Raw genomic sequence first — 70,694 nt, 5'->3', positions numbered from 1 at the left:
AAAAAAGAAAAATGAAAGAAAAAAGTGACAACAAAACACCCAGGCTGTTTCTTATTGCCATGCTTTTATGATCCTGGCTGATCTCTCTGGAATGCCCTTTTACCTTCTATTTTTTATTTTTATTTATTTTATCACCCCTTCCAAGTCCTGATCCCCACCCCTGACTGCCCGACACTGAGGATGGAGAGCAAGGGTCCCTGCCTCATTCTACCCTCTAAGTAGAATACTCTTCATCTTTAACAGTCTGGAAACAGTCCCTTCATCACTTAGACTGGTTAAAGGCTTTCTCTGCCCTGAATTTCATCCGTCACGGTGCTGATCACTGTATTATCAGCCGTGTGTTGATGGTCTCCGCTTTTCACAAGACTATGAGTTCCTGGAGAATAGGGACTTGATTGGCCTCATCTCTATCCTCAGTGCCCAGAATGAGGCTGGGCACATGCTAGACCATCTCAGCTGCTTGCTGAGATGAACAGCACAGTGGGCACCCAAGCATTCTCTGACCACAAATCAGGCCCAGGCTCATCTTTGTATCTAGGAACCGGTGTAAGCCACAGGGGTGTACTGTTTTTGAAGCTGCTTATCAAGAAAAGTTCCTGTCTAAGCTGGAATTGACACATGATAGCTTAGTACTTTTGGGGGGGCTGTGTTCAGGAGGATGTCTTTTTGTTTTCTTTATTTTCTTTATTTTTTTTTTAAGACTTCTTATTTTAGAGCACAAGCAGGAGGGGCAGAGAGAGGGAGAGAGAATCCCAAGCAGACTCCCTGCTGAGCACAGAGCCCAAAATGGGGCTCAATCCCGAGATCATGACCTGAGAGGAAAATCAAGAGTCAGTCAACTGACTCAGCCACCCAGCCGCCCCAAAGATCTGGATTTTAAATAAGTAAAGCCCAGGAGTTTCTTGCACATACTAAAGCAGATGATCCACTCACGTAGTTTATAGTCCTAGCTCCTTGGTTTGGCACTACAACCCTCTGGAGTCTGGGCTCCACAGCTTCAGGGCTTTGTTTTGTTTTGTTTAAGGTTTCATTTATTTATTTGACAGAGGGAAAGCACAAGCAGGGGGAGCAGCAGAGGGAGGAGGGGAAGCAGGCTTTCCATGGAGCAGGGAGCTGGATGTGGGGCTCCAACTTCCATGACCTGGGACTGTGACCTGAGCTGAATGCAGACGCTTAACCAACTGAGCACCCAAGTGCCCTTTCAGCTTTTTATGCAGCAGTTCCACCAAAACATCTGCTATCTTTCCCCCCTTGATACAATCCTAGGCCATTCCTAATAGTCCTTCAAAACTCAGCCCAAATATCACTACCTCCAGGAAACTCTCCTTGATCCCCAAGGTCTGTGGTGCTCTGACAATGCTTGTACTTCTCGTTTTTTTTCACTGGGTTTGGGACAGACTATAAGTGCTTCAGGGGTACAGGGATTATGTCTGACTCATCACTACTGCCAGTCCCTACTCAAAATCTAGTATAGATAAGGTACATAAAAAATCTTTACTAAAGGAAGGGGAAGGGACTCTGGGGCACAAATTCTATCATTCAGTGGATCCATTGAACACTGAAAAGGTAGCAATTTGGAGAAGAATATGGATTTAAATAATTTCTCTGCCATATATAAATGTGTTATGCTACCTCTCTGAGCCTCTTTTTCCTTATCATTGAAGTAGGAATAATGTTTACTTTTCAGGACTAATGTGAAGGCTGACGAGTTAAATGAGATAAAGTAAGGGACATGCTTAATTCAATGCCCGGCATATTATAATTGTGTAATAAATCACTGGAAGACTATTTTCTGGAAGTGGAGCCAGACTTGTTCTGTACAGTTCCAGAGAGCAAAACTAGTCCTGGTGGATGGAAGCCTCAGGAGGAGGTGAGCTTCCTATCAGAAGGTTATGCAAACCAAGAGGAGATGCCCACCTGTCACAGTGGTTGGAGAAGAAACAGATTCCTCATGAAGATTGGGGTCAGGGGTGAGTGTGGTGAAAGATGGGAGCCCTATAAGGCATTTCCATTCAGTGCCCTCCATAATTCATTACCCATTCATTTTTTAAAGATTTTATTTATTTATTCATGAGAGACACAGAGGCAGAGGGAGAAGCAGGCTCCATGCAGGGAACCTGATGCGGGACTCGATCCTGGGACTCCAGGATATGCCCTGGGCCGAAGGCAGACACTCAACTGCTGAGCCACCCAGGCATCCCAATTCATTACCCATTCAATCAGCATTGAGAATGAGCTGAATGTGACAGGTTCTTTGTCATTTAGGAGCTCACATCTACTATGTACCAGATGTTCTAATCCTCTCAGCAGCCCTCTGAGGAGCTCTCAGACAAAGAAACTGAGGCTCACATAGACAAAGTGATTTGTAAAGAGACACAGACCCAGAAAGTAGCACAGCTGGGATTAAACTGGAGTCCTGCCTGTCTCCTGACCCTTTTCCCCACTTCCTGAGGCTGCCTGTTATCCAAAGGTTGAAAACTCTTTGCAATCTCTAGGAGATCTCCAAACACCACCCAGGGCTCATCTGGGCACCAATTAGATGCCAATGAACAAGAGTTAAAAGGCTGAAGTCAGCTCTAGGAAGACGTGGTCTCCCTGTGCAGAATGCTCTGTGCCCCAAGGTTCTCTCCAGTCGGGGCCATGTGGAGAGCCCAGGAGAACATGCTGAGGTCAGATCTCACTGCTCACATAACCAGCCAAGTTGCCTGGGCCAGGGCTTTCTGAGGGAACTTGAAACCCAGCTGAATTCCATCAGCTCCAAGAATAGCAGCTGACCCTACCCTCCCTGGGCCAACGGCCTTCAGTCAGGATTTAGGAGGTCCCAGCAGACACCAGACGGTGGCAGCACGCTTGGACCGTGAAGCAGCACTGGGCTAGAGTAATTACAGCTATATTCACTAAGGGCCCACTGTGTGCAGGGCACCTCCTGGAGGAGGGGACATCCAGGGATGTCTACGAAGTATGGAACCCATTTTTCAGATGAGGAAATTAGAGGCTCAGAGATACTGAGAAATTGCCCAAGGTCACAACAGTATGTAGCAGAGCAGGATTCAAACCTATGCCAGTGACCCTGCTTTTGTGAAGAGAGAAGAGTATTCTTGAGGCCCGAGAATCTTGGGAAGAGATGACAAATTGCATTAGCTTTCAAAGTGATATTACTCCAGCAGGGTGGGGCCCAGGCACTTAGAACCACAAGGTCGGAGAGGCAATAGAGATGATGGAGAGGATCTCCATTTGCTTGAACAATGGTTTCCTCATCTATAAAATGAGAATCACACCCATATGACAGGTGGAAAAGAATAAGCATAGACTTTGAGCCAGGTAGATGTGGATCAGAATCCTGACTGTGGCATTTTCTAACTATGAAACCCTGAACAAATCACATCAGTGCCTCTGGACTGTTCCCTTGTTCATTTGTTCCACAAGTGGCTTTTGAACACCTGAATATGTGCCAGGTGTTATTATAGCAGTTGGGGATATGTCATAAAGAAAAAAAGACAAAAATCAATACCTCTGTCAAATTTAAATTCTAGAGTTCTGAAAAATATTTCATTAAATTGTCATGAGGATCAAACCAAGGAATGTACAATGGTATATAATGTGTCTGGTAATGTAATGGTGTCTGGTGAATCTATTTGATTTTTTAAAGATGTAATTTATTCATAAAAGACACACAGAGAGGGATCCCTGGGTGGCGCAGTGGTTTGGCGCCTGCCTTTGGCCCAGGGTGCGATCCTGGAGACCCGGAATCGAATCCTACATCAGGCTCCCAGTGCTTGGAGCCTGCTTCTCCCTCTGCCTATGTCTCTGCCTCTCTCTCTCTCTCTCTCTCTCTCTCTCTGTGACTATCATAAATAAATAAAAATTAAAAAAAAAAAGAGAGACACACAGAGAGAAGCAGAGACATAGGCAGAGGAAGAAGCAGGCTCCCTCTGGGGAGCCCGATGTGGGACTCGATCCCAAGGACCCCAAGATCAGGACCTGAGCCAAAGGCAGACGCTTAACCACTGAGCCACCCAGGTGCCCCTTCTCTTTTGCTTCTGCCTTTAGATCCACAGAGAAGGACCTTGAAGGAACAAAACAGAGGAAAAGGATGACCAGAATGAAAGGAGGTGTGCTACCCAGGCATCCCATAAATGCTCAATTTAATGATATGATCATTACGATGTGAACATGTCTGGTCAGTGCTCAGTGAAAGAACACTTAATTTGATACTGAACCGTTTCATTTTAGTAGACAGGAAAACAGATCAGAGAGGACATGAAATACCTCCAGTTGCCCAGCAAGGCAGTGATAAGTCCCCAGATCCTAATCTGGTATTTGTTCTACCATCCACTAAATCCATGGGACTGTCTCCGACAAAGGGGGCCAGCGGGGAAGTGGGCAGACTGAATCTTACAGCCAGGGAGGTTCAAGGCATTCAAGGTAGACCAGAGCCTGTGTGAGCTTTAATTCTTGGTGCTAGATGCTTCCTGTGTTTCTCAGGTATGCCAGGAGCTTTCCAGGCTCAGCCTCTTACCAGTACATGGCTGGATGGACTGAAGGTGGGGCGGGGTGGTGAAGAGTCAGAGAGACAGGGTGGTGCTCATGGCTGGTTTCATGCACACACCACCTGTACTTTTTCATAGAGCCCTGCACTTGATTTAATGCTCCACTGTTATAGCCTTTAAATTCTTAATAATTCCTTAACAAGGAGCCCCACATTTTCATTTTCATTTCACTGGGCCCTATAGGTTATGTGGTTTCTTTATGTGGGTTCTGTGCTCTGGGGTGAGAGGCAGCAGCCCCTGACGTACAGTGGTCCTGGGACTTGTGGGAGGCTTGTCAATCCCCATGGACCAATGGCTGAGTCACCAACAGACAGGAAAGAGGCCAGATCAAGCCTCTGCAAGTCTAGTCTGTGACCAAAAATCTCTAACAGACTGGAATGGGGAAAGGGAGAAGACAGGCTTTCAGAAGAGATTCTGGGGGCAGAACTGGAACCCACAGAGAAGGGGAATGAAGTGGATTTCAGCTCAGTGTGAGAAAGTGTTTCTAACAGTCAAAACATAATCATAATGTGTAAAATATACCTCAATACAGCTGTTAAAATATAATCATAATGATGGCAGTTAACATCAACTGGGTGCAAAAAAAAAAAAAAACAAAAACCCCATCAACTGGATGCTTACTGTGTGCAGAGTTATGCTAAGCACTTCATTGAAAATATGAAGGATACAGACTCCTGGCTGCCTCAGTCAGAGCATGTGACTCGATCTTGGAGTCATGAGTTCAAGCACCACATTGGGCATAGAACTTGTTTAAAGAAAGAAAAGGAGAGAAGGCTAGTAGAGTGGTCAAGAACACAGGCTCTGGAGCTGTACTGCCTGAGTTCAGTCCTGGCTCCCCTGCCTATTTGCTGTGTGAACTGGGGCAAATTACTTGAGCTTTCTGTGCCTCCTTTTCACCAACTGGAAAATGGGGATAAGAATGGTACCTACCTCCTGGGGTGATTTTTATTAGAGTTTACATATAGAAAACACTTATAACAGTGTCAGCTATATGCTAAGCACTGTATGTATTTGTTACTTATTGTTTTATTTTTTTATTTTTTTAAGATTTTATTTATTTATTTATAGAGATGCAGAGAGAGAGAATGGTAGAGACACAGGCAGAGGGAAAAGCAGGCTCCAGGCAGAGAGCCTGACGTGGACTCGGGGACTCCAGGATCACGCCCTGGGCTGCAGGCGGCGCTAAACCGCTGCACCACCGGGGCTGCCCTTATTGTTTTATTTAATCGTCAGTACAATCCTATAATGTGGGGCAGCCCCTTGCATGGAGCCTGCTTCTCCCTCTGCCTGTGTCTTTGTCTCTCTCTCTAGCTGTGTCTCTGAATAAATAAATAAAATCTTAAAAATAAATCCTATAATGTGGGTATTATTTAGCATGTTTTTCATTTAATAAATATATAAACTGAGCCTTAGAAGCCATAAGTGAGGGGCTCCTGGGTGACTCAGTTGGTTAAGCATCTGCCTTTGACTCAGGTCATGATCCTAGGTCCCCACATCTGGCTCCCTGCCCAGTGGAGTCTGCTTCTTCCTCTCCCTCTGCCTCTCCCCTGGCTCTGTGTGTACACTCTCTCCCTCTCAGATAAATAAATTGAATATTAAAGAAAAAAAAGAAGAAGAAGAGGTAAGTGACTTGCTGATTACAGAGTAAGTGGTTGAGCAGGGATGTGGCCAATAGTCAAGGAGGTTTCAAGGAGATCCCACCTTAGTAGTTAGGTCAGACATCATGACCATTATGCCCAGTGCATAGACCAGGATAGGCATCTGGTGAGTTTTTGGTAAAGTAATCAAGTAATTATTAGTTATTTCCTCTTTGAGATTCTCAGAGAAATGTGCACTCAGCCTGGAGAAGGGTTCAGGCACCCAGCTGCTTGGGATTTCTTACCGATTGTTGGCCTTGGCATAATTATCAAGTGTGTCTCACTCCATGCCTTCTGAAATCATTGCCTGTTTGCTCCATCCTTTCATTCTGTGGACACTACCGAAGCTCCAATCTCATCATCTCTCTGGGCTTTGAACTCAGCACCACTGTATACTAATCCTGGTCTCTCATACCTGTACAGCACTTCACAGCATACAGAGTGTTTTCACATTCAGTGGTTCATTGGTCTGTGTGGCAGACAGTTCGGTACTCATGCCAGGCCTCTGAACAGACCTCAGCTAGCCCAGGCTACTCACTAAGACCAGCACAAACTGTGGAGGGGTGTGTGGTCTGGACACTGTGGGAGCTTGGTGAGCTGTTATTCTTCAGCTGGTGTTTGGGGATCTTCCAAGTCAAGGAGTGGACTGAGAGTAGCAAAACCCTCACCAGGGTGTGTTCATGGCCACTCACACCTAAGACCTCTGACTCAGACCCAGTGCTTGGGGAAAAATGTCTGAAGGCAGGCAGTCAGGACACCTGGGTGGCTCAGTGGTTGGCCGTCTGCCTTTGGCTCAGGGTGTGATCCTGGAGTCCTGGGATCGAGTCCTGCATCGGGCTGGAGCCTGCTTCTCCCTCTGCCTGTGTCTCTGCCTCTCTGTGTGTGTGTCTCTCACAAATAAATAAATAAAATCTTAAAAGAAAAAAAAAAAAAAAGGCAGGCAGTCCCTCAGCAACTCTAGAAGTTTAGAAAGCATCCCCTCATGAAGTTGGAACTACAGAGGGCTGAGTCCTAAACCTCATCCCCGCCACAGAATATCCTTCCCAAATTGCCTGTAGGACATAGAGTGGAGCCAGCATATATCTATGTTTGACAACAATGAGAGCAAACACTCTGTGCCAAATATTCTCTCAAGTGCTTCATAAATATTAACTCTTTTAACTCCCACAACAACCCTATGAGATAGGTAGTATTTGTTTTTAACTTACAGAAATTCAGTTTTACTTGCTGTGAATAAAAAGCAACAGATGGGAAGAGAAAGACCAATAATATATTAAATAATATTTCACTCACTCAGTTTATTCCCCAGAATGGTGTGTTATCAGAGAGGTAAATCTGCTGTTCCTTGCATTGTATGAGTTCCTACATGCCTCATAAAAGCCTCAGTGTGTGCACATTTTGCCACATCATGTGTGACTCTAGTGTTTGAGGCAAGCCAGTCTTTCCTGATATGCCACCAAAGAAATAGCAGTCTGTTCTATTACTAGAGCAAAAATTGGTTGATAGACTCCAGAGCCCAAGTGGGCTTTACTTGTTGAATGATTGAAAGGATTTCCAAAGATAATTTTCATTATACATGACACCTTAGACTCTTGCCAAAATAATTCACAGATATGGTAATCAACAATCTCAGTTTGTCTGGGATCAAAGGGACTCATGGGATGCAAGACTTCCAGTGTTAAAACTGAGAAAATGTTGAGGCACCTGGGGGCTCAGTCTGTTGAGTACCCAACTCTTGATTTAGGCTCAGGTCATGATCTTAGGGTCCTGGGATCAAGACTTGAATTGGGCTCCATGCTCTGTGTGGGGTCTGATTGAGATTCTCTCTCTTTCCCTCTACCCTCCCCCCCCACCCCCGCTCTCTCTCTCTCTCTCTCTCTTTCTTTCTAAAATAAATAAATCCTAGAAAAAAAAAAAAAACAAGAAAGTGTCAGGCCAACTGGCATGAGTCGGTCACTGTACTACAGAACACATCTCTGGGTTTATTGTGAGGGAGCCTGTGGAGGCCATGGTTCCATTACATCATTCTTTATGAGGATCTCAGGAGAAAATCGTGTCTGGTCTTCATACCAAAAATAGTTCTATGTCCCCTGAAGAGTAAGTGGTTTGTTTTTATCTCATGAACATTGTGAACTGTGTAAGTGAACAGGTTTCCCTTTTTGCCTTGGCTGCTGGAAGTCTTAGAGCTAAATATGTGGGATATAAATTTAGCTGTTGTAGGTCACTATGTTCTACACTTTTTGCATCATTCCAGGCTCCACTTTGTCCCTGCCATGTTTTTTTCAATCTTATCCCATCTTAAACTGAGATCTTGTTTTATTTTAAATGTTTTTCTGGATTCAGGCAGGTTGAATTAAACAGTTCTTACCTTAGAGTTCATGAACCCTGCTGAGGGTCTGAAATGATATGTAAAATTTATGTGTATATATAAATATTTTTTCCTGGGGAAGAAGGAGCCACAAATTTTAATACTTTATTAAGAGAGTTTGTGTTCTCCCAAATATTAAGAGCCATTTGTAGAAGTGAACCAAGAAACAAATAAATGCTTTTAGTAGAAGGAAATTGGAAGGTTGGGGGTTCAAATCGTAGTGCTGGTATTTTAAAATGTTGGTGTGGTGGCAAGGAGGAATGTTGGTGGGGCAGACTGTTGGAATGAATGGCAGAGAGGAATGTTGCAGGGCTGGAATGTCACCCATAATGAAATGGCAAGGCAACAGAATGCTGTGTGCTGGATGTTAGTGTGTTAGAATGTTAGTATGTTCTGGAATATTGATGTAACTGGGTTCCTAAAACACCTCCTTCCACATGTCCTAGCATTCTCCTTGCTTAGTTTTACCTCCATGTTAGGCCTCTGATTCAGACTCTAACTCCCATCCGCCCTAGCTTAGTGCCCTCCAGCGGCTCAGGAAAAGACCCATTGGCTGCTAGAGCTTCTCATTTATGGGCACCTGGTTGGCTCATGGGCTTTTGTCAACTTCATGCTGAGATGCATTTTTCTTTCTGCATTTGTCCACTTTCCTTTGAGATATGTCTCAAATACCTCACACACTGAAGATGTGCATTGAAGGTCCCTGTAGACTTATTCATTTCTGTGTCCTCAGTGCCTCAGTTAGGGCCCACCCAGAGGGCATGCCAGTCTGTGATTACTGTAGCCTGGCTAAGCTGCTGGCCAGAAAGCTGTCTGCTGATGGTGCTCTAAGGACTGGAGTTCACTTTCTGGAAACGTTAGATTGAAGGCAACTCAGGATCCTTGTAGTTGGTCAGGAGCAGGGGCAGCCAGGTCAGAGTTAGTTGGGAGAGAGTTGAGACTTCATTATCAAAGAAACTGGATCCAAAGGCCAAATCCAGGAATTAGAATGGGACAGAGACTAATGTTCCTCAGCCCGGAGTTTAGAATGGGAAAAGAGGAGGAATTGGGATAAGGGCTGGGCTCCTGGGTGTCCTCTCCTCCTTTTCTCCATCCATCCACTCAATTAGCTAACATTTGCTAGGGCCTGTCTACAGCAGACTTTTCCATACCCTGGAGTTAACAGTCTGTAATGAAGGAGACAGGTGCATAGACAATGACAACCCAGTGTGGTGGCTGATGTGACATATATAGGAAAGCCATAGGGGCTGTGGGAGACCAGAGTAGGTCCCAATCTAATGTAACAATAAAAAAATTTTCCAAAAAAAAAAAAAAAATTTTCCTAGAGGAGTGCTATCTGAGCTGACTCTGAGAGGAGTCAGGAGGGATAGGAGGGGGCATCTGCATGGTGAGAAGGCTGCTGCAAGGGCCAAGGCACATGGAAACTCCCCAGTGTCTGCATGTGGGCCTCAGACGAAGGCACTAATGATCACAGACTGTCCAGTTCTTCGGGCCACATGAGTTTGATCTAATTGCCTTCAGATTCCCTCCTCCCAACTATTCTAATAAGCCATAAATTTAAGTCTGTATCAGTCCGTTCCAACCAGGATGAGTTAATTGGCTTCTAAAGTTTGGAGACAGGGGATCCCTGGGTGGTGCAGCAGTTTAGCACCTGCCTTTGGCCCAGGGCGCGATCCTGGAGACCGGGGACCGAATCCCACGTCAGGCTCCCGGTGCATGGAGCCTGCTTCTCCCTCTGCCTATGTCTCTGCCTCTCTCTCTGTGTGTGTGTGACTATCATAAATAAAAAATTTAAAAATAAATAAATAAAGTTTGGAGACATTTTCTGATTATGAGAGAACAGAATTTTCTGGAGGCTCAAAGCCTCCTACCTCTCAGCCATCCTGCTGCTGTGTCCTTCCTTCTGGGCCCACACCTAAGCCAGGCTCTCGGCCCAACGGCTGAGGGAGCTATTTACCCCCTTCTGTCCCCTGTAACTACTCCAAGTCTCAAATGAGCTCCATGGCGGTGTGGGCAGCCCTCTCTGGCCAAGGCAGGGCACGGGGTGGCTCTGCGTGGAGGTCCCGGCCGGGCCGCGTGAGCTCGAGCAGGCTTCGGCTCCCAGGCCTCGGCTTTCCCGGCAAAGGGAGAAAAGACGCGAAGACTCAGAGGCTTCTGTCTGCCTCGGCGTCCATGCGAGTGCTGAATCCCGGACGCCCTGCAGTCAGCCTGCTCCTTCGAAATAGAGGCCGTGGGCCGGGCACACCTGGGAAACAGGAGGCCCGGCCATGACTTGGGCTCCGAATTGCTTTTGAACTTGAAAGAGCCCTAACCTCTCTGAGCCCCTGTGTGCTTATTTGGTAACCTGAAGTCACACCTGGCACACAGGTTTTGTGAGGCTGGAGCCAAAGGCATCACGACGATGATGATGGTGAAGCCATCTGTCTGCGCAGGAGTCAGTCTCTTGGTATAAATGACAGGTATAGGTATTGCCAGGAAGTTAGGGGCCAGGCCCAGAGTCCCAGGGAATGTGAACAAGTCTTTGAAAGCCTTCCCCACGGCTGAGCACACATTCACAACAAGAGCTGTTATGGGGGGAAAGGGAATTGATATTTGCTGGCTACCTACATGCATTTGTTCCTTCCATTCCTGTGAGGTGTGTGTAGGTGTCCCCACTTACCTGCCAGGTGACCAGCAAGTAAACCCTTCAGAGACACGATCTCTTCATGCGTAAAATACAATATTCCCCAACTCAAGGTTGCTAAAGACTTTAGTGGATATCGACTGCGCATGGCTGCTCAGCACCCAGGTACGTTGCCTACCTGGAGGAATTCCAAGCTGTATGGAAGCTGAAGGGGGCAGCAACTTCTCCCTCTGACCCCTGTGGGTCTGGGCAGAGCCACATCGACACCCCCACCTGGGCCTTGAGTCCAGCAGGAGTTGGGCAGGTGGGTGAGGACGACATCGCATCAGGAGGCTGTGGGACCAGAGCCAGCAGCAGCGGCTGTGCAGTGTCAAGTAGGGCCTGTCCTAACCAGACAGCTCCTGTGGAGGGTGGACGGCTTTGGCTGTGTCCAGCTACCCCTGATTTCTGTCTGGCTCCCCCATCTCCCCATCATTTCAGTGAGCCATCCAGCAGCCTTCCAGTAAAGCTTCTTTTTGCTTTGTTTTGCCAGGGATGGGTGGTTTCAATTATTTGCAACCGAGAATCCTGACTGATATAAGGTAAGCCATGTAACATGCCAGACATGGTGCCCAGCATGCTCTAAGCATTCGAAAACCACACACACACACACACACACACACACACACACCCATGCACACGCACAGAAACCAAAGTTCAAGGGCGCCTGGGCGGCTTAGTCAGTTAAGCATCTGCTGTCAGCTCAGGTCATGATCTCAGGGTCCTGGGATCAGGCCAGCCCTGCATCTGGCTCCCTGCTTCTCTCTCTGCCTCTCCCTGCTCCCCTACCCCACAGTCTCTTTTGCTATTTCTCTTCCTCAAATAAATAAAATATTTAAAAAGAAAGAAACTATGGTTCAGAAAAGTAAAATGACCTGCCTAAGGTCGCACAGCTAGGCAGTGGTGCTGGTATGGGGCTGCCCATGAACGTCTTAGGGGTTTATGGTATTTAGATATCACTTTACATCACAATGCATCATTTTCAAACAATTTACTGTTGATACATTGGTTCAGAAGCTTCTGAACATGCTGGGAGGCTCACAGGGCCAAAACGTTTTCTTTAAATAGAGAGGAAGGTGTTAGCTCAGTGTAACCCCATTATCTGTAGTGGCCTGGGAGCCAGGTCTCAAGGCCCGGGGCTGGTGTCTGGGTGGTGTCCACACATAGAAGCTCACATGTGCCCGTGCTACTACAGCTGGTGAAGCAGCCCCATCTAAATACGTGGATACCTGGTGCGTTAGCGACCTGGGGTGAGTCAGCAGCTGCCTGTGAGGCCATCAGGGAGGAACACGATGTACCAGAACCTGCAGAAAGGAATGCTCCTGCAGCTACTTACCTATTTACCCTATGCTAATGGGTGAGGGGGAATAGGAGGAGGGTGCTCGGAGTATGGGGTGGGGGGCAACAGGTGGAGTCATCCTAAGTTGGGGCCTCCTCTGCTGGGCCTACTAATTGAGGGAGGTTTTGATTCCTGCAGTGTTGCCAAAGTGATTTAATTGGGCCTAATGGGAGACTGTATGTGATGAATATGGATAATACAGATGATGAGGCCCCAAGGAAAGCTGGCTGGAGGAAGGGTGAGGAGCTGAAGACAGGTCTGATGGGAATTTGGCTATGATTCCACGGGTGAGCCCAGACAGCAGGGCCGGCTGCTCCCCACTAGAGGCCTAGACGGCTGACCTGGGTCTTCATGCTGCCTGGCCTTCAGACCTTGCCTTCACACTTGCATGAAATCAGAGTATGTCAGACTCACTGGGTTTTGGGATTAGAATCAGGTTTAGGATTCTAGAATCTAGACCTTTAGCCTAACACATGTTAATCATAGATAACTTCAGAATCTAACAATCAGAGGGCCTTGGGAAAAAAATGTAGGCGATCCTTCTCCAGCCTTCATTTAATAACAAGAAATAACATCTGTTGAGCTTATCACAACTTCCAAAGCACTTTCACATCTGCACGGCTGTCACACGGAAGGGGTGGTGTTGGACTTTGAGGCTGAGTCCTGTGCGCAAGATCCAGATGAGCAGGTTGCAACCGGAATCTGGCTTTGCAGGATAAATTCTATTTTCCACGTGCCAACACATTTTCCGTGTGCCTTGTGTTTCAGGGTTACAGACACACTTTTAACTACTTGGCATAATGTGTCCAAATCCTCAGATGTTTGTTGTGTGAATTCTGCATGGTCTTACACCGTTTTTCTTAATGCGTTCTGGAGAGTTGCAGCGCTCTGCGGGCGGTGATCTTTGCTGCATCCGCACCTCCTCCAGCCCTATTTCAGTTCACGAAGGACTCCAGCAGCTTATCCAAGAACAGATTTGAAGTCACTAACGTAAGGACAGAACCCCGAGTCACTCCGGGTTTAGTCAGAACTTGCTCTGAGTTTCTTGGAACAAAAAGTCAAAATCCCAGAACTGCGGAAAGGAGAGACGGGGCACAGCCCGCCTCCTGGGCCGCGCGGAAGGAGGGGGGCGGGCTCGGCTGTACCCTGACCCCTGGGGCGGCCTGTGGCAGGTGCCTGCCCTTCTCGGGGGCGAGAGGGGGGGGCAGCGCCGCGTCCTGGGAAGTTGGGCCGCAGCCCGGGGAGAGGGCGGCGGGGGCGGGGTGTGGGGGGGAGCAGGCGGGCACGCGGCGTGGGAAGCGGGGGCTGCAGGATCGCAGGACGCAGGTGCCGGTCCGGACCCACGGCACCGCCGGGCACTGTCCCGCCGCGCGGTTTCTCTGCGCCTGGGTCTCCCCGCTTGCACCACGCGGCGGTTGAAAGGCCTGGGTCTCCGGGGGCCCCTGGAGTCCCAACGGCGCTTCCTGGGCCCCGCGAGCGCACGGGGGCTGGCGAATCCCCCGACGAGCACCTTGCGAGGGGTGGGCTTTGTCTGATGATCTCTGGGTCCCCCACCGCAAGGAATGGGGAGGCACAGGGAGGACGTTGGTATCCGTGGGCGAGGTTCATGCAGAAGGACACATTCATTCTTTGGTTCTACAGGTTTGACGAGTACCTATTATGTGGCAGATACTGTGATAGCTCCGAGAAAGCCTCAGCCATTGAGGACTGCAGTGTTCTAGAAGCCTCGAAGGAGGAGAAAGCCTGGAGCAAGGGAAGGGGGTGCCCAAAAGGGACAGATGTTGGAGAAGACTCCAGTGTCTGGAGCCACCCAAGAAAATCCACTGCTTTCATGTTCTGGGGCTTCCCAGCCAAGCATGACTTTCCTCATCCTGTCTCCAGGAGGAGGATTTCATTCTCAAGATTCCTGCTGGGCAGTGAGGTAGGCAGGGCTAAGACCTTTTCTTGGAAAAAATCAAAAGTTCTTTCGAAGAAGAGGTAACCCCTGCTGCCTTCTCCTAGAAGGTCTCACTTTATTTATTTATTTTTCTTTCCTGGTTGGCTTATTGGAGAGGTGTGTTGAGGCCAAGCCTCTTGCTCACCCCTCACCTGGTGTGGCAAAAAAAGAACAGTGAACCAAGAGTCAGAAACCTGGATTCAAATTCCCTCAGTGTGTGGCCTTCCACAGGTTATTTTCCTTCCCTGGTCTTAGTTTGCCCAGGGAGATTAGATAGAGGGACAGAGAGAGAGAGAGCGAGAGAGAGATCTTCACAGAAGAGAATGAAACGGGAAAATAGCTATGAAATCCTTCCTACCTCCTCACCAAAGTCATATTTATCATTTACTGTGAGCCAGGCATTTTACAAACTACCTATAACCTGAGCAACAATCCTGGAGTGTTGGTATTTGTTATGCAAATTTAACACCTAAAGAAACTTGAGACTCTTCTGGAGAAGTGAAGAGATTTGCCTTAGGCCAACCAGCTAGGAAGCCACAGGGTCAGGATCCAGACCCTAGTCTTTCTGATCAAAGTATAACTTTAACAGCAGTTTCCTTGGAATTTTCATTTCTCCACCAAATAACAGTTATTGAGCATATACTGTGAGCTAGGTTGCAGCTGAGGGTAGAATAAGGAATGAGACACTATCATTCAGGTTGTCAGAAAGAAATAGATGACATTCTCAAACTGGGTAATTTGAGAAGAGTTTAATAAAGGGATTATTTAATATAGGGACAAGGAGTAAGGAAATCCTCCAGGGCAAGTCATGTTAGAGCACTAATTAGTACCCGTAGGCCTAAAGGGGCAAGGGAAGGAGGACTTACTAGAATCTGGATAAAGAAAGCCATTGTAAAACCTGACGGGAATCATATCCCTTGGTCCAAAGATGTACCTGGTGGTGAACCTTCAGGGAGGAAGCTAGGAGCATATGTACTCTGCTGGGACTCCAGTTGGCCAGACCCTACCAGATTCTAGAAGGCAAGGAAGCCCCTGTGTAACCCTCTCAAGGTACAGAGCAAGGTGAAGAAGGAAAGAGAGTGTACCTGGAGTGGCAAACAAGATATTTAGCACAGTTTCCTTCCTCTGAGGAGGAGCTCATAGACAAATGGAGAAGACACGTACATCTGTTCACAAGTGTAACAAAATATGTGAAAAGAACTCACATAAAAATGAGCGTATCACAAAGTGTCAGTAATCTTTTGCTATGTAACAAACTACCCCAAAATATTTGGCTTAAAACAATAACCATTTATTTGCTCATGATTCTGTGGATTGGCACTTTGGGTTTAGCTAGTGATTCTTCTGTTGATCTCACGCAGGGTTACGCATGTAGTTCCACTCCTCTAGTGGTTCGGCTGGGAGCTGTTGGTCTAGAGGGCCTCCATGGAGAGCTCATGGTGTTTCTACATAGTCCCGGCTTCCAGCAGGCTAGCCCAGGTTTAGGGCTCTCCTGCATGAGCTCCTTCAGGCTATAGTGACATTGCATTCAAGAAGGTGAGAGAGGAAGCTGCAAAGTCTCCTGAAGTCTAGGCTCAAACGTGGCACAACATCACTTCTGCCACTTGCTATTTTTCAAAGCAAATCACAAAGTTAGGGTAGAAACAAAGGATGGGAAAATACATCCCATCACTGGGCTAGGGGTGGCAAAGTTACCTCGCACCCATGTAACACCACACGTAAGGTTAGCATAACCATCTTCCAATCAACAAATGAACAAAGCACTCTCTGCATTGTACTGTAACTGTCCCTTTAAATAACTGGTTTTCCCCAACAACCGGAGAGCTCCCAAGGATAGGAATTTTGACTGACTCATTACTTTGTTCCTCATGCTCAGAACAAGGTTTGGCACACAAAGGATATTAAGTGTATGTTTGTTGAATGACTATGGCTGGAGTAGGGCTGGTGAATGAATGATCTATTTGTCCAAAGGCCTCAGAGCCACAAGTAATATCTCTTTATTTATTTTGTAAAGATTTTATTTATGTATTCATGAGAGACACACAGAGAGGCAGAGACACAGGCAGAGAGAGAAGCAGGCTCCTTGTGGGGAGCCTGATGTGGGACCCTGGGATCACGACCTGAGCCAAAGGCAGACACTCAACCATTGAGCCACCCGGGTGCCCCAGTAGTATTCTCTTTAAATATAAAGTTGACATTATAGAACACTTTCTCTACCTCATTGAAACTCTTCAAATATTGCCATGATCCATCAAGGTCAAATTCAACCCCGACTTCTTCCATAAAGGCTTCCGAGGCTATTTCTTTTCCTCTGTTAGACTCTGCAACTCTAATGGCTTAGAGTGCCCACAGCTTGGCACTTGGTTTTGAATTCTCTGACTGCTCCCCTAGGGGGTTTATGGGTCAAACCTACTTTTCATCCCTAGTGGTAAGTCCCCAAGGACAGAGCTGCATCTTCTCCCCTAAAGGGCTTGTCACAGTGCTGGGCCCATAGGATGTCCCCAGTCAACACTCCCTGAGGGGACCATCCACTCCGGGTGGCCTTGACCCTGTGAGGTATGGAGAAGGCATGCAAGGAACCATTCATACCCTTGTCAGTGCTGTGCACATGGGAGCTTCCCAGGTCTCTGGGACAGAGCAAGTCATAGCACCCTTCTTGGTCTGGTCTAGGGCCTGGGCCTTGGTTGTACCAGGCTCTGGCCCCTGAGCTAACCGGGCCCAGGCCAAGAAGAGCAGAGTCTTAAATGACAGTGGAATGGCCTCCTCCTCCTAAAAAGAATCCAGGGCCTGAGCTATTTCTTGTGGACAGATGAGCCATCACTGCCCTGCACACTTCTGAGGTTTCAAGAACCCAAGGAGCAGGTGTTGAATAGACCCCCAGAGCAGAGCTCCTGGGGAACGTATTTTACTCGAGTGTCATGAAGAACATGAAAGCAAGCTACTGCATAAGGTTCTGAGTCCCTTCCCATGCTAAACCCTTTCCGGTCACTTCCGTTGCCCTCAGGATAAAGTGTGAGACCCCTAATATGGTGAAGCCTTCAGGACTTGGTTCACATATCCCTCCAGCTTCATCTTTACCACCCCACCGTGACTCTAGTGTCCATCCACTCAAACTGAACTGCTTATTGTCCCTTGTATCACCATCTGCTCTCTCCGGGCTCAGGCCTTCGTGTATGCTAGTCCCTGTGCCTTAACTGCTTGCTGTTCTGCATCTTCCATCACGAACCCCTTTTCACCTGTCAGTGGGTTCCTCAAGACTGGGACATCACTTCCTCCAAGAAGCTTCCCGGAAGGCGTCTCTTATAGATGCCAGATGTGGATCCTGGCAGAGAATCATTGGCAGTCAATGTTGAAGGAATAAATAAATGAGAATGTTGGAGAGGCTGGAAAACAGACTGGCAGGAGTGTGACAAGGGCGAGTGCAAGGTTCTAGTATTTTCAAGATCTAAGATTCGGCAGTTCCCCAATTCTTGGCTGAAGATTCAGACTTGGACGTCCCTCCATCTGGGCACCCCCCCCCGCGAGTCCCCCCCCCCCCCCCCCCCGTGCCTTCTGAGTGTTTGCTCTCAGCCAGGCAGGTGCACATGTTGTGAACATAACGGGAAAGCAATTTCCAAGAGATAATTGCTGGTGGATGTGCGCTTGAGGGCAGGGCGAGCACAGGCTGTTTCTGCGTCAGCTCCCTCCTCCCCACCACCCCGGGAGCAGCTCCCACTGCTCCCACTGCTCCCACTGCACCGGGTGAGCAGTTGTCTTCTGAGCCCAGACTCAGACAAGCCAACCCCAGGGGAGAGAGCCAGCTCCCAGGGTTGATTGAATTCAAATGGGAGAACCTGAAACTTGAGGGGATGGGAAGAGCTTTTGGGGGCCTGAGGTGACAGGTCAGCGATCCTTTTCCACCTATCCCTGCCCCATCCACCAGGGGCTCCTGCTGGCAAGTTCTACTCCGCCTTCAGGGAAGCTGCTTAGTGTGAGGTGCCTCTTCATCTCTCCAGCCCAGTCCTCTTTGTTCTTCCTGGCCAATCATGCTCAAAAAGGTGAGCCCAGACCAGCAGCATCAGCATCACCTGGATGCAGGTTAAAATTATGGGGACTTACTCCAGACCCACAGATTCAGACACTCTGAGGTAGCAAGAGGTGGGAAAGAGATGGGCCCAGAATCTGCATTTTAACAAGCCCTCCATCTGATTCTGATGTTTAGTCTGAAGTTTGAGAACACTGCTTTAGGCCACTGATGACCAATTGAGCGTTTTTGTTTAAGATTTTATTTATTCACAACAGACACACACACACACAGAGGCAGAGACACAGGCAGAGGGAGAAGCAGGCTTCATGTGGGGAGCCCGACGCAGGACTCGATCCCGGGACCCCAGGATCACACCCCAAGCCGAAGGCAGATGCCCAACCGCTGAGCCACCCAGGCGTCCCGATTTTTTAGAATTTATAGATTATGTCTCCCATCAGACATGAGTAGCCTAAAGCACAGGCAGTACTGGATTCTTCCCTGAAACCTCCTGGAAGGCTCAGCACAGAAAGTTCAGAGGAAAATTGAAATGTACTAATGGGGATACTAAGAAGAGAGACAGGATCTGTCCCGGGAAAGGTCATACAGAACATCAATGACTCTACGTCCTGTCACCCAGTTCTGCCCCTACACTCTCTCCAGCAGACAACTTGCAGTCCCTGAACTGTGCTAGGCTCTCTGTTTTGGAACAGGTTGTACTCTGAACATAATGTCTTCTGACCTTGTCTCACCTGGAAACTTTGACTCATGTTTGATGATTCAGCTCAGACATCACTTTTCCTTTGTTCAAAGTGCACGAGGGGCCACCATGGGGCCTACTGCCCTTGCGTGTACTCTCCTTGCCCTCCATGCGATCTCCTTGAGGGCAGCAGCTGTGGCCAATTCCGCCTTGTTTCTGGGAACCCGTGAGAGTCCTGGCACAGAACAGATGCCACTGGATGTACAGTAAGTAGACAAAGGTGCTGCGTTCAGAGTGCTGAAAATAAAAGACACACACACACAAGACACATATGCACATGTGCATACACAAACATGTATACATATGCACACACATGTGCACACACACACACAAAGGACAACAAATGAGGACCAGAACCAAGGTCTCTCGACTTCAGCCTAGGCCACTTCTAGGCCACTCCTGCCTTGCCATGCCACCATGTGCCCTTGGCCGGCTCAAGCACCTTGCACAAATGTCTAAGAGTGGCCATTTCACTGTTGCCAAATCCAGCAGCAGGTCGTATCATGGTCAGAAATGCTGAGAGCTGCTTTTGATGGCCACAGAGTCTCCTCAATCCTTGCCTTGCACTCCCAAGGCAAAGCCTAAAGCCATTGCCAAAGTTAAGATGAGAGAAGAGCCAGGAGTCAGCTATCCTGCCCTAAGATTCCTTAACAATAAAGATGATGATGATGATGATGATGATGATGATGGCTAGTACATAGTGCTTTCCACATGCCAACACTGTTCTTGGTACTTGGCTGGACTAAGTAATATAATCCCCCCCACACTCTACAAGGAAGGTGCTACTAATATACCTGCTTGCATAGATGAGAGAACCGAAGCACAGATATCACTTAGTCAGGATTGGAACCAGGCATTTGGTTCCAGAGTCCCTGCCCCTCCTCACTATGTTATACTGAAAAACATCTAGCTGTAGGTATTTTTTTGTTTTTAAAAAGATTTTATTAATCTATTCATGAGAGAAACAGAGAGGCAGAGACACAGGCAGAGGGAGAAGCAGGCTCCATGCAGGGAGCCCGACGTGGGACTCGATCCCGGGTCTGCAGGATCACTCCCTGGGCTGAAGGCGGCACTGAGCCACTGAGCCACTGAGCCACCCAGGCTGCCCTGTCTGGAGTTTTAAAAAAGTCTTTGTAGCACTTTCATGCTTATGAAGGGAGACCATCTCCATCATCTCACTGAACACTCACCATTGCCCAGCAGGGAACTGGGGCTTAGGGAGACTAAGGGACCTTATCACGGCCACACAGTGGGGTCAGGAAGTGGCTGAGTACACACTGGGCAGCCTGTGTTCGGGCTGTTAACCATACAATCCCTCACCCCCTTGTTTATTCACTCCTTCCTCCACCTCAGCAATGGAGTGATCCTAAGCACAGCTGGGCCCTGTGTACTCTATAGCCCCTCTCCTTCTGTGCCTTTGGCAGAGCTGTAGGAGAAGCAGGAGTCACCTGCCTTTGGGTCCCAGCCAGCTTCCTGGGGGAAGTAAAGTACACCTGCTCTGCGATGGGAAGACCATGTCAGAGTTCTCGGGCTCCCTAAGGTAGGTGAGGGGCTCCTCTGAGCCTCCAGAGGCCCCGGGCTCCCCCCACTGGATTGCATGGAGTTGTCACCAACCATTTCCCTGGGACTCCTGTCTCAACTCTCTTTGGCTCACAGTAGACCGGGCAGAGCAATCTCCCTGGGTCCCAAAGCAGGGCATAGGGGGGCCTGCTGAGAAACTCATATCCCACCAGTCTCCAAAGTCCCTCTGATCACCCCTTCCCCTACCTTTTATGGAAAAGAGGCTCCAGAAAAAGAGGGTGTAGAGACATTTATTGGATGTTTATGGGGCTGGTCCACATGGGTCTAAGTTTGGGATAGGGGCCTCCTCAGGGCTTCCTGGGATGTCACTGGCAGTCACTCTGGCCATGAAGCAGTGCTGGAGCAGGCGTCTGGGGTGCACAGGCTGCTCCTCGGTGCCGTCCAGCCGTGGGCTCAGGAAGAGGTGATTCTGCTCAAGAGTGCTTGTTCCTGGCACCTCCATCCAATTGCCGGCATTGCCACCTTGGCAGCCTGGAGGCCCCTCCACCCTGGAGTCTGGAAAACAGCAAGCTGAAGGCAATCTCTTCCTCCCCTACAGTCCCACACACCCTGGCTAGCTTTTCTGCGTGCTTACCTTGGGCAGGCAGAACTGTGCTCAGAGCCTTAAACGCTTCATTCGCTTAACAAGTATTTATTTATTTATTTATTTATTTATTATTTTTTTTTTAATTTTTTTATTTTATTTATGATAGTCACAGAGAGAGAGAGAGGCAGAGACACAGGCAGAGGGAGAAGCAGGCTTCATGCACCGGGAGCCCGATGTGGGATTCGATCCCGGGTCTCCAGGATCGCGCCCTGGGCCAAAGACAGGCGCCAAACCGCTGCGCCACCCAGGGATCCCTTATTATTATTTTTTTAACCAGTATTTATTAACAACATACTACATCATTCACCAGGAGCTGTCAGTGTTTCTAATGAACTTAAAGTCAAGTGGGGGAGACAGATAATAAGCAATTGTTAGGGAAAAAATGAAGACTTGACCTTGACCATAAACCCATGAGGTAAGTACTATTAAAAACTCATTGGGATCCCTGGGTGGCACAGCGGTTTGGCACCTGCCTTTGGCCCAGGGCGCGATCCTGGAGACCCAGGATTGAATCCCACGTCGGGCTCCTGGTGCATGGAGCCTGCTTCTCCCTCTGCCTGTGTCTCTGCCTCTCTCTCTCTCTCTCTCTCTCTCTCTGTGCGACTATCATAGAAAAAAAAAAACAAACTCATTTTATAGATGAGGATACAGGCTGACTACACAGCTAGCATGCAGAGAAGTGTTGGAAAAATTTTAAAACATACATTATTCTCTTCTTTAAGAATAGATCCCATGACGCTCTTCAGCTACTGCTTTAGCCTCTCTTCCTCTTGTATATGAGCTTGAAAGGAGGCTCATTTGGCCTTAGCATTCCCCATTTCCTGTTTATGACTTATTCTGCCTCAATTTACTCTGTTTCTGCTCCCAACATACCTCAAAATGTTTTGTCACTAAATCCTACAGTCACTCACAAATCCTTACCTCCCTTATCAGAAGCACTTGAAACAATTGAGTATTCCTGCCTTTTTGGATAAAATGTGTTATCAAGCTTTCAGGGGCACTTGGCTGGCTCAGTTGGTGGAGCATGAGACTCTTGATCTTAGGGTTGTGGATTCAAGCCCCATGTTGGATGTAGAGGTTATTTTATTTATTTTTTAAAGATTTTATTTATTTATTCATGAGAGACACACAGAGAGAGGCAGAGACACAGGCAGAGGGAAAAGCAGGTTCCATGCAGGGAGCCCGATGTGGGACTCCATCCCGGGACTCAATCGTGGGACTCCAGGATCATGCCCTTGACCAAAGGCAGATGCTCCACTGCCGAGCCACCCAGGCATCCCAGGTGTAGAGATTACTTTAAAATAAAATCTTTAAAGAAAAAAAAATAGCATATCAAGTGCTCAAGCTAGAAATGTGAGTCACCAAGTCCCACTGATTCCATCAATCACAGTCTTTCATACTCATTCATTTCTCTACATCTTCAAGGCCTCCACCCTCAGTCAGGTTTTCATCTTCTTCCTCCCAGACCACTGGAACAGCCTCTAGTTGGGTCTCCTTCAGTCTACTCTCCAGTTTGTAGCCAGGGAGAGCTTTCTAAAGTCAGGTGAGTCGCATGTACTGTTCTTTCTCCAGAGCCTTCAGTGTCTTCCCATTACCTGTCATCCTTGAGGTGGCATTCGAGGCTCTTCACATACTGGCCCTAACCCTTCTCTTTAGCTTCATTACTATCACTCTTCCCTTAAGAAATTTATGTTTGTGATACCAAGGCTTTCACTGTGCCCTAAATAGCTCTATTCTTCTACATCTCTGATTCTTTGCTTGTCCTATTTCTTCTGCCTGGAATGACATTTTATACCTTCTCTGTCTAGAAAACTCCTTTGTTTTAACAACCATTAATGAGGGGTATTCAGGAAGAATGATGCCTCTGAATCCAGGGGAAGTGTGAATTTCAAGGAGGAAGTTGTATTTGACATTGGCACTGGCTACCTAACATCCATTCCACCTCTTCCCATCCAGGGACAGCAATTATATTTGGGTGGTATTGGCCCCATCCCAGCTCTAGGAATGGGGCCTGGGTGATCTGATCCAATCAGATAATACCATTCCATTGCCACATGGATTGGCAATAGGTCCATAAGCATTTCCCTGGGGACAGTGAATGGTTTAGGGGTGGACACGTGACCTGAATGGTCCAATCAGAGTAGAGCTCAGCACCAGCACCCCATCTTTGAAGGAAGAAATAGTTCCTTCTTTCTTCTCCTGGCTAGAAGGAAACAAAAAGCCAGTGGTCCCAGGGACTGCTGGTAGCCAGCTTTCTACAATTAAAAAAAAAAAAATCTGCCTGTGGAGTAAACGAACTCAAAAAAGTAGAGCTGAGAGACTCTTAGAGGATGGAGCCACAAGCCTGACAACATAGTGAACTTCTATTCAAACCATGCAGAAAGCCCACCTTACTTTTAGACTTCTCACCTACAGAGCCAATAAATTAGCTTTTTTTTAGTGTGTTTTGAACTTTCTATTTTTAAATAATTGAAGACTCATAAGAAGTTACAAAAATAGTACACTTACCCTTCACCTACCTTTCCCCAATGATAACATCTTAAATAATCATAGAATAACTTCAAAGCTAGGAGACTGACATTGATACAACATGATTAACTAAACTACAAATCCTATTCAATTTCTACCAGTTATTGTATGTACTCTTTTTCTGGTGTATGGTACTATCAAAGTTTATCACATATATAGATTTTTTTTTATTTGAGAGAGAGAGGGAGAGAGAGAGAGAGAAAACACAAGCAGGGGGAGGGGCAGAAGGAGAAGGAGACTCCTTGCCGGACAGGGAGCCTGACACGGGGTTCGATCCCGGGACCCTGACATCATGACCTGAGCCAAAGGCAGACACTTAACTGAGTCGCTCCATCACAAATATGGATTTATATAATCATTGCCACAGTCAAGATAAAGAACTGTTCCATCATATAAGGGAAGGGAGAAGAAATGTGTGGGAAATATCAGAAAGGGAGACAGAACATAAAGACTCCTAACTCTGGGAAACGAACTAGGGGTGGTAGAAGGGGAGGAGGGCGGGGGGTGGGGTGAATGGGTGACGGGCACTGAGGGGGGCACTTGACTCAATCGTATTTTCGATTGAGCACTGGGTGTTATTCTGTATGTTGGTAAATTGAACACCAATAAAAAATAAATTAAAAAAAAGAAAATGAATACATGTAAAAAATAAACAAACAATATGTAAAAAAAAAAGAACTGTTCCATCACCACAAAGAAACATCCTCATGCTTCCTCTTTATAATCAGACCTTCCTCCTAAACCTAACTCCTGGTACCCACTAACCTGTTCTCCATTACTATAATTTTGTCATACCAGGAGAGTTACATAAATGGAACTATATAGTATACAAGCTTTTTTTTTTTTTAAATTTTTTTATTTATTTATGATAGTCACAGAGAGAGAGAGAGGCAGAGACACAGGCAGAGGGAGAAGCAGGCTCCATGCACCGGGAGCCCGACGTGGGATTCAATCCCAGGTCTCCAGGATCGTGCCCTGGGCCAAAGGCAGGCGCCAAACCGCTGCGCCACCCAGGGATCCCAGTATACAAGCTTTTAATATTGTTTTTTTTCGCTCTACATAATACCCTTGAAATCCACTTAAGTTGTTATGTGTACCAATAGTGCATTCTTATTGATACATATATTCCATTGTACGGTTGTACCATCTGTTCATTGAAGGACTGTGGGGTTGTTTCCAGTTTTTGTTGGTTACAAATAAAGCTGCTATGAACATTCACGTATAGGTTTATGCAGACATACATTTTCATTTCTCTATGATAAAAACCTAGGAATATAATTGCTAATTTGTATGGTATAGTGGGCTGAATGGTAGCCCCAGATATCAGGTCTTAATCTCTGGAACCTGTGAGTGTCACCTTGTATGGTAAAATTTTGCAGATGTGATTAAATTAAGGGTTTTGAGATGAGGACTTTATCCTGAATTCTCTAGGTGGGCCCTAAATGCCATCACAACTTCCTTTATAAGAGAAAGGCAGACACACAGAGTGATGTGAAGACACATGTAGAAATTGGAGTGATATAGCTACAAGCAAAGGAATGCTGGTAGTCACCAAAAACTGGACAAAGCAAGGAACAGATTCTCCCCTGGAGCCTTTGATTTCAACCCAGTGAAACTGATTTTGGTTTCTGACCCCCAGAAATGTGAGATAATACGTTCCTGTTATGTTAAGCCCACCAGGTTTGTGAAAATTTGTTACGGCAGCCATAGGAAACCATACATATAGTAAGTGTGTATTTAACTTTATGAAAACACTAAGCTGATGGATGATGGCAATGGCTGATTAGTGATCTCCCAACACCTTTTAGAGGGAGAACTGAACTCTTGTCTATCATTTTCCCCATTTCTGGGGGGTCTCTTATTAAATCTGCTGAGGTTGGAATATCACCTCTACACATACTTCATTCACTTCATCTGCAAAATAGGGTTGAGAACTTGACAGAGTAGTTGAGCAGATTAAATGGGATAAGGTGTTTAAAGCATAGCATCTAGCACAACAGCAGGAACTCAGGCACCCTTCTGATCAAGCTAGTTCCTCACAAAGTACCAGAGTAAGAAAGTTATGGTCTTTGCTACATCCTGAGTTTGGGGGATAGGGTTGTGGTGGGAGTGATGGGATAGTACAGAATGCCTGGGCAGCAGAAGGAACATATTTTCAGAAACTCTGGTCCATTTCCACTCTGCTCTTGTTGAGGTACTTCCCACACTGCCCTTGTCCCCATAGTCAGATACCACGGCCCCAAAACAGTGCAATGATCATAGGCTATAGAATCTGGGAGATTGGGGTTACTCTGAACAACACAAGCTCACTGGCTTGGCTAATTCACTTTCCTTGGCTAACCTTTGGTTTCCTCTGCTGTAAAATGGGGTTAATGATCTCTCCCCATGTCCTACTAGAGAGGGAGACAGAAATGAAATGTCTTTGTAAAGGTAAAGCTCTTCATGAATCTTGATGAATGTAAGACAGTGGGCCTGTAAACTGTCTCAGATGCAGGAGGAATAAGAGGCTCCTGAGTAGATGCTTTGAGTTCAGAGGAAGGAGAGCACAGTGCTTAATGAAGAAGGGGAGGAAGTAAGAGCTGAGTTTAGGCAAAAGGCAGAGAGAGCTGAAAGCTATCATTTAGTAAAAGGTCAGGAAATGTATTTTCCATCTTAAAAATAAGAAGCAGGGATCCCTGGGTGGCGCCTGCCTTTGGCCCAGGGCGTGATCCTGGAGACCTGGGATCGAATCCCACGTCGGGCTCCCGGTGCATGGAGCCTGCTTCTCCCTCTGCCTGTGTCTTTGCCTCTCTCTTTCTCTGTGACTATCATAAATAAATAAAAAAAATTAAAAAAAAAAAAGAAGCAAAATGCAAGAACACAAGCTGTCTCAAACCGAGGAGATTGAATAATCCAGCTGGTGGCTGAGCAGTGAAAAGTAGGAGGGTGGTTTTCATTCACTAAGGCTAAGGGATGAACTATATTTCCTGTGAGTCAGAAAGGCTTAGGGGGATAAAATGGGGAGAGATGAGAAGAGCAGGACATGAGCACCCCACAGACTTGGCCTGGTGACACAGAAGCAGTAGGACTTTGGAGGTAGAAAGATACATGTATTTAAAATCCAGTTCCAAATAAAATAAAATAAAATAATAAAATAAACCCCTGGTGTGGGTCCAGGGCCTTCACGGCCCTCTGTGTGGATGGTGTGGGTGTGGGTGTGAGTGTGTATGGCTGTGAGTGTGGCCATGGCAGCGTGCTTGTGGGCACTGACTGGAGGTGAGGTGGGCCCCCCAGGGGCCTGAAGTGCTTCACTTGGCTCTGAAAGCCTTTAACTTGCTTGCTCCTCCTCGGAGCCTGTGTCCTGACATTCTGGACAAGGCCAAGGCCAGCAGAGGCTGCCTCGGGACTCTCCAGCCTCCTCACCCACCTCACCAGCACCTTGCCCATTTGAACTGGACTGCCCTCCCTCCTCCCCTGCCTTCCAAGGCCTGTGGCCTGAGATTCAGAGCCACAGTCCCATAGTCCCCTTGGGCCCTAGCAGAACAGCCCCTTTCCCATTTAGTTGCTTTTGTAGAGGAGGACGGGGCGGGGCCAGGGATAGCTGTCAGTCACCAGCCCTTAAATAAAGCAGCGGATGCAAAAAAAATAATAATAATAATAATTAAACAAGCCGTAACAGTACCATTCTCTCTCCCTACCTGGGGGTGGAAAGCTGAAAGCACAAGGAGGGCAAAGTGTCACCTGGAGCCAGAGAATCTGAGCTTCCTGGAGCCGGGGCTACTGAGCAGCTTGGCCTGCCCACTGTTCAGAAGGGAGCAGGGCTATGCTGTGTGGCCATACTCCTGTGCTTACTTGCCCAGGGCCCAGTTAGCATTTGCACATTTGGCTTGATAAATATATTAAATTTATAAAAACTGTGGTCTCAGAGCTCCCATTATTCTTAGGCCTGGTTCAGCTCTACCAGAGAAGCTCTGCAAATTCTCCATACCGTGGTTTGCCAACACCATCTCCCTAGACATCCTCAAGGAAGTGAAATTATTTTAAACAAACAATAAACATAGACCACACCAAGAGGGTTAGGATCTGTGGCAACTGGAAGTCAGAAGAACAGAGGAGACTTTGGGGACAGACTGGTTGAGAGCTTGTCAGAGATATTTTCTGAAGAAATGAAACATGAAAAGAAGAGCATACATAGAAAAAGCATAGCGTGAAATTAGTGAACAGAGAAAAGCAATGTATGTGATAAGAAATTTGAGCTTGTTAAAAATTACTATGCAGAAGAAAAAATAAAAAAACAAAAACAAATAAAAATAAATAAAAATAAAAAATAAAATAAAATAAAATAAAATAAAATCCAGTTCCATGATTTATAAGTTGTAAACCCTTGGGCAAGTCATCTAACCTCCCTGACACCTGGATTTTACATCTGTAAAACGGGTAACAATATCTATCATACTGGGAAAGGTGGGAAAATTAGACGAGATGGTGCACGTGCAGTTTCGGTATCTAGCACATGGTGGGGACTTCCCTCTCAGCGCAGGGGTAGTGGAGGAAAGAGGGTGGAGGTGGAGTTGGCTCTGTCACTCACTCACTAGGTGAGTTTGGGGCCTAGTCAATAAAATCCTCATCTGTAAAATGCATAGTAATAAGATCTATATTCTGCCCCGTTATTGTGAAGAGCAAATGAGATGGTCTATTTAGAACTAGTTCATTCCTTTTAACTGTGATATCATATTTCATTATTCCTCTACTGATGGACATTGAGTTTGTTTCTAATATGACAAGCTATCATAGATCTATCCTTACAAGTCATCTCCTAGTGCAACTATTTCTCTAAGGTAGATAATTAGAAGTGGAATTAGGGAGCATAGGTATATATTTTTAGGTTTTTTTTTAAGATTTTATTTATTTATTAGTGAGAGACACACACGGAGAGAGAGGGGCAGAGACACAGGCAGAGGGAGAAGAAGGCTCCATGCAGGAAGCCCGACATGGGACTTGATCCCGGGTTTCCAGGATCAAACCCCGGGCTGCAGGCGGTGCTAAACCACTGTGCCACCAGGCTGCCCTATATTTTTAGTTTAAATAGATATTGCCAAATTGGTCCACAAAGTGGTTGTACCTATTTATACTCTTACCAGTAGCATATAACAGTATCAATTCCTCACACTGAAACTTCTCACTATTAATATGATCCGTTTTTGGATTTTTGCCAATATAATTTTTTAATGTTTATTAATTTTTTTTTAGTAATCTCTACCCCCAATGTGGGGCTTGAACTCACGACCCCAACATCAAGAGTTGCATGCTGCTCTGATTGAGCCAGTCAATGTACTTGTTTAAAAAGTTACATAATTGGGGTGTCTGGGTGGCTCAGTCCATTAAGTGTCCAACCCTTGGGGATCCCTGGGTGGCGCAGCGGTTTGGCGCCTGCCTTTGGCCCAGGGCGCGATCCTGGAGACCCGGGATCGAATCCCACGTCAGGCTCCCAGTGCATGGAGCCTGCTTCTCCCTCTGCCTGTGTCTCTGCCTCTCTCTCTCTCTCTCTCTGTCACTATCATAAATTAAAAAAAAAAAAAAAAAAAAAGTGTCCAACCCTTGATTTCTGCTTAGGTCATGATCTCAGGGTTATGAATTCGAGCCAGCCTGCCAAGTGGGCCTCAGGCTCATCAAGGAGTCTGATAGAAAGTTCTCCCACCGGATGCCTGGGTGACTCAGTGATTGAGCCTCTGCCTTCAGCTCAGAGCGTGATCCCAGGTTCAGGATCGTGTCTCACAACAGGCTCCCCTCAGGGAGCCTGCTTCTCCCTCTGCCTGTGTCTCTGCCTCTCTCTCTCTGTCTCATGAATAAATAAGTAAAATCTTAAAAAGAAAAAGAAAAAGAAGAAAGAAAAAGAAAGAAAAGAATGTTCTCCCTCTCCCTGTGCCCCTCCCCCACACTGGTGTGTGCACGGTCTCTCCCCACCCCATAAATAAATACACCTTTAAAAAGATTAAAAACTGGGATCCCTGGGTGGCGCAGCGGTTTGGCGCCTGCCTTTGGCCCAGGGCACGATCCTGGAGACCTGGGATCGAATCCCACATCAGGCTCCCGGTGCATGGAGCCTGCTTCTCCCTCTGCCTGTGTCTCTGCCTCTCTGTCTCTCTCTGTGTGACTATCATGAATAAATAAATAAAATCTTAAAAAAAAAAAAAAATTTAAAAAAAAGATTAAAAACTTACATCATTCTTAAAGTGCATTCTTCTCCCTCCCTCCCTCTTTCTTTCTTTTCCTTCCTTCCTTCCTTGGGGCAGTGACCCAGGGAGAAGGAGAGAGAGAATCTTAAGCAGGCTCTACACCCAACTCTGAGCTCAATCTCATGACCTGAGCCAAAATCAAGAGTTGACACTTAACTGACTGAGGCACCCGGGTGCCCCACGCTCTTCTGATTACTAGTAGGGCTGAGCAGTATCTTTTCATGTGTATTGAGCATCTGTATTTCTTTTTTTGTAAATGACATTTTTCTGGTTTGTTTAAAGATGTGCCTATATATTTTGGATATCAACCTCATCTCTCTATATAGTTGATTTCATTATTCACAGTAGTTATATTCTATAAAGTCACCACAAACACTGAATTAACAAATACTGAATAATTGCTCCTAGGAAAAATACAAGGCTCAGTTCCTGTGAGCCTCTGGTCACAACAGTTTTGTCAAGCAAACAATATAGAAATTTGCTTTTTGTGTGTTTCATTTAAAGACACATTATTTAACATATATTATTGGCGGGACGCCTGGGTGGCTCAGTGATTGAGCATCTGCCTTTGGCTCAGGTCCTGATCCCAGAGTTGGGATCAGGTTCCCTGCAGGGAGCCTGCTTCTCCCCTCTGCTTGTATCTCTGCCTCTCTGTGTGTCTCTCATGAATAAATAAATAAATCCTAAATAAATAAATAAATAAATAAATAAATATATATATATATATATATAATTGTCTCATTAACAGTGAAACTCATGACCAACAGTACTACTCTAACTTGTGCCTGAACAAAGTTCATCTAACACATGTATTGTCTCCACAGGGCACATCACAGCCTTCCTAGGCTTAGGAACAGTAGAGAATACTAAAGCACTACATTTAGAGGCCACTTTAAACAGTGAAGTTAATACAAATCACAGAAATGCAAAAAACATGGCTCTAAATAGACACTTATTTACAGTATGAGTTGAAAACAAGAAGGTCAAGTGTAGACCTGTTTAACCTCAGCTGGGAATGTGTGTGAGGGGGCAACTCAAAGTGTGTGCTGTTCTGCGCACATCCACATCCACAGATGACCTCAAAAACACTGCTAGTATTGATTCTGAGGTTACAGATCAATTTTAGCAAGTAGACAAATTCACAAATACCAACTCTGTGATTTATGAGGATGTCTGTGTGTATTTATCTTTATGTTATCTTTGTAGTCCACCACTATTATGTATGATGTCTTTTGTCTTTTTTTTTTTGAGAGGGAGAGAGAATGAGTGGGGGGGGAGGGGTGGCCAGAGGGACAGAGAGAATCTGAAGCAGGCTCCCTGCTGAGAGCCAAGGCCCACTCAAGCTCCATCTCACAACCCTGAGATCATGACCTGCACTGAAATCAAGAGTTGGACACTTAACCAACTGAGCCATCCAGGCGCCCCGTCTGATTTTTATTTCATGTCTATTTGGACTTGATGAAGGCAGATTTGCCAATTTCGCCCTTTATTTAAAAAAAATAAATGTTTTACTCAAATTTCTATATTTTAATTAATCTGTTTCTAGACTCTCTCTCTCTATATATATTTTTTTACTTTTTATTTATTTATGATAGTCACAGAGAGAGAGAGAGAGAGGCAGAGACATAGGCAGAGGGAGAAACAGGCTCCATGCACCGGGAGCCCGACGTGGGATTCGATCCCAGGTCTCCAGGATCGCGCCCTGGGCCAAAGGCAGGCGCCAAACCGCTGCGCCACCCAGGGATCCCTAGACTCTCTATATTTTATTCTAGCGTTTTTCAACATTGGCACTATTTATGCTCTGGGTTGGAAAATTCTTTGTTGTAGAGTGCTGTCCTCTGTTTTCTAAGATGTTTAACAGCATCCCTGGCCTCCACCAAGGGACACCTTGCTCTTTGTGACAACCAAAAATGTCTCCAGACATCGCCAAATGTCCATGGGGGGCAAATGTGTACCCTGTTGAGGACTACTGCATTGCCCAATTCTATCTGTCAGTTGCTGTGCCAATAGCAAGCAATTATTATATCTTTTTAAAATGTCTGTTATCTGATATGGCAAGTCCCTCCTCTTCTTTCTTTTTTAAAAATATTTATTTATTTATTTGTTTGTTTGAGAGAGAGAGAGAGAAAGAGAGAGAGACAGCACAGAGGGAGAGGGAAAGGGAGAAGCAGGCTTCCCACTAAGCAGAGAGCCTGATGTGGGGCTCAATCCCAGAACCCTGGAATCATGACCTGAGCCGAAGGCAGACACTTAACTGAGTCACCTAGGCCCCCTCTCTTCTTTCTTCTCCAAAATTATTTTGTACTTTTACTCTTCTAGATTAATTTTTTTGAAGATTTTATTTATTCATTTGACAGAGAGAGAGAAAGCAGAAGCAGGGGGAGCAGTAGGTAGAGGGAGAGGGAGAAGCAGGCTCCTGCTGAGCAGGGAGCCATGTGGGGCTCGATCCCAGGACCCCTGGGATCATGACTTAAGCCAAAGGCACATGCTTAACAGACTGAGCTACCCAGTCGCCCCTCTTCTAGATTAATTTTAGAACTAATTTGGCAAATCCCATGAAATATTTTGTTGGGAATTTTTTTTAAAGATTTTATTTATTTATTCATGAGAGAGACAGAGACACAGGCAGAGGGAGAAGCAGGCTCCATTCGGGGAGTCCGACATGGGACTCGATCCCAGGTCTCCGGGGTCACACCCTGGGCCGAAGTCGGTGCTAAAACGCTGTGCCACCCAGGCCGCCCTTTTGTTGGGAATTTTATGTACAGATTAATTTGGGAAGAACTGATATGCCTATGATAGAGTCTTCTATCCACGTACATGCTGTCTCTCATGAGACAGTCAGGTCCTTTTATGCCTTCCACTAACTTCTATGATTTCTCTCTATCAAAGTTGAAGCCTGGGCTGTCTGGTCTCCCTTGGGTGGTCTGGATATATGCTCAGGCTTTCTTCCCGTTCCCCTGCCACTGCCTCCCAGGTTCCTGACTACGAGGGGAACCAAAAGAACCCTTCTGCCCTCAGAAGCCATTCCCCCCTACTTTTCAGTGCTCAGAAACAGCAGGATTATTTATTGTCACCAGGATCTGAGAAGGGTTCTTGTACTGTTATTTGTTGCACAAGTTGATGTCAAGTTGAAAAACTAATCTTTTACAACTAAAAAGCCCTCTCTTTCTCTGAAATTCAGCTACTTACTACACATTTTTCTACTACCCTGATAGTTGCCACCCTTCCGTCTTCTGCTTAAATTCCTGCCTGCCCTTATTTACATGGTGCTCCAGGGTGAACGACCCAGTCATTGCATAGGTCTTACTCAGAACTACCCACACACTTTTACCCATTATTTACCCTACCCTGGAATACTTTTTCTCTTTTTAACCCAACCAAGTCCTTTGCTAATTCAGTGCTCATTCAAATCTACACACCTTTTTGAAATTCTCCTTACATTTGGTATTAAACAATTTTGTACTTAATTATATATCCGCACAGACCCCGTGTGCTGGACAGAAGAGCACAATTTAAGGTAGAGAAACATGGGCTGAATTTTAGCCTTACCAGTTATTAGCGGCAACACTTTGCATAAGTCATCTAATCTGTTTTAGCCTTGATTTTCTCATCTGTAAAACGGAGATAATAATACTCATTTTGAATGCTGTCTACCAAACTATACAGAAAGACCACTTGCCAATAGGCACTTGTATCTTTCACAGTACCTTGCAGAAGTTGTAAAAATGCGTGCAATAAAGACTTATGAAAAATCAACACTTTTGTTGGGCGGGGCGGGGGTGGGGAGCTTTGAGGCTCTAGATGGCCTAAGCTAATAATGAAGGAAGGGGTAGTACAATTCAGATTATCAAAAAATAACTGTTTAATTTCTGAAGAAACTGAGTTTGGGGAGCAGCAAATTTTTCTTGTTGATTCTATTTTGTTTGGTTTATCTATTTTTTAAATTTTATTTGGTTTAATATTAAAATCAGTTTTCATTCCTTCAAGCTAGAGTTTTAAAACACCATCTTAGAAAATCCACAAGATGGATTAATGTTTGTGTGACAAATAGAATGCTGACTATATCAAATGATTTTGATAAACACTGGGCACATGAAGACTTCAGGATGAAAATGTTCAGATTGTGAACTTTCTAAAAAAAATGTGCTGCTGCTTCAGAATATTCTAGGAACTCTCATGAGGCAAATGTTCCAAATATCATCTAAATATCTCCCCTATGGGCAGACCTGGTGGCTCAGCGGCTTAGCGCCGCCTTCAGCCCAGGGCGTGATCCTGGAGACCTGGGATCGAGTCCCACGTCGGGCTCCCTGCATGGAGCCTGCTTCTCCCTCTGCCTGTGTCTCTGCCTCTCTCTCTCTGTGTGTCTCTCATGAATGAATAAATAAAATCTTAAAAAAAAATATATATCTCCCCTCTGTAAAGGTGCTAGTCTGTTGGTTTTTTTTTAAGGATTTTATTTATTTATTTATTTGACAAAAAGAGACAGAACACAAGTAGGCAGAGCAGCAGGCAGAGGATGCAAGAGAAGCAGGCTCTCTGCTGAGCAGAAAGCCCGACGTGGGGCTCGATCCCAGGGTCCTGAGCCAAAGGCAAACGCCCAACCAGCTGAGCCACCCAGGTGCCCCGGTGCTAGCCTGTTTAAAATAAAGGAATTGTGAGGTCTGTTTCTTACCTGCAGGCTGTAAGCTTAAGCCCTGGTCCAACTTCGTGTGGGGCTTTGAGCTGATGAACAGGTAGCACAGCACACAGGCGGTGACAATGAAGGCCAGGAGAACCACTGCTGCTATGGACAGGCCCACAAGGGTGCCAATGCTGCAGAGAGAAGACCACGGGGAGCGGAGTGTCGGGAAGGGACTTAGGAGGCAGCCTGTGAGATGTGAAGTGTTGTAGGTGTTATTGGGATCAGCTGGCTTCAACTTTTGTTGTCTCTACTTGCCTTAGGCTATTTGTGTAGAGCATGAGAAAGGGCATTAGCTAACTGCCAAGTACTCACTGCACACGTGACACAACATGCTTCAATGCCACCATGTAGTTGGCACTCGGTATGTGTTCCCTTTCTTCTCCTACCCTCCCTACAATCTCTGACCTGCTTCCACCCCAGGGAGCTGGACATGGTCTTAAAGAGCCCTCCTCACAATGCTGTTTCTTAAAAACCAAGACACACAATATTAGGCCTTGACTAGAAACCAGCTGTCCGTGCAGCCTCAAGGTAGTTTCTGATCCAGCTTCCAGTGGGTCATCACACTAGTGTGGACTCCATGGTTAGAGGACCTCCTCACTGCTGTTGCCTCAAACCTCCAAACTCGTCACCTCTCCCCCAAGTCAGGCCCTGGCCACCTGGTCTCCAGATGACTATCTCCTGGCTCATTTGGGAGCCACTGTCTTTCCTGTTTCACATGATTCCTTCCCATCATCTCCCCACGTTAGAGTTTTACCTGTCCTTAAAGGTGCATCTCAAATGTCCCCTCCTCAGTAATGCTTTCCTTGGCCATCTTTCTCTCCCCACCCCCACACATGCCAGACTAATCCATCCAGGACACTTCACTCAGGGCCTCTGGCGCTTCTCACTGGGTCAGGCAGCCCAGTGTGGTAGGAAAGAACAAAAGGCTTTGGCACCAAACCTACCTGGGTTAGGACCCAGGTATGTAACAATTCACTCTGAGATCTTGATGAAGTTATTAGACCTTTTGAGCCTCAGTTTCTTTGTCTGAAAAGTGAAAAATGATCAAAACACAATACTTCACAGGTGGTAGTGAGGATGATTAATATATGTAATATTCTTGACACACAGTAGGTGTTCAACACAATCCTTAGGTTTCCTTGAAGGCAGACTCAGGCCATGTATGATCAGCTTTGTCCTCTCCTTACAGAAGCCCTGGCACAGAGTAAGCATGTAGAAATTTTGCTGAGTACCTACTACGCATCAGACACTGTGAGATGTTCTCCCAACAGTAGTGGAGAGGCAGGCAGCAGGCTTCGTGTGCCCCTCCTGCCCAGGACTCCTTCACAGGCTTTTCTGCCCACTCCTCCCCCTGACCCCAGCCCCAGACCCCTGCCCTTGGCACTTCTGCTAGATTCCGCTCCCAGCTAGCTGATGCCTATGTACCACTAAGCAGAAACACCTCAGAGCTTTGGAGAATCTGTCTTCTCAAGGCTAGATTACTGAACACCCCTACAATGGAATAGTATAGAGCCATTCAAAACGTGTTTTCAAATAATATTTAAGATCAAGGATAAGTTCTGATGAGACAATGTTAAGTGAAAAGAGTAGGACACAGTACTAAATACACAGCATAATCCCAAATTAAATAAACATAAATATATACATGATTATACATGTGTAAGCTGGGATAGAAGCACACCACAACGCTAACAGGCTGTCTGGTTGTAGCGCAGGCTGTGGACGTCCTGTCCGTGGCCTGTCGGGTCCTGTCATTGTACAACATTCTGGCCAGTTTCAAATGCCAGCATCTGCATCCCTTTGCCTGAGGGCTCCCATCGGCCCGGCACAGTCTCCATTTGTACATTGAGCAGGTCAGAAGCGCAGGAAAATTAACGCCCCGCTTCTCCCATCAACATGCAACTAATGACCGACAGAAATTGGCATGTGAATACCCGGTTTTCTGGCCCTCAGGTGGGATGACTCAGGTGTAATTTCTATAGTGGCGGGTAGGTTTCAGCAGGTTTAAGCTCCAGGGACCCTCAGCACTGACACTATCCTTTGTGCTTGCCCTTCCCTGCTTCACTTTGCCACCCTCTACCAATGTTTTGTAGGATGGCTTTCCATAAAAACTACTGGCTCTCAAATCCTTGTTTCTGAGTCTTTTGGGGAATCCAAGCTAAGACACTGGATCTCCCGTGATTCCCCTGTCCTTTCCACATTTTCCATATTGACCATGCCGTACCTTTTAGTTCTCATAAGTACTTTAAACATATTTCCTCTTTTGAGATATGTTCACTATTTATAAGGCTATTATCTGGAAGACGTGTGCTCCGGTTGGGACCACTCACTTTACATGGGACATCTGTGGCAACCTGGGTGGAAAGGGTCCTCTAAAATAGGGTCCTTTGAGGAACGGCTGAGAGAGCTATGGAGAGATATCCCAGATTGCAGTGGGTCAGGGAGCAGGCGCTGTCTCTGACAGTCTGGGGGGCAGAGGAACCAGGCCCCAAGGACAGAGCTGGGGACAGAGGAAGCTCCAAGGGGAAACATCTGTGCTTGGCAGAAGATGGACTTCAAATAATTAGAGTTGTCTCCAGGTGAATGTACTGCCTCAAGAGGTGGCAAGTTCTCTATTATTGCACAGGTTTGTAAATAACACTTGGATGAGTACACTTTTCAATGAAGTTAGATTTTCCTGCCCCGGGTGGGAAATTAAAGAGCTCCTAGCCTTCTCGGATTTCAGGCAGTTCTAAGTTCAAATCTCAGTTCTGTCATATGTAAACTGAAAAATCCTTCATCTCTTGACTTTCATTTCCTCATTTGGAAAGGTTCCTATCTCACCAGGTGTCCCTAAAGATTAAATGAGGTGGTGTATATACAGTGCCTGACAACCAGGTCTGCCCTGCGGCAAGGCTGCTGCCTTTGGCTCACGTCCTGCTAAAACACAGAGCTACTAATAGAGGGTGTTTGGAAAGTGGACCAGACATGTGATGCACCAGCTGCTTCTCCACAGGGAGTCTTCACTTCCTGAGACACGCTTTTAAAGACAGTAATTCTCCTTGAGTACTATCCAAGGAAACAGTTGTTCACCTGGAGATTTTTATGCTTTTAAGGGCCAACTTTCATGAAAAAGGCCAAATGGAGTCAAGAGCAAAGCAAGCTCGCCACCCGGCAATGGGGGGCTCTGGGGAGCACTCCAGGGGGTTTGTTTTAGGGTTTAGAGTACATCGATTACCTACATGTCCTGGGGACCCTCAGATCCCCTCCTCCATTTTGCAACTGTCTGTGATGTTTATAAACCATGTTTTGTCCAAGCCTAGAAAGAGTCAGCCCTGCAGGCTAAACCTTTCAACTGCCCTTGAGGTCACAGAATGGGAGCACAATAACATGTGATGTGACCTCAGAGGTCACCCCATCCAACCTCATCGTCTGAGCCACTAAAGCATTCCACATATCACGAGGGCCCAAGGCAACAGGAGGGACCACAGGGGTGTGCTAGGAAGGAGGTGTTAGAAGAGGGATGGGGTCTTGGCTAGGTGCTGGGGGGGGGGGGAGGTTGTCTCCAAGGGCTAGCACAGGGCCCAGAAGATAGTAGAGGGTCAATGAGTGTCTTTTCAAATGATCTGAGTAGAGGGGGTTATGAGAGAGCTGGGCTAGATTTGGACAGCTGTGCCACAGGACAAACCCAGACTTGGAGCTAGACAGGCCTGAGGTTTCACCCCAGCTCTGCCACTTGCTCTCACCAGGGCATTCCCAAGTAGTAACTTATCTGTTTTCAAGTTCTCATCTGTAAAATGGGCAGAAGACATGCCAGGGTTGTGAAGGTGCAAATACACCTAACTCGGGGTTTGTCCTAGGTGATGCTCTTTAAATCTCCGTCTACCCAGACATTGCTAGATCTTGGACGATTCACTTCCAGACTCCAAGCTTCACTTTCCCACTGTGACATTGGGAAAGAAAGTCCATCCAATTGAGCATCTACAGTATGTACTAGTTACTTTCACATGCATTATTTCATCTAATCCTCACAACAATTCCATGAGACAGGTAGTACTATCGGCATTTTGAAGATGAAAAAAAGCCTTGGAGAGAATTTGCCTGAATTAACATAGCAATTAAGTGACAGAGCCAAGGTTTGGACTGACTAGTTCTAATCAATCCCAAAGGTCCACACTATCTCTGTACCTCAAAGGGAGGTCAAGGCAACCATATTTCAGCATTCAGCTCGGGGCTAAGCACACAGTGGGGCTTCAGCAAATACTCCATTGTCATACTCTAGGTACATATCATATCTCTCTGAATGGATGATGAGCTCCTCAGGGGCAGGCAATAATTAATTAATCGTTGTGTCCCTGTTGCCTAGCATAGCACCCCGAACAAAGCAAAGGCTATAAGGAATGAATGACTTTATAGTTGAATAGAGAATAACGTAATTCCTCAGGTTACAGAGAGCAGCCAAATATGCAGGATTGGAACATCTGGCCACCTGAAAATAGTTCTAGAATTACAGATTGAACAGGCTAGGAAAAGCAATTATCTGTAATTGTCCATGGCACATGTCAAGTTGATTTCATCTATCTCATTTGGTCCTAGTCAGAAATCAGGGCAATTGTTTATCATACTCTTCATCTGATAGTTGCAAAGAGAGGTTTCTGTGGCAGACTGTTCTTTCCTACCAGAGGATATGCAGCCCCTGGTCGCGTACCTCCAGGAACAGGAAAATCGCTGACTCCTGAGATGGCCCGCTCCATTTTTCCTGATGCCTATTTCCCAGAGTGGGCTCAGGCTCAGGTCCTATTTTCTGGTTTGAAGCCTTTGGAGATGGAGAGAGGTGGAGAGAGATGGAGACCCATTGCCCTCTGAGCACTGCACTTAGGTCCCAAGAATGTCAGCGCTGGTCTATCCAGCCCCTTCCCTGAACAGGTGGGGAAACTGAGATCCTCTGAGTGGGGATTCACCCAAATTACACTTCTTTTAATCTATGGTGAGCTGGCTTCGGCTGCGGCATTACGCCACTGATGAACCTGGAGGGGCTCTGATCCCTTGGTCTTCTGCTTTAGCTCGGGAGTGGAGTCCATCCCCAGTCCCCAGGACCCCCCCGCCCCCCGCCATCCCCAGCTCAGTGCTCCGTAAGGGGTAGCTGGAAGAATGACTGCGCAGGAGGAGGAAGGAAGCGTTGAGTCTTGGCCAGGCCGGGAGGTGGCATCGGGCGGGGGCGACCTGGGGCTGAGGTCTGGGTGTAGGGCCCGACCGCGTGGGGAGTCCGAGCGGGGGAGGGGCGCGGGGTGGGCGGGGTCAGGGATGAGGTCAGGACGCGGCCCCGGTGAGCGCTCGGGGCGGGGTAGAGTTTGGGTCTCCTGCGCACGTGGGAGCAGAGAGTGCGGGGCCGCGGCGAGGGCGGCGGGGGGTGCAGCGGCCGGTACCTGAGCCGCCACACGTAGCTGTGCTCGTAGGGGAAGAAGCTGTGCGGGTCGTCGCAGCAGTACTTGTGGTCGCGGAAGCCGCAGCAGAAGACGGCGGCCGCCTCGCCCCCCGGCCGCGGGCAGCGGAAGCCGCGCACCAGCTCCCGCGCGGCGCTCACGTAGCTCGTGCAGGCGCCGCTCATCGCGCCCGCGCCCGCCGCCGCCTCCGGCTGCCGCTCGGGGCCGTCCCGGGACGGGGCGCCGCGCGCAGGGAGGCAGCGACGCAGGGACGCGGGCGTTAGGGACCCGGCGCCCCCAGGACCCCGAGAGGCGGCCAGGTGCGCGGGCGCGGCGGGGGCGGGGGCGGGGCGGGGCGGGGCGGCTGGACGCTGCTGCGCGAGCCCAGCGAGTTGGCGTGGGAGCCCGCCCGTGGGTGCCCGCCCGTGGGTGCCCGCCCGCCCGTGGGAGCCCGCCCGCCCGTGGGTGCCCGCCCGTGGGAGCCCGTCCCTGGGACCCCCGGTGGGTGCCCGCCCGCCCCTGGGGGACCCCCGGGGGGTGCCCGCCCGCGCGGAGCTGCGGGGATTCTCACTGACTTTGGGAATGAGCCCCAGGGCCGGAGAGGGCGCCTCCCCTTGTCCCCGCGGCGGGGGGCGTTGGCCCGCGTCTCTCTAGCCCCCAAGCTCGTGTTGTTTCTGGGGTTCGCACTGGGCCTCTTTTTCCAGTGGACTTTTTTTTTAACCTTAAAAAAATATATATATATATTTATTTTTTATTTTTTATTTATTTTATTTTATTTATTTATTTTATTTTTATTTATTTTATTTTATTTATTTTATTTTATTTATTTGAGAGAGGGCGCGGAGAGCGAGGGCACGGGCACCGGGCACCGGGCACCGGAGGGAGAGGGGAGGAGAGACGCGGACTCCCGGCCGAGGGGCCCATCCCAGGACCCTGGGATCAGGACCCCAGACGAAGGCAGACGCCTAACGGGCTGAGCCACCCAGGAGCCCCAAGACTGTATTTTTAAGTCACCTCGAACCTACAACCCTGAGTTGGAGTCTCCCCCTCCACCAACTGAGCCAGCCAGGTGTCCCCCCATTGGAGGTTTAAATATCCTCAGCCTCTGGCTTCCTTACCTGCCTCTTCCTCCCCGGAGCTCCTAACTCATGGATCGACCTATTCACACTCCTTTGTTCAGACTCGCCCCCGCAGTGGTCTAGAACACGGGGCTACAGCGTCCCAAATGGTAACCCTAACCCCCTAGGAAGCAAAGCCAGCACACCTCTCCACTCTCAGAAATTATTTCCAGAGCACTGTTCTCTCTAGGATCCAGGCATATAGTCTGAAGGAGCCTATGTGGCCCTTAGAAATTGCCTGTCTGTCCTCTCAGGGTACACTGGGGAAACTGAGGCTCTGAGAGGTACACAGCCTGGCCCAATCACACTGATCCAGGACTAGAGATTCCTGAGCTTTAGTTGTCCCATTTTATATGAGCTCTAGTTATCCTATTCAGCTAGCCACGGGGTGTGGGGGCTGAACAAGACCTATGGGACATGTGACCAGTTAATGAGTCACTGGCTAGCTTTAGAAAATAATAATTAGGAATGCCCAGGTGGCCCAGTCTGTTAAGCATGAGATTCTTGGTTTCAGCTCAGGTCTTGACCTCAGGATCATGAGTTCAAGCCCCATTTTGGGGCTGAACTTAAAAATAAATAAAATAAAAATAAACAGTAATAATTAAATGGAATAGAAAAAGTGCATTGCAGAGAGTAAAGCTAAGTATTCTTTCATAAAATGTTTCAGTTACATATCTATGTGTGTACTATGGATCCGATCACAATATAAAATACATTTATTAGTTTGAGTCAGGTCAAAAAGGTTTGAAAGCCCCTGAATCTCATTAGACAGATGGGCAGGGGCCAGCTGGAGATGACAAGATCTTTAGCTCTTGTAATTTTTCACAGGAGACGGTAGAGAATAGTTACTGTGATGCCTGGAGACTCCCCAGTTTCTCCATCCTTTGCTCTGGGTGTGTGGGGGATAAACATGGGCATCAAGGCAATCTGGGTTCAAGCCCTAGCTCTCCTCTTTCCCTGATTTTTCTCTCTGTTTCAGGTTGCCTTTCTTCATCTAGGCCAGCTTCTAAGACGCTAATGTATGCCATGCTTTTGAGCTGAGCACTGGAGTCCCTGACAGGAGTCAGATCTGAGTGTGCCCCTGAGAAACACACAGTATGGTGGGAGAGTCACACAGATGATCAAAGGACAGAGCAGTGAAAGGGAAAATGCGGGGACCGTGGCTGCAGAGCGACCACTGTCTGAAGGAGAGAAGATGAATTTTGAGAGGGTAGTGTCCTCAAGGATCACTATACAGTCAAATATGAAAACTGGGGGGAATTGTTACTGTCCCCCAGAAAACCTTCCTACTGAGCTGTGTATCTCTGCAAACTGGTGTACTTTGGCCTCTTTATTTATCAGATGGAAAGTAAAGGGGGTGGAGTGGAAATCCTGTGGAAAGGAGAGAGGTCTCCTGGAGACAGAGCTTAGCTGGGACGTAGCAGGCATTCTGCTCTGGCTTTTGGGAAAATTGTGAAGCTGCCAACAGTTTCCAGAGCCCTTTCCCAGCCAAGAATTAATTTGTTCCTCCCAACAACCCTGAGGTGAGCCAAGCATGGGTGATTGTGCCTCTGAGAAATAACAAACCCAGTGTCACACAGCAGTCAATGGCCCATGCAGGACTGGCACCCAGGTCTCGTTTAGCCAAGGGCTCCTTTGGCGGTCTGATGAAGACTGATGGGCCCCTATTCAGAAGAGTATTTTTAACTATGAAAAATAAATTACTTAGGATAACAAGAATACCAGCTATATAGAATCATTATCAAAATATTTTGTAAAGATTTTATTTGTTTATTTGAGAGATAGAGAACACAAGCTGGGTGGAGAGGGAGAGAGAAGACTCCTTGCTGAGCACACAGTCCGATGTGGGCTTGATCCCAGGACCCTGAGATCATGACCTGAGCTGAAGTCAGATGTTTAACCGACTGAGCCACCCAGGTGCCCCTCAAAGTACTTTTTAAAATATATTTATTTTGTGGATGTCTTTTTCTAGTTATTGGAATTTTGAGGTGATGAATGAGTGTAAAAAGTATTTCAATTCCAAGTATATTGCAATTATAATGCAATACAAAACTATCATTTCTATTGGTGACAGATCACAGATACTGCTAAATAGTACTGTGATTTTTTTGCTTCCCTCCATGACAGAAAGAAATGCTAAATTCCAATTAGAGGTTAGTGAAAACAGGATGTAATTTTTTTCCCACTCTAAGTTCATGGACCACCCCTGCCAAACTCTTACCATGGAGCCTTTGGGCTCTGTGGAGCCTGTGCTAAAATTCTCTAGGTCTTCTGGCCTAACTCCTACTCTATTGCTGGTTCTTCCCGCAGGCACTTACTGTAGACCTACTAAGCGATTGGAAGTTTCCCATCTCGTATGTCACATAGTCCAGAAAACTTCTTATGAGATAGGTGTTATTCTTTCCACCTTGCAAAGTAACTGAGACTCAGGGAGGTTAAGTGATTTACTGAAAGCCACACAGCCAGTAACTGATCAGAGTCCTGTCCCACCAACTCCTTTGTCCCCAGCTGAGGTCTGGGGACCAGAATGTCCAATACCACAGGGGAAAGAAAGTAGAGGAGGGAGGGGTGAACAAGGAACGCTCACATTTATGGAGAATACACTGTAATCTTGAGATTGTGTTCTGTGCTTTTCATCCACTCCTTTAAAACTTACAACAACCCTGTGCAGTATTACTCTCCCTGGTGTTTTTTTGTTTGTTTTTTAAGATTTATTTATTTATCTATTTATTTATTTATTTATTTGAGAGGGAGAGAGCATGAGCATGGGGAGGGGGAGGAGCAGAAGGAAAGGGAGAGAATCCTCAAGCAGGCTCTCCACTGAGCTCAGAGCCTGAGGAAGGGCTGAACCCAGGACCCTGAGATCATGACCTGAGCAGAAATCAAGAGTCCAAAGCTCAACCGGCTGAGCCAGCCACGTGCCCCTCCCCATTTAATATTTTTTTAAAATAACAACATATGTATCATCATAAAACAAATTCGAAATTACAATAAGTTAAAAGAAAAAACAAAAATCACCCATAATCTCACCACACGAAATACTTCGGTATGGTGTCTTCTAGATACACAGACACACGCCCACACCACTATAGCAATAGGAAAACTGGGCCAAGGAGGTAGGGTAGCTTGCCCAACCGGGTAGGAGGAGCAAGCCCCGGTCACCTGTGGGGGGGGGGGGGGGAGCAGGTGGGTTGCTTCCTCCTTCGGCACTGCGCAGGGCAGCAGTTACAGTTACCCAAGATGAGGAGTGCCCAGCCTGGCCAGGGAGCCACGGCAGGAAGCCCCTTCCGAGCGGCTGTCACAGCAGGGCCCCTAGACCTCGGCAGCCCAGCCCCCTCGGAGACGGTCCGGAGGACGAGGCCCCGCTGGGGTGCACAGTGGTGCTGGTGGCTGGTCCCCGCGGCCTCCTGCTGGGCGCTCACTTCCCGTTGCCACCTGTCCGGGCTGCTCCGCCTGGGTCCGCGCCCATCCACCCCCCCAGCCCTGAGGTCGGGGTGCGGTCCGCGGCCGTCCCTCTCAGTGCGGGTCCCCTCGGGGTCTCTCCCCTGATGCCCAGGACGGACCCTTTCCCTTCCTGTCCATACTAAGGCCCCTGCGTCTCGTCCTGGGAGAAGGGACTTTACCCGATGGAACATCCCACCCAGGGACAAATGGGGACCCAGGCTTTGATCTGATACCAGTCAAACTCTCTCCCGAATCTAGGTGACCACCCTTTAGGTTTAGGGTGTTTGTTAAGACACATAAAGCGATGTAAAGGATAATATAGGGACACCCACGTACCCTCCACTCAGTACACGGCAGCCCCTCAAACGCGGAGCCACCCAGACGCTCCAACATGAGATAAAAATTTAAAAGGAAATCATTATACGGCATGTATTCTGGAACCTATTTTTTTCACTTAATCTTGTGTTTGTGAGCTTTGTCTGTACCGATGTGTATGCTCAATCTGGTTCATCTATTTTTGCTGCTGTGTAGTTTTCCACTTAGTAAATGTATGATGATTTATCCATTTTCTTAATAGATTCCTTTCATGGTTTTTTTTTTTTATTGCTATACAATGATGCTTTTCTTGAGGTTTTTTCTTCTTCTAAAATGAATTTTAGGGACCCCTGGGTGGCTCAGTGGTTGAGTGTCTGCCTTTGGCTCAGGTGGTGATCCTGGAGTCCCTGGATGGAGTCCCGCATCTGGCTCCCTGCATGGAGCCTGCTTCTCCCTCTGCCTGTGTCTCTGCCTCATTCTCTGTGTCTCTCAGGAATGAATAAATAAATAAAATATTTTAAAAATGTAGAATGTTAAAAAAAGAAAATATAGTGAATTTTATTGAGGTATATCATATAAAGGAGAGAACATACCTATTTTTAGGTTTTAAAGCTGGTGAGTTTGACAAATGTATGCATTGGTGTGCTTACCACTGTAGTCTAGTACAGCACATCTCCATCACCCGTCCTCACCCTTGTGCCCCTCTGCAGTTAGCTGTCCTCCCCACCTCAGCTCCGCCTTTGGGCCACTCTCTGCTCTCTGTGTCCCTAGAAGTGAGTTTTGCCCTTCATGAACTCTGTTAGTGGACTTGGATAGTACGTCTTCTTTGTGTCTGCCTTCCTTTCCTCACCCCAGCACCTTTGAGATACTCACAGATTATTGTGTATACAAATAGTTCTTCCTTTTTATTGCTGAATACATGGAAATACACTCATTATATGGAAATACTACAATTTGTTTATCCATTCAACTGTTAGTAGGCATTTGGGTTATTTCCAGGTTGGGACTATTATGAATAAAGTTGCTATACACATTTTGCATGTATGCACACACATGTGCACACATATATTTTCATTTCTTTTGGGTGAATACTTAGGAGTGGAATTTCTGGGTGATAGAGTAGATAGATGTATGTTTAACTTTATAAGAATTCACCAAACTGTTTTCCAGGGGCTGTACCATTTTACATCCCCACCAAAAATGTATAAGAGGCAGGGCTCCAGGGGCACCTGGATGACTATGTTGGTTAAGCATCTGACTCTCGGTTTTGGCTCAGGTCAAGATCTCAGGGTGGTGAGATAGAACCCTGTAGGGCTCTGCACTCAGCATGGAGTCTGCTTCAGATTCTCTCTGTCCTTCTTCCTGTACCCCTTCCGCTTGTGCTCTCTCTCTCTCTCTTAAATAAATAAATAAATCTTTCTTTTATTATATTTTTAAAATGTTTTATTTATTTATTCATGAGAGACTCACAGAGAGAGGCAGAGACACAGGCAGAGGAAGAAGCAGGCTCCATGCAAGGAGCCTGACGTGGGACTCGATCCTGGGTCTCCAGGATCACACCCTAGGCTGAAGGCGGTGCTAAACCGCTGAGCCACCCAGGCTGCCCTAAATCTTTCTTTTAAACAGAAGTTTATAATTTTTTTCTGTTAAGACTGTGCTTATTGTGTTCTATCTAAAAAAATCTTCACCTACCTCAAGATGGCAAAGACTTTCTCCTATGTTTTCTTCTAGAAGTTTTATGTTTACCTTTTTTCTTAAGACTTTATTTGTTCATGAGACACACACACAGAGAGAAGCAGAGACACAGGCAGAGGGAGAAGCAGGCTCCATGCAGGGAACCCGATGTGGGACTTTATCCCAGGACCCCAGGATCACACCCTGGACCGAAGGCAGATGCTAAACCACTGAGCCACCCAAGTGTCCCTACATTTACCTTTCTGAGTTAGTTTTTGTGTCTAGTGTAAAGCAATGGTTGAAGTGCACTTTTACATATGGATATCCAATGGCACCTGGCTGGCTCAGTGACAAGAGTGGGTGACTCTTGATCTCAGGGTTGTCAGTTCAAGCCCCATATTGGGTGTAGAGGTTACTTAAATAAGTAAAACTTTAAAAATACATATGGATCCAGTTGTTCCAAAATCATCCTTTGAAAAGATTATTTTTTCTTGCATTGAATTAACTTGGCACCTTTGTCAAAACTCAATTAATCAAAAATGGGTGGATTTACTTCTGGATTCTCCATTTCATTAATCGGAATCTATCCTTAAGCCAATACGATTCTGTCTTTATTACTGTGGCTTTATAAGTAAGTTTGAAATCAGGTAGTATAAATCCTCTTCGTCCTTATTTTTCAAAATTGTTTTAGTAATTCTAGGTCCTTGCATTTCCATATAAGTTTTTTTTAAGTTTTATTTATTCAAGTAATCTCTACATTCAACATGGGGCTCAAACTCAGTACTTGAAGATCAAGAGCTGAATGCTCTTCCAATTGAGCCAGCCAGGTGTGCCCATATAAATTTGAAAATCAGTTTATCAGGGGGGCTTAAGTGGCTCAGTCAGTTTGGGCATCTGCCTTTGGCTAGGGTCATGGTCTTGGGATCCTGGGATGGAGCCCTGCATTGGGTTCTCTATTTGGCAGGGAGTCTGCTTGCCCCTCTATCCCACCCCTCACTCCTGCTTTCTCTCTCAAATAAATAAAAAAAATCTTAAAAAAAAAAAAAAAAAAAAGAATCAGCTTGTCAATTTCTGCCCCTTAAAAAATCCTGCTGGGATTTTGCTTAGGATTATGTTTAATGAATAGATCGACTTGGAGTGAATTAGCATCTTAATATTTAGTTTCCCAATCCATAAACATGGTATATCTCTTCATTTATTTAGCTCTTCTGTAATTTCATCAATGCTTTATACTCTTATGTAAGGTCTTGTACATATTTTGTAAAATTTATCCCTTTTTTCTATTTTCGATGCTATTGTGAATGACATTTTTTAAAAAGGTTTTATTTACTTATTCATGAGAGACACACAGAGAGAGAGACAGAGACATAGGCAGAAGGAGAAGCAGGCTCCCCTTGGGGACTTAATCGCAGAACTCATGATTCTAGAGTCTCCAAAGGCAGGCTCTCTCTCAACTGCTGAGCCACCCAGGCATCCTGTGAATGACATTTTTAATGTGATTGTCCAATTGCTTGTTGCTAGTAAAAGAAATACAATTTATTTTTTTGTATTCACCTTGTATTCTGAGTACTTACTAAATTCACTTAGTAGTTCTAGTAGCTTTTTTATAGACTACTTTTAAGATTTTTTATGTTAATATAAAAACATAATTTATTCACAGACAACATGTTTTACTTTTCCTTTCCAGTTTATGCCATTTAAGTTTTTTTCTTGTTTTATTACATTATCTAGGATCTCTAGTATAATGTCAAAAAAATTCCTTTGAGTTTTGAGGCAGATTGTGCACTTCTTTTATCTGCACTTGATTATTTTCCTCACACACTTATCAGCAGAGATTTTCTGAAGGCTTGACCTGGGCTGTTGAAATAGCCCCAGTGATTCCAGTTTTATTTCTAAAATCTGAACTCTCCCTATCCCTCCAATTATATCTGACTCTCCTTTCCTAGAGGAAGCTTCTGATTTAATCAGACCTGAGAAGGGAGCCTCCTCTCCCAGGTTTTTGTTCATGTAGCTCCACCCTTGTACTTACCTAAATCCTTTCCACCCTTCAATGTTCAGCTTGAAAAAAAAAAAAAAAAAAGCCCCTTCTACAGGAAGCCCTTCTGTGAGCAATTCGCAGGGCATCGTTCTTTTTTACATTATTTGTTGTTCTGACTACATGTACCATTCACTGAACATCTTCCATGTACTATTATCTCACTTAGCAATTACAGCTTCAGACTACAGGCTCCTCTTTGATGGAAGTTGCACCTGCTTTAGTCCCAGTTTCACCGCACTCAGCTTAGGGTCTTCTTGAAGGCAGGGCTGCTGCTTTGTGCTGCCTTTATTCCTTTGTGCATAACAGGAAAAAAAGGAACCTTTCCTGTGGTCTGATGTATGTCTATGCCAAAGGTAAGGCTGGGTAATTAGAGTTCAGGCCAGATTTCGATTTCCACTTGTCTCTGCTGCACATCTTCAAAACCTGCATGGCCATAAGGGTCAACTATACCTCAAGGAAGCAATTAATAACTGAACAGATCATTCTGAAATATGTATTTTAAATATAAATATGTAGGTATTATATATATTGAAGCTCAGAGAGGTTAAACTACTCACCTGAGGACCCAATCGGTTTTGTCCTGGGTCTGTCGGTCCCCAAAGCTCAAGGAAACACTGCCTTTGCCTATCTCCCTCTCTGGTCTCAACATTAGTCCAGCACTTTACATGTTAGTAAGAATTTTTCATGTTCACAGTTCTCTTTCAACCCACAGTCAGCCACTTCTGGAGTTTACTCCAAGATTTCTGCAGTCTGGGGTGAATGTCTTCCCTTGTTCCGGGATTATGTCTCTAACCCTAAACCCCTGTCCTAGCTGGAGTGTTATCAGAGTCCAGGAAGCAAAGAATAGGGAAAGGTAAGGATTCTGGTATGAGATCAGACTGTTTCTACTTGGCAAATGACTTCCTGGAAGAATTTGGACTTTTTACTTAGCCTCATCTGTAAAATGGAAGTCAAAATATCCAACCCTATAGGAATGATGTAGAGGTATGTGAGCACTCCTTCCACTTTGCTGTGAGCAAGGATTATGTCTCATGTCTTATGTCACACACAAGAAGACTGCAGCATTTATTTACAGGGGATTCTTAGTGACGTTTGTCAACCCTATGACAGGAACTGCTTTTTCTCTTGATCTTGGGCAAGTCTGTTCCCGTCTCTGAGCCTCAATTCCCTGTCTTTTAAATGGAGACAATAATACCTAAATAGCCATAGGAACTATCATTTACTGGATATTTACTATGTGTCGGGCACTGCAGTGGTTTGTGGGTCTATTAGAATTTAATCATCACAATAGGCTTATGAGGTAAGTGCTATTAATATCCTCCATGTCCCAGAGGAAGACACTGAAGCCCAGAGAGATAGAGTACTTTGTTTATGAGTCACTCAGCTGCTAAGCAGCAGAGCTGGGATGTGAATCCTGCTTTGCAATTCTCTAAACTAGGATTTCTCAACCTATTTACATTTTGAGATAATTCTTTGTTGTGTTGGATAGTCCTGTGCATTACAGGATGTTTAGCAGCATCTGTGGCTTATACCCACTTGATGCCAGTAGTACCCATCCCCCAGTTGCAACAACAAAATATGTCTCCAGATATTGCCAAATGTTCCCTGGCGAGCAAAATCACCCTTAATTAAAAACCATTTGTCTATACTCTAGAGTCCTAAACAATGTCTTTCCTCTGCAATATGACCAAGCTAGGGAAGCTTCTTTCCCCACAAGAGTCAGTAAAGGAAGTCAACTGCAGACAAGTACTGCATTGATGATAATACTGTTTCATATATGTTACAGCCCATTTCCACTTACAGAATACCTTCTCATACATTAGTTTATCTGAATATTCCAGGTGAAGGAACATATAGACAAAGATGTCTAGCACAGTCCCCAGTGCTTATTAGGTAAAATCTTGATTTTTCTTTTATTGGCTAGTTGAAGCAATGATAGTTTAGTGGGGTTAAGTGACAGTTCCAAGTTTACACAGCTGGTAAGTGGGTACTGTCATTTGTCATGTCTATTAACCTGTTAACTATTGTTCTTAGGTTTTCTACTTTAATCCAAAGAGTTTCTGCTTTCATTGGGAGGAACAACGTAAATCAGAAGAGTTAGAATCTTTGTTTCCTGGAGTTGAAAGGAGCCTCCAGGCTATTAGCTCAACTCACTACTGTATGGTATTCAATCCAGGGAAGGGTTGCCAGGGTGGCTAGTTAAAATTGAATTTCAGGTAAACAACAAATAATTTTTTTTCAACAAATATTTTTTTTTTCAACAAATAATTTTTTAATAGAGGTATGTCCCATGATGATATCACTAATATCAAAGACAACTGTGGCCCTGATACTCCCTCTGGAGAATGATGAGCAGGGCTCAATTGGCCATGCAGTCAGAATGGAGCACTTATATTCTAAGGGATTAGAGAAGGGGTTTCTGACTGGGCTTTCCCATATTGCTGAGATGGGTCATCTCCTCTGTGGTGGGAGCCTACCAGATGCAGGGGTCCAGACAGTCCTTGGGACATTCAGAAAAACAATAGATGATGACCATGAGGTCAGTCAAATGACCAATGCCTTTTGAACACCTACTCTGAGCCAAGCATTTCTTTTTGTTTTTTTTTTTTAAAGATTTTATTTATTCATGAGAGACACAGCAAGAGAGAAAAGCAAAAACATAGGCTAAAAGGGAAGCAGACTCCCTGCAAGGAGCCTGATGTGGGAATTGATCCCGGATCCCAGGATCACACCCTGGGCCAAAGGCAGACGTTCAACCCCTAAGCCACCTAGGCATCTCTGAGCCAAGCATTTCTTACACCCAAAGAATACAAGAGGGAGGGCAGCCCAGGTGGCTCAGAGGTTTTAGCGCCACCTTCAGCCCAGGGAGTGATCCTGGAAACCCGGGATGGAGTCCCACGTTGGGCTCCCTGCATGGAGCCTACTTCTCCCTCTGCCTGTGTCTCTGTGTCTCTCATGAATGAATGAATGAATGAATGAATGAATGAATGAATGAATGAATAAAATATATATATATATATAAAATACAAGAGGGATAAGACAATATCAATATAGCAATATCAAGGAAAGTGAGAAAATTTTCTACCCGTGCAATCGGAGGAAGGAATAAAGAGAATATGGCAAGAAATTGAGGAACATAAAGCACAAGGACTTTGAATGGTAGACTAAGAAACTGAGCCTTTACTCCAAGAATAGGAATGGAGGACACATTGAAGCAAAATGTTGATATGGTCAGGTTTGCTTTTTGGACCATCATTTAGCTTGTGATGTGAAGGATGGATTGAAGGAGGGAGTTGGAACCAAGATGATGAGCTAGAAGGATGAGAAATCTTGAGTTAGGATAATGATAGCAGGAAGAAGGAGAGGGGAGAGATTTGAAAGATATTAAGATGTGGGGCTTTGCGTTCCTGCCCCCCCCCACCTATTAGGACTATTTGTTCTCCCCTTCTTCTATGTTAATGAAACTCTCAATTTTCATCTGGGCACATGGCCATACAAGTAAAAACTTTATTTCTCAGTGATCCTTGTCTGAGTGGCTATTTGGTTAAGTTCTTCTGACCTGGAGGACGTCCTGTAGTGCCCTAACATAAAAGTAGAGGATGGAGGGGCACCTGGGTGGCTCACTTGGTTGAGCACCTGACTCTTGGTTTCAGCTCAGGTAAATGATCTCAGGGTGGTGGGATTGAGCCCCATGTTGGGCTCTGTGCTCAGCTTGAGATTCTCTCTCTCCCCCTCTCTCTCTCTGCATCTCCCCCTCTTCACCCATTCTTAAATAAATTTTTTAAATCTTCTTTTAAAAAAAAGATACAGGGGGATCCCTGGGTGGCTCAGCGGTTTGGCGCCTGCCTTTGGCCCAGGGCGTGATCCTGGAGACCCGGGATCGAATCCCACATCGGGCTCCTGGTGCATGGAGCCTGCTTCTCCCTCTGCCTATGTCTCTGCCTCTCTCTCTCTCTCTCTGTGACTATCATAAATAAATAAATTAAAAAAAAAAAAAAGATACAAAGTTGAGGTGGTCAGCTCTCTTGGGTTGTGCAAATGATGTCACTATCCTAGGGATGGCAGAGCCATTAGCCTAGCTAAAGGTCCAACTTTTACATATGGTAAAGTTGTGGCTTTACCCACTGAGCCACCGAGGTGTCTCCTTTCCCCTAACTCTCATTAAAGTTTCAATTCTTGGGTGCCTGGGTGGTTCTAGTCGGTTAAGCGTCTGCTGGGCTCAGGTCATGATCCCAGGGTCCTGGGATGGAGCCCCACAGCTGGCTCCCTGCTCAGTGGGGAGTCTGCTTCTCCCTCCTCCTTTGCCCCTCACCACCTGGTGCACGCGCACACACTCTCTCAAATAAATAAAATCTTAAAAATAAATAAATAAAATAAAATTTCAGCTCTTGGCTTAAATGGCATTCATCAGGGAGATTTCTGAACTCCCGAATAGCTCCAGTGCCAGTCTCTCTGTACTTCTTCCCTGCGCTTGTCATAATTATGTAATAATTGGTGTAATTATTTGTTTAATGTTTGTCTTTCCCACTAATGTTTGTCTTTCCCACTATTCTCTAAGTGCCATGACAGCTAGGAACATGCCTGTTCTGTTCACTGATGTATCCCTAGGACGTAGTGCAGAACTCGACACATAAACAGTGCTGAAGACATATTTGTTAATGAATGTCCCTTTCAACCATAACTTTCCAGAAAGTACCCTCATCAGTATACTCTCTTCTTAGCACACTCTAGCCCAGCTCAGAGAGGTCTTCCTTTCTTGAAGGACCTGGGACCAGTTGATGTTGGAAAAGGAGAAGTCAGCCAAACACAAAAAGGCCTTTTTCATACCCACAGCGAGAAGTGACCCTTTTCCAAACTCCTAACTCGTGGTCTCTGGTTTGCTAATCTACTCTGAACTAATAGCAGATAGCTAAGGGAATAGTAATAAGACTTAAGCAGACAACATATTGATTAAAAATTAAGCTTGGCAAATAAAGTACTAAATGCTAAGATAAAACCTGATAAAGTATATTGCTTATAAACAAAGTGTTAGAAGATAACTAAAGTGTTAGTTGAAACTCAAATATTAACTACTCAACTGTTAGCTGATTACCAATAGATTAATTTAAAACTAAATTGTTAGCAGATACTGATTAGCCAGTGATGAAGGTGACAGTTGATAAGGATTTAAAGAGATTTTTTCCCCCTAGGAAACCCTTGCACAGTAGAGGGGACATGGGAGCATCAAAAAGCTGATAGAGGGGATCCCTGGGTGGCGCCGCGGTTTGGCGCCTGCCTTTGGCCCGGGGCGCGATCCTGGAGACCCGGGATCGAATCCCACGTCGGGCTCCCGGTGCGTGGAGCCTGCTTCTCCCTCTGCCTGTGTCTCTGCCTCTCTCTCTCTCTGTGACTATCATAAATAAATAAAAAAAATTAAAAAAAAAAAAGCTGATAGAGCGTAGGAATGACAGCCTAATTGGGCCTGCAGAATCCTCAGCTGGACTTTAAATTTCTGGGGGAAACTGTTTGCTCATCTTTGGTTTCTAGATAGATTCTAGTCAGGGACAGTATGGAGCTGGTGCTCGAAATGCTTACTTTATAATTAAATTATATATGCTAAGGGCCAGGCACTGTGCTAAGGAGAGGAGAGCAGTTGCTTAAATAATAATAATGTAGTGAGTGAGTGGTGTGTGAAAGGAAAGGTTGTGGGGTTTGTAAAGGCTCAGTGGAAGAGAGACAGTATGTCAGGGAGAGATGATGAGTTTCGTTCTGGACATGTTGAACTGAAATCTCAGTAGACATGCCTCGTAGGCAGGTGACTATGAGTCCAGTGTAGATACAAGGTAGAGATTTGGGTGTCAGTAGGGCATAGATGGCGGGGTGCCTGGGTGGCTCAGTTGTTAACTGCCTGACTCTTGATTTCAGTTCAGGTCATGATCTTAGGGTTATGGGATTGAGCCCCATGACAGGCTCCATGCTCAGCTTAGAGTCTGCTTGAGATTCTCTCTCCTGGGACGCCTGGGTGGCTCAGCGGTTTAGCGCCTGCCTTCAGCTCAGGGCCTGATCCTGGAGACCCGGGATGGGGTCCCATATTAGGCTCCCAATATGGAGCCTGCTTCTCCCTCTGCCTGTGTCTCTGCCTCTCTCTGTGTGTCTCTCATGAATAAATAAATTTTTTAAAAAAGTTTCCTCTCACTATTCCTCTGCCCCAACCCCTGCTAGCTCTAAATAAATAAATAAATAAAATGTTTTTTGAAAATAGGGCATTGATGGTGGTCAAACAAATGAGATGGCTGTAGAAGGGTACAGGGAGTGAGAAGGACCAGCCTGTTACCCCAAGGAAGATCAAAAGGAAGGAGTAAGCAGGAGGAAGAGATATCAGCAGATACTGAGGAGGAAGGAGCACTCAAAGAGAAAGGGGGAAAACCAAGAAAGGGAAGAGGATGAGTCAGGGAAAGGAATGCAGTCGGCAATGTCAGATGTGGCTGAGAGGTCAAGCAAGACAGGTCAGAGAGAGGTCCACTGAGAACGTGGTTCCGAGGTGTCCATCAGGAACATTTCTGTCATTGCTGCGTTTCATTGTGTGTGTGCACACAGCATATGCGGAGCTGGAACTTGGAGCAGGGTGTGTAAGGGCACCCTGGAGGCCACCATAGTGGGGCTCGTGGTCACTCACAGAGAGCCCTCATTTACTCTGGGTAGCTTTGGAGAGGGACCATTAAGGGACACTGCAAGAAGGATAAGCACAGTTTAACCCTTTCATTGTCCAGTGGGAAAATGGAAGACAGCAGAGAGGAAACAATTTGCTTGGTCTAGGAGTCAGGGGCACAGCCAGGACTTAAATCTGAGTCTCCCTTCTAGAAGAGTGACCTTGGGAGGAGTGGACATGAAATTCTTATTGGCTAAGGAATTATCAGTCAGTGACTTTGTCTATCACCTCAGTTTTTAGCTGCCTCTTTTTATATTTCTATAAAAAAATACTTTTTTATAGAATATATATTCTATATAAATATTTTACATACAAAATTCAAACATTACAGAAATACTCAACAAAGACAGTGAAGATCTCCTGTTATCCCCTTTCCCCTGACTCCCTCATTGACAACCACCATATTAAGGTGGTCTACGGGCACCTGAGTGGCTCAATTGGTTAAGTGTCTAACTTTGGCTCAGGTCTTGATCTCAGGGTCCTAGGGTTGAGCCCCAGGTCAGCTCTGCCTTTCGCTTCCCACTGAGCCAGTCCCTCTGCTTCTCCCTTTTCATGCTCTCTCTCTCAAATAAGTAAATAAAATCTTAAAAAAAAAAAAAAGTTTGGTCCATATTCTCTCTCTCCCTCACTTAACACTAAAAAATTTTGGTAAAAATATTATACTTCCTTATTCTGGATTTTTTAAATAGTATTTTATTTTGGGATATCTGGGTGGCTCAGCAGTTGAGTGTCTGCCTTGGGCTCAGGGCCTGATCCCGGATTCCCAGATCGGATCCAGTCCTGCATCAGGCTCCTTGCAAGGATCCTGCTTCTCCTCCCTCTTCCTTTGTCTCTGCCTCTCTCTGTGTCTCTCATGAATAAATAAAATCTTTAAAAAATAAATAAATAAGAAAAAATAATAATAAATAAATAAATAAGAAATAAAAGATACTGCCAAATCACCCACTTGTGCCAGTTCATTGTCCCACCAACAGGTATTATGAATGCCCATCTCCCCACACCCTTACCAGCTATGGGTATTATCATTTAAAAAGTCTTTCCAACTTTAATGAGGCTGAATATCTTCTCATAGCCTTATTATCCTTCTACAATATTCATTGAATTATCTATTTATAACCTCTGCCTATTTATTATTTTTGAGTACTTTCGGTCAGTGAGTTCTTATTGGGCAATAATGATTGGCTCAATAAAAAAAAAAAAAAAAGGAAGTCTTTGTACCAAATTGCTAACAGTATTTATTTACCTCCAGGGAGTGAGATATAGAAAATGAGGAGGGGGATATCTTCATTTTTATTTTACATCATTCTGTGTTATTTTACAATCTATATGCATTACTTTTGTAATTTAAAAAAATAATACAGAGAAAAACAATTACAACAACAAATAAATCTTTGGCCTGGATTCTCAATGGCTGGAAATTCATGTTGGGCACAAGTTTTTATTGATTACAAGTTATTTTTTGGTTTATATGCAAAAAAATTATTGAATGACTCCTAATAAGCTGGCACTGCCCTAGGCACTTTAATAGATCTTTCATCCTCATCCTCACAACAGCCCTGTGAGGTAGGAAATGGTCCCATTTTACAGAGTTCTTAATAGGCAGGAGATTATTGCTTGATATACTTCTATTTGCCACATGTTTTCACGGGCTAGAGGTTCTTATTGGCTGGTGATTCATTGGTCAAGAGCTCTCATCAGCCAAGAGTTCCGATAAGTTGTTCTAAGACTCAAGTAATCCAAAATACTAGAAAATTTCCCCCTTAGGAGTAATAGGGAAGGTGGGATAAAAGTGGAGTCCATAGGCCCTCCCTCCAAGCACCATTGAGCACCACTGAGTTTGCTTTGGTCACCTATTCAAGGTGGAAGACGGAGGGAGAGTAGGGAATGGGACAGTGGGAGAGGAGAGAAAGTGGTTATAAGTCTTCTCGCTTCTTCAAGATGAGCTTCCTCACAAGTGCTGTGATCTGGGGCCTGATATCTTCCACCGACACAGTTGGGTCCCAAGCCCCTACTACCTTTCCATCTGGGGCCACTAGGTATTTCCAGAAGTTCCAGGTGGGCTCCTTCCCAGAAGTCTCTAGAGAAAAAGGAAGAAAGAGAGCAAAGTGTGCTTCCCCTGTGTCCCCTCTCCTGGAATTCCACTACCAGTGTCCATCCTTCCCTTGAAGCAGTGGTTCTGTTGGTAAGAATTAAGTTTTTAAAATCCTGATGCCCAGTCCACACCCAGACTACTTTTTAAAGATTTATTTATTTACGATAGACAGAGAGAGAGAGAGAGACGCAGAAATACAGGAGAAGGGAGAAGCAGGCTCCATGCAGGGAACCTGATGCAGGACTCGATCCTGGAACTCCAGGATTGCACCCTGGGCCAAAGGCAGGCGCCAAACCACTGAGCCACCCAGGGATCTCCACACCCAGACTACTTAAATCAGAATCTCTGGTAGTAAGATTCAGGGATCAGTATTTTTTAAAAGCTCTCCAGGAGATGCCAGTATGGCCCCAACGTTGAGAACTATTGCTTTAGGATTCTGTTAAGTAAAAAAAACAAAACAAAACAAACAAAAAAAAAGGATTCTGTTAAGTGTTTGATAAAAGCAATATCAGCTCCTCCTTTCTTAATGATCTCAAACTACTGAATAGTCTACACCTATTCTCTAATGAAATCTTAATGGTTTCCAAATGTTAATCTGTGGACTGGCTGCATCTGAATCATGGTGGTGGTGGGGAGATGGTGTGGGGAGGTGGTTAATATAGACAGATTCTTGGGATACTCGGGTGGCTCAACAGTTGGGCATCTGCCTTCGGCTTGGGGTGTGATCCTGGGGTCCTGGGATCAAGTCCCGCATCAGGCTCTCTGCAGGGAGATGTTGGTGTCTCTGCCTCTCTCTGTGTCTCTCATGAATAAATAAAATCTTTAAAAAATATGTATATAAAGATTCTCAGGCCCTGCTTCAGTAGGTCTCAGGCTAACCCACTTTTAAGAGCTCCCCAGTTGCTTTTTTTTTTTTTTTTTAATGATAGTCACACAGAGAGAGAGGCAGAGACACAGGCAGAGGGAGAAGCAGGCTCCATGCACCGGGAGCCCGACGTGGGATTCGATCCCGGGTCTCCAGGATCGCGCCCTGGGCCAAAGGCAGGCGCCAAACCGCTGCGCCACCCAGGGATCCCTCCCCAGTTGCTTCTAAAGCAATATTAGATTTGATCTATAACTATGAGACCCGGAAAAAGTACTAATAAAAACATAGGGGAATAAACAAATACTAGGATTGACTCATAGAACAAAATTCAAATCTGCCTTGGTAAGGGATCCTTTGTTTGCTATACTGTTGTTTTTCATCTACTCCTCCAGGCGAATGGGGGGTGGCGGTAGGGATTTGAAGGCATCAGAAGCATGGAGCAGGACAGCAGCATGGAGCCCAGAAAGGAAGAGAAAGGCCCAAGGGAAGAAACAGGGCCATAGTGACAAGGTTGGCCTATGACCCCCACCTTGTGGTTCCGAGGCTTCTGGGGTTGCAGAAGGGATCTATTTCTGAAATATTAAGGTCTGGTATTTTTTGGCTCATGGCCTCCAGACTTGGCCCCTAACTCAGGGCGAGAGTCGCCCGTCCTGTCCCCTCTTGGCCAGCCTTCTCTGGGGATGTGGCTTGTTTTCTCTATCCTAAGCTCGCCTGATGCACACTGACGGCACCTGAGGGCCGGGTCTCCTTTAAGCAGCCCCGCGAATGAAAACAGGGTCCCAGCGAGGCCTGCAGGAGTGGGGGGGGGCTCAAGGGCCGGGTGGGGCTGCTCTCGATCGCCAGCGCCCAGCGCCAGCGCCCAGGGCCAGGGCCCGTCACCCAGCCGGCCAGCGGCTTCTCCTAAGGGGCTGCGACCGCAGGGGACTCACGGGTCAGGTACTTGAAGGCCGGGTGCGCCCCGGTGCCCGTGACCGCGACCTTGCTGAACATGGGGAAGGAAACGCCGTAGGTGCGGCGGGCGAAGCTCTCGATCTCGCGGTCGCCGTCGGGCTCCTGCTGGCCGAACTGGTTGCAGGGGAAGGCGAGCACCGTGAAGTGCCGGGGCCCCAGGTCCCTCTGCAGCTGCTGCAGGCCCCGGTAGTGGCCGTCCGTGAAGCCGCACGCGCTGGCCACATTCACCACCAGCGACACCTGTGGCAGAAGCAACCGGACACACGCAGCCTGAGTGGTGGGGCCCTGGGTGCCCCGGGGCCTGACCTCCAGTGCCGGGTCGGGGTCGCCCCGGGGGCCCCTGACCTCCAGTGCCGGGTCGCACGCAAAGGCAGCACCCAAATGGGCACCAACACGCCCACAGAGGCGCCCCACATCCCACGTGCACACGTGCGCGTCTGAACAAAAATACATTTAGCACACATCACACAAAGCCCACCAACACACACATTTATAGAGGTGCACCCACGGGTGCGCTCACGTCCTGAGGTAACGTCGGGGAGTGCAAAGGTGGATGTGCGTTCAGGTTTGGGCCTAGTCGACCGCGCTCATCGCCCTCGTGGCCTCCCTTGCAATAGAACCACTGGAAACCCACGAGGGCAGGAGCTACATCTGCTTCACTCCCAGGCGTGACACACGGAAAAGGCTCAGAAAGTGTTTGCTGAATGAATACATGTGCACACGTACACAATCACCTGCAGGGGTTGTAGACAGACATGGGGTTTCTTCATAAGAGGCCCCCAGGGTAACCCCATTTTGCCCCTCTCCCTCCAGCACACAAATATCACTTTCTTGAGTCACTAGACTAAACCTTAAATGTATTATCACCTTATAATAAATGTGTTTAACTATAGCCTTTAGGTGATAAATACAAAGCTGGCTGATAGAACTCAATTATAATACTGCATTTAGAATTTTGGCACCAATGCTGTTTTTAGCTTCTAGTTATACATTGTTAAAGAATTCTTAGGGATCCCTGGGTGGTGCAGCGGTTTAGCGCCTGCCTTTGGCCCAGGGCGCGATCCTGGAGACCCGGGATCGAATCCCACGTCGGGCTCCCGGTGCATGGAGCCTGCTTCTCCCTCTGCCTCTGTCTCTCTCTCTGTGTGACTATCATAAATAAATAAAAAATTTAAAAAAAAAAAGAATTCTTAAATCTTACCCTGTGTCTGGGCAGCCCAGCCCCATTCCTTTGGCCACTTCTTTAGAAGAGCCAGGATTATACTGGCTGGCTCCATAAAGAGAGTCCCCTCCCATAGGGAGCCTGGCCACGCACAGGCACAACTGCTCAGGCTACACACGGTTTCTCAACCTCAGCACTTCAGACATTTTGGGTCAGATATTCTTTGTTACATGGGGGCTGTCCTATTCATTGTACAAAGTTTAGCAGCATCGCTGGCCTCTACCCACCAGATGTCTAGTTTTGACAGTCCAAAATGTCTCCAAACATTGTTGCATGTGTCCTAGAGTAGGTGAGAACTACTGGGCTGAATGGTGAGAACACTGAGTTAGAACTCCCTTCCCCTGCTTCCACCAGGTAAGGAAGGACCCAGTCCATGGGGCCACAGGTCATTAGGACAACCTCTCTCATTTGTGTCAGCATGTCATAGTCTGCCTGTGATGGGGAGAAACTAGGACCCTTAACTCCCTTCCCTAGTTAGGGGTCTTTCTCTTGTTTCTCTGCTGGATCCCTGAGCAATGAGAGCATGAAAGGTTGCTTATTTTTAATTTACATCTTGTGCATCTGCCACTTTTTTGGAAGGAAATTCTACTTGTCCTTCCATACCTGAAACCTATAAAGTTTATCTTTAAAGTGACCAAAACATGGATGGACAGACACATCCAAATGCACATAGTTTATATATATATCCAAATATAGATACAGACTCAGGTGTGCACATAGGAGTAAACAAAGAAAACATTAGCACATACACTACACTCAGGCCTCTACATGTGTAAGCTCACGTCCTAGACAAGCACATTCCCAGGCAGTCACTTATGCATCATACTCAACACTGGTCCGAATGACAGCCTTCCCAGTTGAGCCTGAGGGCACAAACCATACAATCTTGCTCATGGCTTTGTCTCTGGGATTGGACTCAGTGCCAGGCAGGTACTGGCAGCCAGCAAACCTTTTTCAATTTTTAAATTTTTTTTTTTTTTTTTTACCTTTTTCAATTTTTAAAAAGACTATGGTAAAATACATATAATGAGCTAGTAGTTATTAACAGCTTCCCTGAAATGCCTGTTTCTGATTTCCCTTTAAACCTGGCAGTTAAGGGCTTGGGTTTTAGAACTGGACTGCCTGGGTTAAAATTCTCACTCTATCTCCTAGTAGGTATGTGACTTTGTTCTTTTTTCCTATTGTTCTTTCTTTCTTTCTCTTTCTTCTTTCTTTCTTTTTTCAATTTTTTTCTGATTGATTTATTGGCTTCTCATTCCCATGAGTGAAAATCCTTGGCTTTTTAGGAGTTACCAATGACCTAGAGTAATTTTTTTTAAGGATTTTATTTATTTATTCATGATAGACACACACAGAGAGAGGCAGAGGGAGAAGCAGGCTCCATGCAGGGAGCCAGATGTGGGACTAGATCCCGGGACTCCAGGATCATGCCTGGACCGAAGGCAGGCGCCAAACCGCTGAGCCACCCAGGGATCCCCCTGACCTGGAGTATTAAAACATTCAGAATTCTGGGATAACTTCTCTGGATCTGTTCCTCACATTCTGAGTACCTTATTCTGAAAATAAATAGACTTTGTCCTATTTATGTCTTAGTACTTAATACCACCGTACTAAGAATTACCTTGTTCATTTCTTTGTTCCTGTTTATTGTCTCTCTCTTTTCCATTTCAGATACATTTTATTAAAGGGAAACTTGTCTGTTTTCTTCACCACTGTATCCTAAAGACTGGCCTAATACTTAGTATATAGTAGGTGCTCAATAATAAATAATGAATGAGGGCAGCCCTGGTGGCGCAGCGGTTTGGCACCGCCTTCAGCCTGGGGCGTGATCCTGGAGACCTAGTATAGAGTCCCACGTTGGGCTCCCTACATGGAGCTTGCTTCTGTCTCTGCCTTTCTCTCTCTGTGTCTCTTATGAATAAATAAATAAGATCTTTAAAATAAATAAATAAATAAATAAATAAATAAATAAATAAATAAATAAATAATGAATAGCAGAGTTGGTCAAGTGCTAAACCTGGGGCTTTGTCATGCCAACACTAGAAGGAAGGAGAGACCGGATGGAGAAGGCCTTCTCCTACTGGTTCTTTGTCCTCAGTCCTGGATGAGTTGCCCTGCTGGGTACAGTGCTTCTGATGGAGGAAAATGTTGGGGTTCAGAGCCAACAACCAAGAAACAATTCTTAAGACATTGTCGGTGCAAAACGGTGCTTTTATTAAAGCACAGGGACAGGACCCAGGGGCAGAAAGAGAGTGGCTGATTATACACTTTCAAGTTGAGAGAGGGTTAGGGATAGCACAAATCTCCAAGGCATTTTGGAAGCAAGGTTTCCAGGATCCTGAGGGGGCTAACTATTGTTAGGAAAAGGTCAATTATTACTACTTAGTAAAAACCCAGTCATGAGACCCAGTCAAGGGTGCTTCTGATATACACCCTTCAGATGTATATCAGTGGCTCATTTGCTTGGACGATGATTGCCAACCTGTATCTTGGGGGGGTGGCAAGAGAAAAAAAAAGTTTCCAGAGGAATTTTTATATGTTAAAGCAGACTCAATGGATCCTGGGGGTCAGGCTAAGATTGTCTTTTGTTCTTAGCAAAGTGTCAACAACATCGAGGCAGCTGAGCTCCTAGAGGAAAGTCACTCTACCTGTTTCAAGGACTTGTCAATGGGTTGTAGCAGCAAAGAAATTTAATGTTTTCTTTTGCCTTTGTTTCCCACATCACTTCCACACTGTTATCTCATTTGAAATTCACAACACATTAGGGAACAATTAGGACAAGGAACACCAGGACTCCCACCATAATTTGGCATTTTAAGGTTTAGAAAGTGCTGATAGCCATTTCTTTGTGGTCCACCCAAATCTGGATGCTGTACCTATGTGTCCATTACCAGCTCCCCACATTTCCCACACCAAGGCCCTAGGTAGGTCCATCTTTTTTTTCCTCCTTTTTTGCCTCAAGCCCATTTTGAGAAATGGACTGTGAGTGCTCTTTATTACACACAGTGCAACATCTAGGCCTCTGAATATAGCGTTCAAGGCCCCTCTTGGGCCCTCCCTACTCTCTCCAGTCTCATATTCCGCACTCAGCGTCACGCTTGATACTCCTGCCAGCAGAGCTGCTCGAAGCCCACCCACCCCTCCTCCTTCCTTGTCCGTGTTGGTTTGCTTCTGAGCCTTGGTATGAACAGTTCTTTGCGTGGAATGCTCTTCTTGGGTCTTGCCACTCACTCTTGTTTCAAAGACTTACCCAGGCCCATTTTCCCTGTGCGTCCTCTCTGAGCTAGCTCCCGCCTTGGTGAGGAGACAGCTGTCAGCCTTGGGGGACTCTGGTAGCTCAGCCCCACTGCCATCTTAGGGTTTCGCCTAGAGAGGTCTACGGATGGATGGGGGAGTCCCCTCTCCACTCTGGTATGTGGAGCTGGGCGAAACCCTGGGCAAAGGCCTTTCCTCTGGGGCCTTGGTGTGGGCGCTGGAGCAAGGTGTGCGCGCACCTGAGCGGGTCCCTGCCGGGCTGCACGTGGCCTCCGCGGGGCTCTCAGAGGCCTGGGGAGCAGCACGGGCCCAGCGTGGGGGCGAAGGGGGCGGCGCTCTGCAGCCCGGGGGACAGGGGCTGGGCCGGCCAGTCTGACTCCCTAGCCCAGGGCCGGGAGGGGAACCCGCGCCGACGGGGTTTCAGGTTTCCCTGCCCGGGCCGGGGCCACGTCGCCGCGGGGCTGAGGGGGGGGAAGGGAGAGAAGGCGGGACAGGGGGCCCCGGGGCTGCCGGGGGGGGGGGGGCTGGGGGGCAGCAGGCCGTGCGGGGGGGGGGGAGCAGCAGGCCCTGCGGGGGGGGGAGCAGCAAGCCCTGCCGGGGGAGGGGGGCGGGGGGGGGCAGCAGGCCCTGCCGGGGGGGTGGGGAGCAGTAGGCCCTGCGGGGGGGGGGGAGCACAAGCCCTGCCGGGGGGGGGGCGGGGGGGGCAGCAGGCCCTGCGGGGGGGGGGGAGCACAAGCCCTGCCGGGGGGGGGGGGGGGGGGCAGCAGGCCCTGCGGGGGGGGGGGAGCAGCAGGCCCTGCGGGGTGGGGGGAGCAGCAGGCCCTGCAGCGGGGGGGGCAGCAGGCCCTGCCGGGGTCGCCCCCCGCGCCCGCACTCACCGAGCCGCGGTATTTCTCCAGCGACACCAGCTTGCCCCGGATGTTGACCGCCTGGAAGGCGTAGAAGTCCTGCTCCCGGGGCGCGCAGGCCGCAGCCCACAGGAGGAGCCACGCCGCCACCAGGGCCACCATGCCTGGCTCCGAGCAGGCAGCGCTGCGAGGGCGGAGTGGGCGCGGGGGGGGAGGGGGCAGGAGGGCGGGGGCGGCCCCGGGGAGGGGCGGGGGGCGGGGGCGGCTCTGGGGAGAGGCGGGGGCGGGCCTGGGCGGCTCTAGGGAGAGGCGGGGCGGGCAGGGGGGCCCGGGGGCGCGGCGGGGGACCGGGCAGGGGGCGGCCGGGTGGGGGGAGGACCGGGAGGAGGGGCGGGGACGGCCCCGGGGAGGGGGTCGGGGCGTGGGTCCGGGGGCCCGGGCGCGCCCCGCCCTCTGCCCACGGGCGCGGGTCGCGGCCGGGCCTCAGGTGCCCCCCCTGCGCCGGCCCCCCGCGCGCCCCGCAGCCCCGCAGCCCCGCAGCCCCGCAGCCCCGCAGCCGCGGCAGGGAGGCCCCGTCGGGGTGCAGGCCGCCGCGACCCCGTAGCCCCGGGGCACCCGCGCACCGACCCCCCGCGGAAGGGCAGGGAGAGAATGGGGTGAACTGAGGGCAGAGAGGAACAAAGGAGTCCTGAGGCCCGCGGATCGGGACTCCTCTGCTCTCTAGGACTTGCCTCGTTGCGTTGTCCTGTCGGTTTGCTCTTCTCCTTAGTGTCCCTTTCCCGGTGGCTGCGACCTCTCCCAGGGGCTATTGGCATCCCTCCTGAGCGCTGGCCCACTGACAGGCACCTTCAGGGTCTCGCGATGAGCTCGTACCAGGCAGTAGTAAATGACCTTACCTTAGGGCAGCTGGCCCCCTCAAGGTCCTGAAAGCTTTCCTTCAAAATTCCTTAGAGTCTCAGGCTACCCCTAACCCCCACTAAGAAATGTATCGTCAGTCACCCCTCAGGACCCTCGTGCAGCTCTTTCCGTCCACGAGTCCTATCCCTGTGCTTTAATAAAAGCACCTTTTTGCACCAAAAAGCATCCCAAGAATTTTTTCTTGACTGTTTGCTCCTGGTCCATGACTTCAAAGTGCTTGTCAAGTTGAATGGTGTCTACAAACTTTAGGTGAATGCATGTAGGTTTCCTGAGAGGGATGGCACAGAGAAAGGGAAGAGAAGACAGAAAGGGCCTGTTGCAAGTTGGGTTTTGGAGAAGCAGTCAGAGATGGAGGTTACGGTGCAGGAATTTTTGAGGGAGCACCCTTGGGATCAACATCTGTGGAAGGGAGGGAGGGAACAGGAGGGGGCTCCTACTGTAGGGTCCAGAGCTCCTACAGGCCAAAGACCAGTGTTGGCTGACCCCCTGGGGACTCTGGAGCTACAATGGCCCATCACAGTAGTCCCCCAGATAAACTAAAATGGCCAGACTGGGGTTTTATATCCCTGCTTCACCAGTCCTTGAATGTGGGGCCAACTAGGAAGGTGACCTTGTCCCTGGAGGGGCTGACAGTTGAAGGCCTTCCACTGACCGCCCTCCCAGTAGCTGGTGTCTCAGGTGTTTACTGATGGGGAGTCTGAGCAGCATATCACAGTGTCTCACACACTCAGAAAACCCTTACTGAGCTCCACAAAATGCCGAGCATAGTGCTGGGTGCTGATGCTCTACTAGCTCTTCAGGACCTCACAGGCCACTGTGACAGTGCAGCTGGGGCGCAGGAGTGGACGAGCTCCTGGCTCCAGGGGTCCCAAACAGACCAAGTTTGGCCACCTGTTTGTTAACTGATAAAATCCAAAGGCAGAGAGATGTATGGGAGTGAAACAAGAAAGGAATTTATTCAGGAAGGCCACTCCTGGGAAGACAGCAGACTAGAGTCTCAAAGACTGTCTGTACAGAGCCACAAGTGCTTCCATGTTTATATAAGGAAAACGTGGGACAGAAGTGGGTGGGATGTGCAGGTGGGCAGTGGCAGATTGATCACTGTCTTGGAGTCAAGTTATGGTCAGGGTCTTACTGGCTCAGGGCAGTCCTGATTGCCTGAGAGGGTGAGTTGGGTTCCCATCAGGGGATGCTTTGCCTGCAAGGTCTTCAATCCAAGCTAAGAGACAAACTGGAAAAAAAAGAGCCCAACTGGAAAATTTGAGATCAAAATGGAGGCAGCTGAAGTCCTTTTTAAGTTAATATCATGGCTACACACTCCTATAGTCCTTCGACAAACACTTTATTGATTACCTGGTCTATGCCAGGTTCTGTTCTAGGTGCCTCTATGTAGTGATGAACAGGACAGCAGGGTCCCTCCCGGGGGACACAGGTATTAACTAATTCATAAACAGGTCTATAATCACTGCTGTGTTAAGTACCGTCCTAAACCAGCCTGCTGCGGGGAGGGGGCATAGACAAGGAGGCCTTCCCAGAGGAAGAAAAGTTTGAGCTGCACTCTGAAGACTAAGTAGAAATTAGCCAGGTTGAAGCCAGGAAGCAAGTGCAAAAGTCCTGAGGGAGAGAGAAACATGGTGCACTCAAGAGTACAGAAGGCTGGTCCTGGGTGGGGCAGAGAGAGCAAAGGGGAAGGAATGAGGCGGGTAAGGGTGAGGTCACACAGTACTGGTAGGCCACAGTAAAGAGTACAGTCAAGAGTAAACCAAGAAATGATCATGGTTATTTATTTATTTGTTTGTTTGTTTGTTTGTTTATTTATTTATATTTAGAAGGTGAAGAGGGGAGGGGCAGAGGAAGGAGAGAGAGGAGGGGGAAAATCTTAAGAAGACCCCATGCCCAGTGCAGGTCTCGATCACATGATCCTGACATCAGGACCTTCGCTGAAATCAAGAGTCTGCTCTTAAAACTGAGCCACCCAAGGGCCCATTGTTGTTATTTAAAACAGGGGAGTGGCAGCGAGTCCTATGGTGTGGAAAGGTCTCTGGCTGTTCCAAAGAAAGTGCATAGAAACAGGAAGAGCACGTGTGTTCTGGACACTGAGGTAAAGGAAACTCTGGGTTCTTAAGCCATGAGCAGTGGTGAACCTAGCAGTCAGGAAAGTTCCTGGAGGTGGTGACACTACAATCCTGTCTTCAAGGAGGGATGAGAACTCTGCAGGTTAGGGAAGAGGAGGGGGAAATGTGAGCCTGAGAGAGCAGGGCCTGTGAAGGCCCGGAGTCTACAAGGGGCTGCTTGGCCGTTGGCATAAGAAGGTAGAGGGTAGATGAGATTGGGGGGTCGTCAGGGCCACATGGAGGGGGTCATCAGGGCCACGCCGAGGAGCTTGGGCTTTGCTCTCTGCTGTGATGAGCAGTTTTGGAAGGTGGCCGCAAGCTCACAGTCAATGAAACTGAAAGCCAGGCCTTTAAAGTCAGAGCTGGGCTCCTTCTGCACTGCCAGGGTGGCCTCTCTGCCCAGGAGCAGCAGCCTTCTCGGAAGAGGCAGAGAAGAGAAAAGGTGCCCCCCCCCCCCCCACCTTGGGCCGGTGCCGCCTGTCCCTTTCACTCAGCCTCTCCCTGCAAGTCCCAATGATGGCGGTCCGCAAATTCTGTGCCATACAACTGGGAGTTTTGCAAGCTTGGCCAAGCTATTTCCTGTTAAGACCCAGATGGGACGCCTGGGTGGCGTGATTCTGGGCCCAAGCAGAGAGAGAGGAGGGGGAAAATCTTAAGAAGACCCCACGCCCAGTGCAGGTCTGGATCACATGATCCTGCACTCAGTGCAGGATCGAGTCCCATGTCGGGCTCCCCGCATGGAGCCTGCTTCTCCCTCTGCCTGTCTCTGCCTCTCTCTCTGTGTCTCTCATGAATAAATAAATAAAATCTTAAAAAAAAAAAAAATCCAGATAGGTAGGCATTTCTACTAAGCAGGGAAAAAAAGTAGTGGTGAAATGTTTCTCTTCTGGGATCTATCCTCCTCCCCTAGTCTGGTGACTTTTATTACTTGTCTATGCTAGAATCTGATATGAAATGCTATTGATTTTAGCCATCAGTGAATATTTTGTCATTTTCTTTTCAGTCCACTATGAATTTTTTTGTGTTTCTGAAAGAGCGCAGCTGATTCCAGGTGGTCTCTCTATACAAGTAGGAGACCCACAGGCACACATATATGCACACGCAGTTCTTAGCAGAGCACCTGAAAGGGCAAGGGACTCACTCCTAGATACCCTGTACTCCTCTTCCCATAATAAGCTCAAAGAAGCTTTTCCTGGGTACTTAGAATACCCATTAATGGTTTGTTCATTCATCAAGTAGTTGAGCCCCTACTATCTACAAAACAAATTTTAAGGGTTAGGAATATTAGTAGTTAATAAGACAGACAAAAAAATGACAATAGTCGGCAGCCCGGGTGGCCCAGCGGTTTAGCGCCGCCTTCAGCCCAGGGCCTAATCCTGGAGACCAGGGATGGAGTCCCAATCAGGCTCCCTGCATGGAGCCTGCTTCTCCCTCTGCCTGTGTCTCTGCCTCTCTCTCTCTCTCTCTCTCTCTATTCTCATGAATAAATAAATAAAATCTTTAAAAAAAAAAAGACAATAGTTCTTGAACATACATCCTAGTAGAGGGAAAAGAAGGATAACTAAAAGTATAATATGAAACATAGAGTACATTAGATGGCGATAAGCTGGGGAGAGGGATTGAGAATGGAGTGGGCAGTGGGAGGGATTTAGCGACTTTAATTCCAATGATCTGGCAGGAGGCCTCACTGAGAAAGTGGCATTTGAGCAAAGACCCGAGAAAAGAGAGCAAACAATGGGGAAAATTAGAAGAGCAGCCTTCCAGGAAGAGGGAACAGCAAGGACACAGGTCCTGAGGCAGGAGCATAGCAAAGAGGCTAGTGTGGTGGAAGTGAGGGGAAGGGTAGGAGGGGAGGACACTACAGAGTAATGGGATCCAGCATCTAGCAAGGCCCAGGCCCTTTGGCCTCAGGAGCCATTGCAAAGACACTGGCTTGGAATCTGAATGTAAGGCCCTTAAAGAGTTTTAAGCAGGGCACCTGGGGGGCTCAGTTGGTTAAGTGCCTGCCTTCAGCTCAGGTCCTGATCCCAGGGTCCTGGGACCATCTGGGCTCTGCTCCGCAGGGAGCCTGCTTCTCCCTCTCCCTCTGCCTGCCACTCCCCTTGCTTGTGCTCTCTCTCTCTGTCTCTCTGTCAGAAAACAAATTTTTTTTTTTTAAAGTTTTAAGCAGGGAGGGGCGCCTGGGTGGCTCAGTTGAGCATCTGTTTGATTTCAGGTTGGGTCATGATCTAGTGATGTAGTTTTTGAGTGTAAGTGAGGTCCAGAGACGATGGCCAAGAAAGAATTCTTGAGACATCTTGGGTGCAAAAACGGTGGTTTTGTTAAAGCATGGGGACAGGACCTGTGGGCAGAAAGAGCTGCTGCCCTGGGGTAGCACTGACTATATACTTGGGAGCTGGGGAGTAAAGGGAAAGGAGGATTTTCAGAACTTTTATATGCTAAAGAGGACCTACAAGACACTAAAGGCCTTGCCATTGTCAAGTTCAGGTTCTTTTCCCCTCTAGTAAAGCATTAACATTAAGATAGTTGAAGGAGTTAAGGGAGTTTCCTTCTGGAAGTTAGGTTCTTGGTAACAATGCTTTTTTTCCTTATAAATCACTAAGACATTTGTAAACTGAGGGAGAGTCTGGTCTTGCTGAACTGTGACCTCAACAAGTTAACCATTTGTTTTTCCTTTCCTTAGCTTTAGGGCAGCCAGGAGTGCCCGAGGAGTGTCACACACATCCCACCTGTGAGTGGGAGTGGATTGCGGGTGTCCAGTGGAGCTTGGCCCTCAGCTTGCCCTCTGCACCCTCACCGGTGGGATCGAGCCCAGCACGGAGCTCTGCGCTCGGCATGCAGTCTGCTTGTCCCCTCCCTCTGCTCCTCGTGCTGTCTCTCTCACGTGTGTATGGGCATGTTCT

At 47.1% G+C, this 70,694-nt stretch overlaps 2 protein-coding genes across 3 annotated transcripts; both read right to left on the bottom strand.

The window, feature by feature from the left end:
• Positions 1-21,050: 21,050 nt before the first annotated feature.
• SHISAL2A (shisa like 2A) lies at positions 21,051-40,567 on the bottom strand. Of its 2 annotated transcripts, none has more exons than XM_041739035.1 (3): positions 40,253-40,567; positions 34,839-34,978; positions 21,051-21,346 (listed from the first exon to the last, which is right to left on the bottom strand). In XM_041739035.1, the coding sequence occupies exons 1-3, from the start codon at positions 40,432-40,434 to the stop codon at positions 21,078-21,080; spliced, it is 591 nt and encodes a 196-aa protein (XP_041594969.1). In that variant the 5' UTR covers positions 40,435-40,567; the 3' UTR covers positions 21,051-21,077. The 2 variants fall into 2 exon arrangements, with proteins under 2 accessions (XP_041594969.1, XP_041594970.1); XM_041739036.1 differs by having other exon boundaries at positions 21,051-21,331; positions 40,253-40,546.
• A 16,174-nt stretch (positions 40,568-56,741) lies between these two features.
• Positions 56,742-64,971, bottom strand: GPX7 (glutathione peroxidase 7). The gene is made up of 3 exons (XM_041739176.1): positions 64,790-64,971; positions 59,413-59,674; positions 56,742-57,603 (listed from the first exon to the last, which is right to left on the bottom strand). The coding sequence occupies exons 1-3, from the start codon at positions 64,919-64,921 to the stop codon at positions 57,440-57,442; spliced, it is 558 nt and encodes a 185-aa protein (XP_041595110.1). The 5' UTR covers positions 64,922-64,971; the 3' UTR covers positions 56,742-57,439.
• Positions 64,972-70,694: the final 5,723 nt, after the last annotated feature.

The sequence above is a fragment of the Vulpes lagopus genome, chromosome 23 (genome assembly GCF_018345385.1).
Source record: "Vulpes lagopus strain Blue_001 chromosome 23, ASM1834538v1, whole genome shotgun sequence".
Classification (NCBI taxonomy): Eukaryota; Metazoa; Chordata; class Mammalia; order Carnivora; family Canidae; genus Vulpes; species Vulpes lagopus.
This window is presented reverse-complemented; position numbering and strand designations above follow the sequence as displayed.

Excerpts from the sequence above, each read along its gene's own strand:
- GPX7 (XM_041739176.1), bottom strand. The coding sequence starts at position 64,921 with ATGGTGGCCCTGGTGGCGGCGTGGCTCCTCCTGTGGGCTGCGGCCTGC. Across the intron at positions 59,675-64,789 it reads TGGAGAAATACCGCGGCTCG|GTGTCGCTGGTGGTGAATGT; the intron begins GTGAGTGCGGGC and ends CTTCTGCCACAG. Across the intron at positions 57,604-59,412 it reads GGCCTTCAAGTACCTGACCC|AGACTTCTGGGAAGGAGCCC; the intron begins GTGAGTCCCCTG and ends CTTTTTCTCTAG.
- SHISAL2A (XM_041739035.1), bottom strand. The coding sequence starts at position 40,434 with ATGAGCGGCGCCTGCACGAGCTACGTGAGCGCCGCGCGGGAGCTGGTG. Across the intron at positions 34,979-40,252 it reads AGCTACGTGTGGCGGCTCAG|CATTGGCACCCTTGTGGGCC; the intron begins GTACCGGCCGCT and ends TTCTCTCTGCAG. Across the intron at positions 21,347-34,838 it reads CTTAAGCTTACAGCCTGCAG|CTTGCTGTTTTCCAGACTCC; the intron begins GTAAGAAACAGA and ends GATTGCCTTCAG.